The sequence below is a fragment of the Cygnus atratus genome, chromosome 13 (assembly GCF_013377495.2).
Source record: "Cygnus atratus isolate AKBS03 ecotype Queensland, Australia chromosome 13, CAtr_DNAZoo_HiC_assembly, whole genome shotgun sequence".
NCBI lineage: Eukaryota > Metazoa > Chordata > Aves > Anseriformes > Anatidae > Cygnus > Cygnus atratus.
Genome location: NC_066374.1, coordinates 2,247,647 through 2,310,204, shown reverse-complemented (window position 1 = coordinate 2,310,204; position 62,558 = coordinate 2,247,647). Strand labels below are relative to the sequence as shown.

The 62,558-nt window shown below is 39.8% G+C and overlaps 1 protein-coding gene across 1 annotated transcript; it reads left to right on the top strand.

Annotated features, from left to right (window-relative positions):
- Positions 1 to 2,943: 2,943 nt before the first annotated feature.
- Positions 2,944 to 36,490, top strand: SMARCA1 (SWI/SNF related, matrix associated, actin dependent regulator of chromatin, subfamily a, member 1). Its single transcript, XM_035541346.2, has 24 exons — positions 2,944 to 3,102; positions 6,025 to 6,111; positions 9,432 to 9,598; positions 10,536 to 10,636; positions 10,761 to 10,861; positions 11,730 to 11,909; positions 13,327 to 13,482; positions 13,721 to 13,852; positions 14,586 to 14,654; positions 15,387 to 15,496; positions 16,223 to 16,449; positions 17,005 to 17,126; positions 17,516 to 17,668; positions 18,835 to 18,967; positions 19,943 to 20,091; positions 20,720 to 20,839; positions 22,046 to 22,156; positions 22,365 to 22,478; positions 23,186 to 23,308; positions 24,790 to 24,922; positions 25,864 to 25,982; positions 26,199 to 26,411; positions 31,277 to 31,387; positions 32,063 to 36,490. Exons 1-24 carry the CDS (start codon positions 3,004 to 3,006, stop codon positions 32,132 to 32,134), a joined length of 3,102 nt encoding a protein of 1,033 aa, XP_035397239.1. The 5' UTR covers positions 2,944 to 3,003; the 3' UTR covers positions 32,135 to 36,490.
- Positions 36,491 to 62,558: the final 26,068 nt, after the last annotated feature.

Below are 62,558 nucleotides of genomic sequence, written 5' to 3'. Positions count from 1 at the left end.
AACCTGGAACTAAAAATTCCATATTGCATACAAGGTGGGAAAAAGCAATGGATATTTGTACAGCTACCATCAGTCCTTTGAACCAGATACAGAGGATGTGTTAGCTATTTTATCCTATTTTTCAATGCTGAATGATGTATTTGCAAATCAGCTGTTGCGGACAGGCCTCGCACAGCATTTGTGGTCTGAGCTCATAGCTCGTACATTTGAGTTAGAAATGACTAGCGTTGTTGATCGGGATTTTAGGCTTCAGTGCTCCATGGAGTGTCTCTTTGTGGTGCACATGGGAGCCAACAGACCCCAAATCCGAGGAGAGGGCCCCCAGCCCTTTCTAACAACCTGCAGTGCTGGGTTCACCCAGTACTGCTGCATTGGCGCAACGCAGCGCTGGGAATGACTAAACAGCAGCAGGTGCAGGATGCATTACAAATCGGACTTGCATAATCCTGTTCCTTTTCTTGATCAGACCAGCTTTAAGACTGGGCAGCTTCCCACGAAATGCTGCACAGGCCGCCCTGTCACCTGGCGCCAGTGCTCTGCAGCCACCACTCGAGCCCACGCAGCGTGTCATTGCCACCTAGTGACATTGGGCAGGGTGCTGCCGCTTGCTCTAAGTACAATTGTCCCTTACAGAGCTTCACATCAGAGAAGACAGAAATCACAACCAATATTTCCAGCAGTTTTTATTATTTAAGCTGCTATTATTGAGAGAACCAAGATTTCACTACTGATAGCAGATAACTACTCATGCTGTGCATACACATATTTCCTCGCATGGTTCAATTTTTAAAAGTTACCCCAAACCAATGTATCTGTGTTAGAAAAATGAAGACCATCACGGTTAATCTCTTATTCACCACAGTAAGACAAATAGTCCCTGTTTGGGAGAGGCTGAGTTGCCACAGTACAAGAGCTCAGAAGTCTTGCAGTCTTATCTGGATAGGACTTAAAATGGCTCCGGATCTGCATGTCATCAACTCTTTCTATGTTTCAGCAGTGTCCAAAATGTAAAAATGGACAACAGTGAGCCTAAGGATACGCAATCGCTCTTCCTGTTTCTGACAAGAAAACATAGTTCTTGTCATACCATATGTTGAGTGCCATCTTTCTGGGTTGGACAGAGGAGGCCTTCTTCACTGCTAAGAAACCTCTGTGTGGAGGGGACTGTGCATTCAGCCTTTCTATTTGTGTTTGCAGACTGTAAAATAAGGGGGGATAAAGCTGGAAAAGCAAAGAACTAATAGCCACATCTACAGCTTTACATGACTACTAACTCCCAGCCTCTCAACCACAGAAAGAAAAAAAAAAAGAAAAGGAGAAATTCTGTGAAATTTTGCAAATATATTAGAAAAGATATCATGTAAGTATAAGAAGAAAGAATAGACAAATACAAAAAGCACTTGTGTACATTTTAAATAATTAATCAGATTATCATTTGAAAACACTATTATGACTAAGTGATTTTTCAAACAATGGCCTGTGGACCCTCAGGAGTACACAACCTAACCTATGAGAAGTAACCAGGCACATCTACGCAAAGTGCCAAATGCAAATGTCAAGCACACAAGCAAAAAAATATCCAAAGGGGATCTTTCATGAAAGCAGCACCGTGACTGTTTTGTACAGCACATAATATTCCTGCGAATTGCAAGTAAAAAGCAAGCTGTGAGAAACACTTGAGAGTGTTTTGTATAAACAGAAGCTACAAGGATTTGAAACTGCAGTAGGAAAGCAAGATACTAAAAAACAGTTAGTAGGCTATTTTCTGTAAAGTCTAAGAACAAATGCATCAGAGACTGGAATTTTCCCACCTTAAAGACCTGTTGCATAGCTGGTGTTAAGCTTTGTTTTCTAGAGAGCCCTGCTTGGAAAAGCTATTTGGATTACTGTCTAAAAACCAGTCATGTCACTCATCTCAATTGTGCTAAGAAAAATGTACTTCCCAAAGCCTTTATAAATGAATCAGATGGAAGGGCTACTGCAGGTGCTGTGGGCCTTGTCCTGTTGCAAACTATGCAACAGGGGCAGATGGCAATAGGGTGCTAAGTAATTTGGAAGAGCACTGTTTTGCAGATGTCTCACAACAGGGAAAATGAGAGTTTGGGGCTTAAATTTTGTATGCGGAACCATCACTTAGATGAGATGCTCCATTTCAGAATAATCAGGCGGTCATGGGATCAGTTCAGAACTGCAGAGCAATGCTTCACAAATTGCACCTTTGATTGGAATCAAGGTATATATAGAAGAGACGTCTCTGAGGTCTGTCTAAACGCAGGGCATGAGCCACACAGCCCGTTTGTTCAGCTCAGTTGTTGATTTATGCAGGAAGATCTTGATGAGCTGCTGGGCTTGTTATTAGAAGGAGAAAACAATTATGCCTCGCTCTGCCTACAGGGCTGGGGTTTGATCTTTCTGAGGACAAAAAGCTTGCAGTATTGCCTTTGTGAGTAGTCATTGGGCAAAACACCCGATTTGAAGCTCCCATCTTTTCCTGTGTGGCGTCCCAAGGGCTGTTTTGGGTTTCCTTCAGCAGCACGAACAAAATTGCAGCTCAGCAGCTGGCAATCTGGACACACTGCGTGAGGAGCCGTCCGGAGCTGCTCCATTAGTGCCATTTCCACCATCAGACACACACACTGCTGAATGAGGCAGGCCTTCAGGAAACATAAATCTTTGTTCTCCCTACAAGCTACACCTGCTATAGGGCCCGCGCTTTAGGACACGCATTAGCCCTGAAGGCATGAAGAGGCGGCTCTCCTCCTGGGGCACGGCCTGGGCCATCCTTTATCACATCCCTGCCGCCTCCACAGGGCTCCAGCACCAAGGAAGAGCCTCAGGCAGAAGCACTGAGACCTGCACGGGGCACGCCCGCCGTGCCCAGCCCGCGGACCCCCAGCCTGGCCCGGGGACCCTCAGCACACCCCGGCCCCTCTCACGGAAGCCTCGCGAGGCCTGCGCGGGGCGGAGCCGCCGCGTTTTAGGGGCGGAGGGGCCGCGCACAAAATGGATCCCGGCCCCGGTAGCCCAGGAGTTCTTACGGCCACCCGGTCGGACGGCGAGGTGCCCTCCACCTCCGCTGCGCAGGAGCCCGGCTCCGAGGAGGTACCGCTGCGGGGTCGGGGGCAGCCCCGGGCGGGTGTGGGGCGGCGGCCGGGCCGCTCCCCTCGGCGCCGCTCCTCGGGCTGCGCCCCTCGGCAGGGCGAGGGCGGCCGCCGGCCTCCTGCCGGTCCCGTTTTATTTTTATGTTTTTGGGGAAGGGTCGCGGCAGGACCCCCGGTGAGGTGCCGGGGGTCGTGGTCGGGTGTCCTTGGAAGCGGAGCGGGGCTCGGCCCGAGGGATGGATGCTGCGGGCGCTGCCTTATGGGCAGTGGTCGTGTGCCCTGCCTGCCGCAGAAACCTGCGGGAAGTGCTGGTGTTGCGGGGTCAGGGCCGAAATTCCAGCTAGTGGAAGTCACCTTCTGTCCCAAAAGGATGCCAAATCCTGTATTTCGTTACCTTGGTGCAGGAAGGGCTATGAAATATGCTGTAGCAGTGTTAAGGGGAGGAAAAAGTTTAAGGGTTTCTGTTCTAGCCTACAGCTTATTCTGCAAGATTTTATCTTAACTGATGCAAAAAAAGTATTAAATGTTTAGAGACTCTCTATAAATCATTTGAAAGCAGTTAATGGTTTAGAATATTACCAACGTTGTGCTGCTGTGCCATGCTGATCATCATGTTTCTTAAGGGAAAGTGTTGGTGAGTGCTCTTTGAATTCTTAGACCATGGAATTTCACTTCAGCTGGGCCACGGGTCCGCTGAGTACTACACAGTTAGGAACCTGCATGATAGCAATGTTAATATCAGCCTGTTGAGCTCCTTGCCCCTTTCACTGATTTACATCTCTGCTGGGAGCTGGTAACTCCACTTAGGCTGGTGGGCAGAGGTTTCAAGGTGAAGTATTTTGGATCCTTGAAGCAGCCGAGGTCTGTTATTTTGGAAGCTGTTGCACAGTCCTGTTTATTGTGGGGATTTAAATGGCACCATTTCTCAGGGGGCTTCTATCTAGGGTTTCATCTGTCATGGAAGACTTTTCTGCATTAGAAGCAGGCTGTTACCAGCCAGCTCCATGAACAAAGTGAGTTAAAAGCAAAAGTCCTCTTTTGCTGCTTTAATTGTTTGCAGTGAGGATTCTGCTGGTCTTCCTATTTCCTGTTAAATCGGCGCTTTAAGCGACGAAGATGCGTTCTGCAGTTTTTAGGGTAAAACTCCCATAAACTTGAAATATTTTGTGATTCTGGGTTATGTTAGGTACGTGATATTGTTGGTAGTAAAAGAGGTGGTATTATTAATATCAGAATTTAATAATTGGCAAGGTTTAGGTTTTAATAACTCAGAATATTACCCAGAAGCAAGTTCAGAGATGATGCGCGTTCCTACTACGTGTCCAGCTCCACCAGCACAGAGTAACTTTTGAATGAAGAATAGCATTTTAATTAAAGTACAACTTGCTTTTCCCTTGTAAACTCTCAGAAGAGAAAGGATGCATGTGTCTTACATTGTCTTTTCATCAGTTTTTGGTAGTCTCCTTCTATTTGTGTTTTTTTTTCTCTAATATTTTGGGGTCATCAGTGTTCCACAGCTCCACTGCAGTGAGGGGAGCAGGGACAGAAATGTGTTTCCTACTGAGAGTCAAGGTGTAGGACCTGAAGCCTTGTAGCTGCAGTAACTTTTAATGTCAGTTTGTTTACTTGTTTAACTCAAGAAATGTGTTATTCACAAATACACAAATCAAGTGTGTTCAGTGTGCCACCATGAAGTTTTGTTCTGGGGAAATGTAACAGCAGAACCCCTGTTAGAGCCATCTGCCCCGGAGACTTAGCAAGATAACTTAGTTGATAAGTTACTTGAGCAACTCGTTGCAGCCAGAAAGGATTTGTAGCACACAGAACTGTTCTACTTTGTCCCGGAGACATGGCTGTTGCATTTAGTTACCTATATGATTGAAGAAGTTGTGAGTGACTTTCCGTAGGAAGTCTTGGATGCTGCCTGCTTTTGACATAATCATTTGGTCTTGTAAAAGTGAACTGGGGCTTTTAGAAAATCGTTGAATCGTCAAACAGCTTCGTTATACACTTAGTGCTGTTCATCTTTGCTGAGACTTACGTCTTCGGGCCAAAACTTAAAAGGTATTTTAGAGCTTTAGAAAACATCTATCCTATTTGTATCCTTCTGCCTTATGTTAAAGAGTAAGTTGGCATATATATTTATCAGTAACGGTTCTGGAATTGAAGTAGAATGCTGCTTTACAAGCTTTATGTGTTTAGTACCGTTTTGGTCTGTTTTTGCTACCTGATCCTGTACAGTTTAGGTTATTTCATTTTGTTGTGTTTATAGTGGGCTGATGCTTAAGGCTCTTGCCAACCTCTGACCCTGCTTTTATGCAGGCATGCACTTGGCCTGTTCCTTTCAGATTGTTAAATATGTTTCAAAAACACTTTTTATCTTTTAGTGCATCTCAAAAATGGAAGTATTTAATAATTTTTACTTGAAGATGTGTAAAAAGGCATACTTCAAAACTGAATTAGGTGGTGGTGGTGGGGAAAGCAACTGCACAAAACACTTTTTCCTGTGATACTTTTTTTTAGAAATGATATTCTGCCAGCATTATGACTTTTGCTAGCTAGCTTTTCTTTTTTTGTAAAACAAGTAGTAGTTGAATTTGTAGAAATATGCTTTGAGGTTTTTCAGCTGAGAATAACTTCTCCATGAAAAAGGAAGCTTGGCCCTTTTTTAGTACTTTCCTTCATTTCTTCCACCTTGGATCCTATTTCCGGAAAAAAACATGAGAATGAGACTCACCTTCTATTTAAATTTTTATCTGGTCATTCTTCAGTTACATCATAGATAACTGGTTCTCTTTTTGGTGAAGTAGTGTGACTAATGCAGTCACTCCCTGTTGAAGTATCAGATTTTTAAAAGGTAATGATTTCTGCTTTCTTAAATAAAGATACTGATATTTATGAGTGTTTACAATTTGAATTTCAGAAAAATGATCCTCCATTTCAACTCAAACCTCCTCCAAAGGCGGCTAGGCCTGAAAAAGAAATTGATCCAGAATATGAAGAGAAGATGGTAAGTGTTTTCACAACAAAGCATACTGCAGCTTTTCTGACACCTTTTTTGCTTGAATTAGGTCAATAAAGTTGCAAGTAACGAAAAATTACTGTAGGCAGGGTGTGTCAGAAAAGGAAAACAAATGGATGTGTTGGGCTTATGGGGTAACGTTTTGGTAGCAGGGGTGTTGCAGGGATGGCATTTGGGAGGAGTCCAGAAGCTGCCCCCTCTTAGAGAAGAGCTGGCTCCAAAAAGCACCTGCTGCTGGCCAGAGCTGAGACCATGGGTGATGCCAGTGGTGCCTCTGAGAGCAGGTTTAAGAAGGGGGGGGGGGGGGGGAGGGAAACAGCTGTACAACAGCAGCTGGGAGAGAGGGGTGAGACAGTGTGAGAGAACCAGCCCTGCGGATGCCAAGGAGGAGGGCAGGAGGTGCTCCAGGTGTTGGAGCAGAGGTTCACCTGCAGCCCATGGTGGAGCAGGCTGTCCCCTTGCAGCCCATGAGTCCCACAGCAGAGCAGATCTCCATGCTGCAGCGGGGGGCCCTGTGGTACAGATCCATATGGAGGCGTTCCTGAAGAGCTGCTGCCGGTGGGCAGCCCACAGAGGATCAGTTTGTGAAGGATGGCATCCTTTGGGAAGGACCCCGATGTGGAGAAGTGGAGAGAAGTGTTGGGGTCTGACTACAACCCTCCTTTCTCTGTGCTGCCTGGGAGAGGAATTAGAAGAGGGTGGAAGGAGGGAAGATGTTTTTAGGCTGCTTTTTGTTTTCACTGCTCTAGTCTGTTATCAATTGTCAGTAAACTGTATTATTCTTCCTTATGCTGAGTTTATTTTACGTGTAATGGTAATTGGTGAGTGATCTCCCTGTCTTTATCTCTGTGATAGTTCTCACAAGTATTTTTGTCTGTGTTGATTTCTGGAGTTGGAGGTTGTGTTTTTTGTACTCAGTAGGTGCCAGTGTTTTTTTTCCCCACGATGGATTTGATCACTTTCTTTTTTTCTTAGGTAGATTTAATATTGAGACCCTCCTGTGGTAAGGAGTTTCTAGTCAACTGCATTTTACGCTTGACACCACTGTTTTGGTTTTGAATATCTGATAGTTCTTTGACCTCACAAGTCATGTCAGAGGCTTCTGTAAGTTGTTCTCTAAATAAAAGAAGTACTGAAGCTGCCAGTTTCTTGTCATATAAAAATACAAAGGGTTTAAATATTGACATTCCTCATAATATGATTCATAACAATGCAAAAGAGGATCTATCCATGTCCAAAATTTAGGGAGCTTATGGTGCTGGAGAAGAGAGAAGATCTCTCCTGTATTACATAGAGGAAGAAACCAGGTGGACACTGCAAACTTTGTTCTTGAGTGACACACGTATGAAGTTCTTGGATAAAGCTGGGAATCGGTGTCCTGCTGCATCTATGTTAAAAGATCTAGCATTAAATGCATGCTTAAGAATTCCAGCAGAATTTGTGTGGTCCAGGGAAGAGTATGACTATCACAAATTGATAACTACCTGAATTAATAACTATTTTTTCTAGACATAAGACACAAACTTGTTTGAGAATGAGCTGGATAATGTTTATTTGGTCATAAGTCATCCACTTTTAAAATAAATGCATTGTAAATACATTGCCCTCATGTGGCAAGATGTTGCATTGCATGCACGTTCATTTTTAATGCCTTTTTCTTTGATTGGTGTTACAGCTGTTAGAGCGGTTACACTTGTAAGTTACCCACAGAAAAGCTTTGCTCACACTTTTCTAAAAAGGTTATGGTACAAAACTAGTTTCACTTCTCTAGCTTACGGCAAGGTAGATAAATGAGATCACACGAAAATTGCGTTAAATGGTAGAGTGTTACATGATGCTTAGAAATGGCATAGAAAGACTGATAGCAATTATGTTCTATCTGGTAGCATTTGCCTTTTACCCTATTTTTCTTTGAAAATCAAGTTTTTTATATAGAGAGGATGACATGTTTTAGTATGTTGATATAGATGTGTGCATATGCCTTGTCACAAATGTAATAAGTAATAAAGAATCACTAAGGCTGGAAGAGACCTTCCAGATCGTCTGGTCCAGCCATTCCCCTGCTACTACTGTCACCCACTAAACCATGTCCCTAACCTTTTCTTGAACACCCTCAGGGATACTGATGCCACCAACTCCTTGTGCAACCTATTCCAACACCTGACCACTCTTTCTGAGGAGAAATGTCTCCTAATTTCCAACCTGAACCTCTCCTGGTGCAACGTGAGGCCATTCCCTCTAGTACTATCACAGTTATCTGCGAGAAGAGGCTGAGCCCCAGCTCCCCACACCTCCTTTCAGGGAGTTGTAGAGAGCAATGAGGTCTGCCCTCAGCCTCCTCTTCTCCAGACTAAACATCCCTAGTCCCCTCAGCTGTTCATCACAGGACTTGTGTTTCAGGCTCTTCACCAGCTTCATAGCCCTTCTCTGGACAAGCTTCAGGGCCTCGATGCCCTTGTAGTGAGGGGTCCAAAGCTGAGCCCAGCACTCGAGGTGCGGCCTCACCGGAGCAGAGTATGGGGGGACGATCACCTGCCTGGTCCTGCTGGCTGCACTATTCCTGATACAAAGCAGGGTGCTGTTGGCCTTCTTGGCCACCTGGGCACACTGCTGGCTCATGTTCAGGCAAGCATCAACCAGATCCTTTTGAAATCTGACAGCAAAAGTCACGAACTTCAGTGCAAGCAGTGTTGAGCTTGTGCATCCCTGTTACTTTAGTCATACTTCCAAAAGCAGAGCTACCACAATGTTGTCTTGGATGTAGTCCTGATAACCTTGAAGTCGATGGAAGTTTTGTCACTGACATGAGCAAGGCTCGGATTTCCTCTTCTACCGCAAGTCAGAACTGTACTTTTTAAATATCTTCTGTGCAGAATCCTTTAAAACATGCCCTCACGATTACTCGTGTGCTCTGCAGGCTTAAGGAATACATGAGTAAACTCTTTTTGAGTTGTTTTCGCTAATTTTGGGGTTTTGAATGGGGATGAGTTGCTGGGAGGAGGGTATCAGCTCTTGATTGTCTTCCAGATTGCTCTGGTTTTCATGAAGGGTCTTTTGAACTACCAGAAGTCACATCGGGGTGCTCTAAAGCAATTCATGCTAAGCTGAAATCTGAAGCAGCTCAAGAGCTATTTCATGATGCTTGTAGCCTTCTTAATTGGCTAAGAGTAAGCAGGTGGTCTTATCGGTCTTTGCTTGTATAAGTTGCCTTCATGAGTGTCTCAATTCTGTTTCTTAATAAAAATACATTTTAAAATTAAATCATTGATTTTTCTTTTTTTCATATTTCTTCCCACTTCGGAAACCAGAAAGCGGATAGAGCAAAAAGATTTGAGTTCCTCCTGAAGCAGACAGAACTCTTTGCACATTTTATCCAGCCTGCGGCACAAAAATCACCAACCTCTCCTTTGAAAGTCAAGCTGGGACGGCCACGGATAAAGAAAGATGAAAAGCAGTGTTTGATTTCAGCTGGGGAGTATGTCTTATTCTTATTTCTGACTTGCTATAGTTTCAAGCTAATTATTCACTTTAATACACATATTTAATAGCATAGAGATTGTGCTTTGAGTCCAGAACTTTTCCTATTAATGGTGTATCATAATTCCATTAAAAATGGGTTGATATACGTATACTGGTTCATATATGTTAGTATGAGCTTGGATCAAGAGGGCACTTCTGAAATAAAATCCTTGTTTATTGCCGTTTACCGTATTCTGGTCTATATTGTGGAGTGGTTTTGGATGGCATGAATTGAATTTATTTTGCATGACAGTAAACCAGAAGATGCGCTCCAGAAATGCACCTGGTATGCTCCAGCTGCTAGTGGACATGTCAGTGGGACCAGAGTGGAATTAAATCAAGTTAAAATAACAAAACATGCAAGTAATGTGGATGTTGGATCCTCAGCATGAATTGCCTCACTGCACAAGTCCTTCTACATTAGTCACTAATCCAGACACACCCTGCAAGTAGTGTTTGTGAGGAGTCTTGTCATAGCTAACACCAAATTTCTGGAATGTTAACCAAGTGATGTTTTGTGTCTTATCAATCGTTAAAAAAATATTTTGGGGATCAAATGTGTGGATCTTCTGAACGGTATACTTACCAGGTAGTTGATTCTAAGGCTAAGGGTGTTGTATTTCCGTGTTGCTCATTAAAAAGTGCCTCAGAGAACTCGTGGTACTTGTTAGAGTATGGCTATGACTATGGAGGAGAGAGATTCACATCAGCCTTTCAGTTAAAGCTGGAATGAGCCAGGAGGAACAGTGAATTAATAGGATGTGACTTTAGTCAAAGGTCAGGGTGCTAGAACATACAGGCACATTGTAGGTAAATTACTTGGTTTTCTTGTAAGTTCTTACTTAGTTTTAAAAGTTTGAAATTTTCATGTACACACAACTTGTGTTCTTCAGCTATCGTCACAGGCGCACAGAACAAGAAGAAGATGAAGAGCTATTGTCAGAAAGTCGGAAAACATCTAATGTGTGCATCCGATTTGAGGAGTCTCCTTCGTGTAAGTGTTCTACTGATGGCTTGCTGATTGCTTTGATGTAGTTAAAAGCTGATGAGCAGAACACAATTAAAATTTTATACTCAGAATTTGTATTTTTCTACTTAGAGGAATCTTACATTTACAGATGTGAAAGGAGGAACACTAAGAGATTATCAGGTTAGAGGTTTGAACTGGATGATCTCACTGTATGAAAATGGTGTTAATGGCATTCTGGCAGATGAAATGGTAAGCAGCAATCTTTTTTTTTGTGTAACTTAACCATCGTTTTCTGACACTCATTTTAGTGACGTGGTTTAATGGTGGATTTGGCAAAGCTAGGCTAAAGGTTGGACTAGATCTGAGAGGTCTTCTTCAACCTAAATGATTCTGATTTGTATATCCTTCAGTTACCCAAGTACTTAAGAGTGAATGTAAATTATGGCATTTGTGCATTAAATTAATCTCTTAATAGTAAAAAGTAGATGAAAAGGTAGAATTATTCAAGTAATTACTGCCCCAGTTGTGTCAATGGTAACTTAGAGTCCGTGTATATTTCAAATACATGGAAATGTATAATTGCCATTTCTTTTTTTGTATATGTGGTTAATGCTCAAATGTAACAGAGGTGTGCAAATGTCTTTCTTCAGCACTGCCGAGAAGGGTGAATGCGTGCAAGATTGATGTCCAAGATTTTGATGCTTTTGATAAATATCATAATGTCTTTTCTTTGCATCTGGAGTTCAATTTAATACATCTTAAAAGTATTTTATAAATTATTTGGTAAAAATAAAGTAATTTTGAATAGTTAAACAAGATATGTATATAACATGGATATTAACATTCAGTAGTAGTAGTTATTCTGAGCAAAATTCAAACATTAAACTACCTATAGTAGTGACTGTATATGCAGTAGTATGGATCATTTTACAACAGGTAGATTTTCACATCTGGAACTGTAATATAATGAAAGATACTGTGTTGCAAACTCTTGTTGTGTGTATTTTGCTGTATACTGCTCTAGTGGCAGAATGATACACTAAGAAAATTGTTTGAAACTATTTCTGTATGGCAGTTTGTTTTAGAAAGTTTCTTCTCCCCCTCTTTGTCCGTATAGGGTCTTGGTAAGACTCTGCAAACAATAGCATTATTAGGCTATCTGAAGCATTACCGAAACATTCCTGGGCCACACATGGTCCTGGTTCCAAAATCAACTTTGCACAATTGGATGAATGAATTTAAACGCTGGGTACCATCGTTACGTGCTGTTTGCCTTATTGGAGACAAAGATGCCAGAGTAAGTGTTGTAGATTGAAATGAAGTATATGTTATTTGTCAGAAAGTAGCATTTGGGGACATGGAACTCTCAGTAAGCCACTTCCTTAATTACAGTTTTTTTCCAGTGATCTTTAACTATATTAGCATTGAAAATGCAAAATGTTAGACTTGTAACTATGAGGACAAAATGCAAATCAGTAAGTGAAATAATAGATTGGAATCAAGGTGCAGCTGTCTGTTACTCACCTGTTCTGTTGTCTTCCTCTTTGATTTTTGCACCTATTTTTTTATTTCTTCTGTATTTGCATTGTCACAGCATTTATTAATTTTTCTTTATTGTCCTTACCTTGTTGCCTCTTTCTTCACTTTTTTTTAGTTGACTGTACTTACATGTAATGTCCATGCTTTGCCTTTTAACTAGGATTCTATCACAGAGTTTTCATCTTTCATAGTGAAGGTTTTGAGTTAGATATAGGGTGGTTTGTTACTTAAGGGGGGGAATGACCTGGAGGTTCCTGTGAATTCTGTGGTACCCTCATACAGATTGCATGGTTGCCTGTTTCTGAGAGGAACTGCTGGGCATGCCAATGACTTGAACAGTTTCTTCCAGTGCTGCAGTGTCAGATTTGACAAGAACACTCGCTTCCAGATTGCTTTAATTTGGAATCTGATAATACTTGTACCACAATATGGGATGAAATTAAGATTGTGGTGAAGGGAAGCATGTACCTTCACTTTATACTTTCCATGCTTTCAGAGTCTTACGTTGGTATTGTCAAAACTTTTCATTTCCTATTTTTTTTTTTTAACTTTAGCCACCATAGAGACAGTCTCTCTCTGAGCTTATAGTTGCAATAGCAAGTCAGTGCAGAGTGCTATAGAGAACTCCCTTATTAGGTGTTTCTTCGAGGCAACACCCTTTGCATCAGTCCTTTTAGTTAGGGTCATCTATGCATCCTGCTAAAAACGTTATTGGAGAGCAGCATGTTGTGACTTTTTCATATGAAGGATATTGTATACCTATCAATAAATGGGACAGAGGAGACAGATTTTTAGGAAAGAGAGGAGGTAGGAGTGGGCTAGGTGGGCTGTTTCAAAACACTTTGCTGTGGATTGTGTGTCTTTAGGCTGGATAGTCTAGATGTTTTTTTCATTATTGGTAGTTTTTACTGTGTTTAAATTACAGAAAAAAATACTGGAGAGTAAATATTGAACTTCAAATAGAAGAATTTGTTGTTTTTTTTTGGTGTCTGTGCCTAAAGTGCAAAGGATTGAAAGCTTTTGTTACAGTAATTTTTGGTTATGCAAAAGATTTTTCAGACTTCCTTTGTGTGCTAACTTAGTACTTCGTTAATGTTGGCAGAGGTAGGTTTTACTGAATTTCAAATATATTGTATATATTTATAAATGTTATTAATTCAATTGCTCTGCTGTAGGCTGCCTTTATCCGTGATGTTATGATGCCTGGTGAATGGGATGTTTGTGTTACATCATATGAAATGGTAATTAAAGAGAAGTCAGTCTTCAAAAAATTTAACTGGAGGTACCTGGTAATTGATGAAGCCCACAGAATAAAGAATGAGAAGTCTAAGGTAAAATTAAAATTATTTGATCCTTAAGATATTTTGACACAAGTTTCCACCTGATTTTAGTAAACTTCAAATGTTAAGTGTGGTGTATTAAATATAAGCAGTAAGCTGTTAGGCTGTGAATATGACTTTTTCGTAGCTCACTGTCTATAAATTCAGTTCATATGGTTTCAGGTTTCAGAAACAGATGAAAATTGATTATACTCAAATATGTGATGATAACTATTTTTTGTATTCCTAGCTGTCAGAGATTGTCCGTGAGTTCAAGACAACGAACAGATTGCTGCTTACTGGAACACCTTTACAGAATAACCTCCATGAGCTGTGGGCATTGCTCAATTTCCTTTTACCTGATGTCTTTAATTCTGCAGATGTAAGTAGAGGTTTGGAAGTAAAATTTTGTTATTTTCATTCTTAGGCTGGTTTCTGCAGGAGAGAATGACCAGCCTAGTAAGAGACGTAAGATGTGAAAGACCTGGCTTCAGCTGAAGCTCTGTGGCTTGCTGAGATATAGACTGTTTTTTGCACTATATAGTTAAAACAATACATTGTGTTAGTGCAGTGCTAGTGATAACAAACCTAATACTTTGCGTAGTTCTAGAATTATGCAAAGTGAAGCAAAATTTGGGAAGGCAGTTTAGAGGGAAGAATATGGAGCATCCAAATAGGCATAAGCCTTTTTTCATTTAGAATTTGAGTCATCTTTCTCTTCTTTTACTGTTAATGCTCCCTTGTATGCATGCATTACTTCTGTGTTTTTTTGCTGTCATGTTTTCTATCACATTTACTTCTTAAGGTTTTGTTTTCTCTCTTACTCTTGCCCATCATTAAACAAGCAGTAAGGATAAGAGCTTGAATATTCCTCTGGTGAGCATAGATAACGTTGGAAGTGGAGAATAGTAATAATATTTTGTTAGTGGAGTTGTTTGGATGACTTAAATGTTATAATGTGCTGGGTAGCTGGCACAGAATTTTGGCCTGATTTTCCTTCACTCACAGAAGTCATTTTTCTCAAGATTTATGTTGCTCTTGGAGCAAAAAAGTCAGTATGTCCGTTAAAAAGGCAAACGATAAACTGTTTGTACTTGTGCTGTTTCTTCCCACAGGATTTTGACTCATGGTTTGATACTAAAAATTGTCTTGGTGATCAGAAGCTTGTAGAAAGACTTCATGCTGTAAGTAATTAAAGCCTTAATCAAGTGTTCTCATTAGCATACACAGTAACAAAGAAAAACTGAGTATTTACATATTTATCTAAGTCCAAGTTGAAGAGATGAACATGGACTGACTTACAGAAATGGCCACCTGAATTTTTATGAATGAAATACCATAACTTATTTTTTTTAGTCACTACTTTCTGTAATGTTACTGTTTGAAGCAGACAGTCTGCACATAAAATACAAAGAGAATTTTGAGACCTTTTGAAAACTATTTATTATCCTGAATGTTATCTTGATACATCTTTCAGGCTAGCCTGAAAAGGCACGTCTTTATCTTTGTTTTGCTGTGCACAAGATAGTAGGGTAATAAAATAAATCATAAGGAAGTCCAGTGTATATTGCTTATCTTTGAAGTGGTGTATTTTGTATACACTTCTAGTGGTAATAAAACAGACTGTAGAGGGAAATAGATTTTATGAGCTCATGGGTTTGGTCCGTGCACAGTACAGCAACTGGGATGAGTATGACAATTTTAATGTAACGTTACACACTTCAAGTGTGAGCTTGGCAGCTTAGTAGTGGACAACTGAATTTTTCAGACTGTGGCACAATTGTTCTGAGGGAGTCACCATGACAGCAATAGATATTGGTTAGTTTTGGATAAATGTCACAAAAAATAATCTATTCTTTTATTTGAGGCAATCAGTTTTAAATAAATGTATATTTGAAAAAACTCAATTTTTGTAGGTTTTAAAGCCATTCTTATTACGTCGCATAAAAGCAGAAGTAGAAAAGAGTTTGCCTCCAAAGAAGGAAGTAAAAATTTATCTTGGACTCAGCAAAATGCAGAGGGAATGGTGAGTTATTCACATTAAAGTAAGATTCTTTTCTAATGAAGAACAGTACAGCTCTTCATACTGATTTTTTTGTAGTTGCATATTAAAACAGTCAAATGGAGAAGCCTATTTATAGCTGTTTTTGGGGCATTTTAAGGGTGCACGAGTTGCAGAGAGCTCAGGAACTGTAATAAAAAGGAATGGAAGGAATAAAGCAGAATATTCTTTTCCTCTCAAGTTTATTTGAAAGAATGTATGCCTAATAAGTTTCATTTTTTGATCCAAATATATACGTGCCAGTAAAAGTCTCAAGGTTGAAATTAATGTGGCCTCAGGAGCCACATACCAAGAATAAAAGTGAGGAAAGAAGTGCACGTGTTTTTTTTTTTTTAATTCAGTCTATTTCTTTATGCAGATCTCAGGTCAATGCAGTGGCTTCAGTAGAATCAGTGATATCTTAATTGACTTCATAGTCAAAAAAAAAAAAAAAAAAGAAAATGGTAAGAAAACATAGTAAATGACAGATCACTATCACTCAATGACAAGTTGCCTTTTATGTTAGGTATGGATTTATAAATCCTTATCAGTCAGATATTTTCTCCAAGTTTTATAAATAATGAACCATTTTATTATATGAACAAAACCGACTCCCACTTCCAGTAATTAGTAATCAGGATTTGCAGGGTTTCATTTATGTTTTAAGTATAAAATGAAAACAGTTATTCAAAATTGCCTGTAAAACTTCAGGTATACAAGGATCTTGATGAAAGATATTGATATCCTAAATTCAGCTGGGAAAATGGATAAGATGCGTCTGCTGAATATTCTGATGCAGTTGCGGAAGTGCTGTAATCATCCTTACCTATTTGATGGTGCCGAGCCTGGCCCTCCTTACACCACTGACACACATCTCATCACTAACAGTGGTAAAATGTTAGTTCTGGATAAACTGCTAGCAAAACTCAGAGAGCAAGGTGAGTAGTGCTTATAAACAACGCTCTGAATAGTCATCATAAGTAAAATTGCATTGTAAAACTTGCATGATTCATTCTTGTCTCTTCTCCGGTGAGAGCATTCATTACTTTCAATGAGGTTTTTGTTGAAATTCTATTTTCAGTAGATATTAACACATGGAGGGAAGGAGGTCTTACGGGAATGGTGAGGAAGACTAGTGATACGATGCAGTAGAAGGGAAGGAAAAAGTCTCTACCTGCTGTATTGAAGAGCATTTCTGATGAGAGTATTAGTTTGTTTGTGTACACCAGTTGTCAGCTACTTATCTTAGCATGTTTTCACATGTTCTGTTCTGTTTCTTCAGCTGCATAGTTCTTATGTATAAATTACCAAACAATGGGCCTTGAGGAGAAGTTAAATCAATACCAGAAAAGTAACTTCAAAAGAAAGACTTAAGTTAGCATAGTACAGAATATTGCACGTGAGTTCTTACTGATGTTCAATAGTAAGCTCTATACTGAGAGTAATGTAAAAATGTAAAATCAACAACAAAACCTTCTGTGTTGTTCTGTCAGGTTCCAGAGTTCTACTTTTTAGCCAGATGACTCGTTTATTGGATATCTTGGAAGACTATTGTATGTGGCGTGGATATGAGTACTGCCGACTTGATGGACAGACACCACACGAAGAAAGAGAGGTAGGAAAGATGTGTAAATAAGAAATGTCTGTTTTAAGTATTAAATTAAGAAGCTGTTATTTACAGATGATTATAATTCCTTAAAATATGTTATCATTCCTTAAAAGAAATAATACGTTAAAAACAAAAAATGTTACAATTTAAAAAGGCAGCTGAGTTTGTATACTTTTTCTAACCATAAGTTCATAGTAAAGTAGATTTCATGTGTTCCTCAACTAAGTGAACAACTTCATAATTTGTTAACTCGGAGTAGGTTTGCACAAGTGAAAATATCCACATTCTCTGTTAAAGATTTTTTGCTCTGAAAATTAAATTTCCAAGAAGTTTCACTGAAATGCAATTAACATATTGGAAACAGCTCTGATGTATTAATGACGCTTGTCTTTTAGGAAGCAATAGACACATTTAATGCTCCCAACAGCAGTAAATTCATTTTCATGCTGAGTACCAGAGCTGGAGGTCTAGGAATTAATTTGGCAACTGCTGATGTGGTGATTCTCTATGACTCAGATTGGAACCCTCAAGTAGATCTGCAAGCCATGGTGAGTTAATTTTCTAATACATGGTGGTAATTAGTTATGATTGTTCAATTTTGTATAAGTATTTCCAGAACCTGCATTTTTGTTGGTTTTTGTCTTCATTACCAACAAACTAAGGAGTCAAATAAGGAATAATTCTTTGGCTATTTCCAAAATAGTAGAGAATTAAAAGCATGCAGCATTATATTCAGCCCTTTTGGAAGGCTTATGCTTTTGCAAACCACCTTGTTTCTGCATAAATGTACCAGCAAATAAGGTCAAAACTATGAAAAGAAACCCTTATATTCTCTGACTGCTAGTTAATTTCTAAAATCAATGTCTATAATTCTGGAATTAAAAAATCTCATGAGCCTTCTTGCATGTTTGGGGGGTTATTGGTTCTGTTTTCTAATGTTCTGAAATGAATCAAGTATTTACTGTGAATATCTCTGCCTTCTTTTGAGATGCAGACTGATTACCAATAGTAGACTAAATTCCTGGAAACTGACCAGGGTGATTTGTGAGCTTTAGGTTTTTCAGGAAGCTACTGAATATGATGCAGGAGAGTAAAAGATTTAACAACTGTTCTTTAAAGGACACTCAATTTTGGTGCCAGCAGTTTGAAGGACGATTATTCTTTTTCTTTTCTGAGGACAAATTTTTATTTAAGCTCTCTGGAGAGGAGAGGCACAAGTTTTGATAGAAACAAATAAAGTATGTTTGTCCTAACTTCATTTGCTGTGCACTAGACCTGTACAATGTGAGCTGCATACTGATGCTTTAATATAGCTAATTTGGGACAGCTCTGTTATTAAAGCTGTTGCTACATGACTTTGCACATGGAATTAATACTATCAAGCTAGGGATGTGAAAGGACAATACTTTTGCCACGTGAACTGAATGTAGTGCAGGTCTGTCTGCATATGCAGTTGTATCTCCACCTCCCAGGTACAGTTCAGACAGGCATTCAGTTTTCTGCATTTATGATGAGGTAGATGTGTTTATTGCAATAGAATGACCCAGACTTAAAAGGTGTAATAGCCACATATAAGTAGATAACTCTTGTATACTGTTGAGTAAGGAAGGAGCCAAGGAATTTATGCTAGCTTCAGTCTGATGTTTCTGCTTATATAGCAAACTGCATATTGCTTGTATTTGCTGCTGAACACTCATTGATTTATGTTTGTTAGGATCGTGCGCATCGTATTGGTCAAAAGAAACCAGTACGGGTGTTCCGACTAATCACTGATAATACTGTTGAAGAGAGGATTGTAGAAAGAGCTGAAATAAAACTGAGACTGGACTCTATAGTAATACAACAAGGTATCAACTGCTCTATATGTTTTTCTGCGACAGAATTGTTCAGTCCCTTTAAATTATGGGTTAAATAACTGTACAAGCATACAGTATGAGAGAAAACAGGCCTTGTGTATAATAATAGTACACTAAATCAACTTAAATTATAATGTATAAGTTATTCAGTTGTTCAGCTTAATTTTTGAAGGAGTTGTTATCCTGAGTGATGTGGGCTTAGATTCAAAGTAAGACTCTAAATGAAGAAAGTGCTGCTGAAGTAGGTATTACTTGTTCTTGTGACAGTGAAAAAGAGGAGAAAAAAGATATCTTCCATGAAAGATAATTATGTAGGAGTGCTTTTTACTACATCTGAATTTTCTGAACATTAAAACTGCTTTGTGTGGCTTTGTTTAGAAGCTCTGGGAAGAATAGTTTGTCAAAACCTGAAGTTATCTGCCTAAGTTTGTGCAGGTTCTGAGCCATATGACTTTATTTTTTTTCTTTTTTTCTGAGAGTGGTGTACTTAGTGGATAATTGTCAAAATTGTGATGGTCTATGAAGATGAGACAGGATTGGTGGAATTTTGGGACAGAAATTAGAGTTCTGGGGAAAATGGAAGTATTCAGAAATGCATTGAGATCAGTAAAGTGAGCGTTAAAAAATCTTCAATACTTCTAATGATTATAATATTTTGTCACTTTTCATCTTGAAGTAGGATTTTAATCTTAAGTCCAGCTGACTTTGCAAGAATAAGATCTTAAATATAAATTTGGATTATCTTCATGTGAAACAAATTCTTTGTTATGTCTTGTACCATAGTCATTTTTTGTATTTACCTTGAAGTTCCCAGTTTATTTATTTTCAGTTCAAGTGAAATGTAATTTGTTCCTATAGTTCTTTTTTGCTTGCTTGTTCTGCTGGTGGACTCAAAAAATCCACTGTTTGCGTGTTCATACTGGAAGTTTTGTATTACAACTTTCAACATATTTCTTCTGATTCTAGGAAGGCTCATAGACCAACAGTCTAACAAACTGGCAAAAGACGAAATGCTGCAGATGATCCGGCACGGAGCTACCCATGTTTTTGCATCTAAGGACAGTGAGCTGACAGAAGAAGACATAACCACTATCTTAGAAAGAGGTGAAAAGAAGGTTAGAGAGCAGTTTTGTATAGAATTTGTGATGTGTCAAACATTAAACATAGATATGCAAAATACATTTTATAGAAGAAGACAAGAACACTTTAATTATTATGTAAATCTGTTTTATATGCCCACATATTACTTTACTATTCATAAATATTTCAAACCTTATGAAAGCCTGGAAGGAGTAGTGAGTTGTAATTACTTTCACTAGTTCAAACTAAGTGCATTGTATCTTAAGCATTGTTTATTTCATGAACTCTTAGAAACATGTAAATTTTATGCCAACAATTCTAATAGGCACAAAATCTTCATGGAATTTTATTAGGGAATTGGTAGCTGTGGAAAAAATGTGGAAAAAAAAGCTGTGGAAAAAGTGCTGGGCACAAATTTCGTTTAAATCTAAAAGTTATATAGTTGTAGGGCTACATCGCGGCATTAATAAACTTAGTATAACGGGAAGCCTTAGTTTGTTCAAAATTGGAAAGCACAGTGGGCAAATCCTGCTTAATAAGGAAAATGTAAGTAAAATTTTAAAGCAGAAAAATACATGAAATACGTTTAATGATGAAAGCTGTTTTTTTGCAGAAAACATAGAACAGCTTGAATAAGCCTAAAAATGTTGTCTCTTATTTCAGACAGCTGAAATGAATGAACGATTGCAGAAAATGGGGGAAAGCTCTTTAAGAAACTTCACTATGGACACAGAGATGAGCTTATACAACTTCGAAGGTGAAGATTATAGAGAAAAACAGAAGGTAATTTTTTTTAAAGACAAGTATTGGAGACATTAGAGGTGTAAGCATACAGGCTATGCTAGCAATGTTATAGCTGTAAAGGTTATGGTAGCGAAGTAGGACCTGAAGAATTCACTTAGCTCTGCACAACCATTGGGATTGTTAATTTGTGTTAAACGAGCTTTCAGGCCCCCCCCTGTTTTTCTTAATGGGAAAATCTGATAAAATTGCTCAAATTTTATCCTTCCTGCAGCAAAAATACTACTTTGCATCCTACTATACTGCTGCAGCTGGTATTGTTTTACTGCCATGTAACAAAAGAAAAAACAGTCCTGTTTAGAATTTTGTGTGTGGAATTTTTTCTGCAGTGAAGGTTTTAGTCACAAGCATCCATGTGAAGAGTTTTGTGCAATTACTTAGCTAAATGTAGAGAGATCATCCAAATGAAGAAGTATTAATCATGGTCCCACGATGTTACTTCTGTCTCTTTACATTAGATATGGGACATAATATTTTCTTAAGGTTTTATCTGGAATTAATTATATGAACTCTTTACATGTTAACTACAGGATGCAGTTCTAATCCAGGTTCCTTACCAATTTTGAAGAAACACTTAGAAAAATTAAATATTTTATGAGAATAGAATGGATGTATATATAAATATATACGTAAATAAGAACTGTTCATGTTGATAAGCTGACTTTTTGTAAGGATTTTAATATAGCATTGCCTTGAAATATGCTTTAAGTTTAATTGAAGTTCTTTTGTAAGAGAATTCACTCCTGTCTAATGTTTTTTTTTAACAATGTTGTAGCTTCTGTAGGGCTTATGAATATCACAATAAATTTGTATCATTGTATCATCATAGATAATAGAATTTAAAGCCCAAGTCCCTAGACCTTCAATGGTATTTGAGCAGATGGAAGCATAACCTCACTCAAGTGACTGAAGTCAGTAGATTACTGTAAAGGTGTCTAGTCATGCCACTGCAAGACAACAGTCTTCCTTTAGTGGTGTATTATTTTTAATGTGCTTAAATACATGTTATAATTAGCTATAACTTCTGGCTTATTTCTGAGCTCTGATGTATTATCTGTACTGTTGAGCACAAGCACCAGACTTAGTGTGAAAAAATACTTGTTTGGCAGCGCCACACTAGTCATTATTTTGTGACTTGAGAAAAGTATACAGTTACTTTAATACATTGTTCTTCAATTCTGTGTGTAGCTGAGCATGATGGAATGGATAGAGCCTCCAAAACGAGAGCGCAAAGCCAATTATGCAGTTGATGCTTATTTCAGAGAAGCCCTACGTGTTAGTGAACCAAAAGTCCCAAAGGTAAGATGTTGGCAACAATGGTCTTTATTTTTATGTTGTGTTTTTGCTCTTCTGCTCTCCCATGTTGCATCCCCTGCTCTCACCCTATTCTGGTAATAGAATTAATGTACTTGTAAAGTGATACGCTGTCAATACTGCTGATTTATGGCAGTTTAAATGCACGGAAGTCAAACTTACATTACGTTAATATACCCATGTATTTTTGAAGGCTCCACGACCTCCAAAACAGCCAAATATTCAGGATTTCCAATTTTTTCCACCACGATTATTTGAACTTCTGGAAAAAGAAATTCTATATTACCGTAAGACTATAGGATATAAGGTAATGTTTTTTTTTTCCCTTCAAATAAGTGAAATGTATTTGTATTCCTCTTTGCAGATTTGCTTCAAGCTTGAAAATAGCTAAATACAATCAATGAGTCTACGTGAAATAATATATCATTTTGGTCTTATTTTGTTCCAAATTGAAGGAAAATGGCTTAAAATCTCTGTTCTCTTTCTTATGTTCCACTGTGAAACAGAAAAAGCTGTCTATAATTTCTTCCTTCATTAAAAAAAAAACTATGTAGCTTTGTGTGTCTTGTGGAGGGTTCCTAACAACAAAATTGAGTGTAAAAAATGAAGATGGTTTTGATGCTTTGTGTACTTTTCCTCAAAAAAAAATACATAATCTAAGGTGAGAACCATTTTTGACTAATATAAGATGACCTTATATTAGTGACTTAATGACAATATTTAATCCATCATCTTATCTTGAAGGATAATGTTTTTCAATTTTGCAATAAATTTTGTATAAAAATATTCGGGTAATTTTTTAAAGATATTTTTGTTATGGTTTCATTTCTTTAGAGTAGCCCAGGGTTGGGATGCTTTTTGTTTTGTTTTGTTCTGTGACAACAAATGTTTAGTAGGTGTGGGCTATGTCATTCCTGTGAAATTTAACATGTGCTTCTAGATTGTAAAGCAAGGTCCATGGAAAAGTGTCTTTAACATTGCAGCACTATTGCTTACTGATACCTCTGTTCTTAGGTACCCAGGAACCCTGACCTCCCGAATGCAGCCCAGGTACAAAAAGAAGAACAAAAGAAGATAGATGATTCTATGCCTCTGACTCCTGAAGAAACTGAAGAGAAAGAAAAGCTACTAACACAGGTAAAATAATAGGTCAAGTATTTCACTGTGTATTTTTTACTAGTATGGAATGTAAATGTGTAGTACTAATGGTGGTATGTATGCACAGGAAAGCTACATCAACGTTATAGAGATGTAAGCACACAAGATGTAATGATTTTGGCTTGTTTTTTGGTTGAGACCCCTTTCCTGTCCTTGAGTAAGTTTGTCTTAGTCAGCTGCTGTTCTTTGAATGTCTGCAATGTTTCCAAGGCCTAGACTTGTATAGTGAATCCACTGCCCAGCAATGCATGTAGAAATCTAGTCAGTGGCTTTCTTGTATGTGCATTTGTCTTCTGAGTTTATCAGACAAGACTGAATTCAGAGAAGGCAAGCCTCCATCACCATATGGTTTTTACACAGCTGTATAAGGCGGCATATCACATCCATTAATTCTGTCCCAGTTTGGTTCGGCATGTTCCTTTTCTGCTGGGACTGTCTCCATGTCACTGGCTAGTTTATTGACTTCTTGGGACTGTTATCCTGCTGTCTAGGCTCATTAAAAGCTAATTGTTCAGGAGAAAGGTGTGTTTTGAAGTACTGAGATTTTCTGGATTCAGGAAATTTTCTCAAGGAAGCGGGCTGGTGTTCCTAGCCCTGCAAGGTCCCAATTTGACTATTAACCTCACCTGTTTATAGCAGAGGACATACTTCAGCTTTTGTTGGTATGCATGTCTGTTGATGTCTAGAAATAAATATTTGTGTATGTTGAATGTGTAAAGATGCAATCTAATTGAGAAGTCATCTTACTCAGCTGGAGAACTGGCAAAGTTCCTTGTAGATGTGACTTTTGTTGTTTTTTCTTGATGTTTTCTCCTTTCACTGTTTTTAAAATGTAGCGCCATGTTCTCGGGTCATGTTTCCATGCATTGCATCTCACTTAACTGTTGTTCAGTTCTGGATTAATTTCTTCAGCACACAATAAACTTCCCGTTTGACAGTGCTATGGAGTTTCCATTTGATTGCATCTTTTTGGCCTAGAGATTGTTTCTTGATATATTTAAGCTTTCATCCAGCTGTTTGTTTGGTTCAAGGTTTGTACGTGTACTAAGTAGCAGCTATTGCTTTAGATACTTGAACTATTTGAAGAACTTGTAATGACACTCGTACTGGAGCTTCCTGTATTCCAAATACTTTTTGTTGCTTAAATAAAATTACAGTAACCTGTCGGTGAGCCTTTCTTTGGAGAAATAATTCATAAAAGATTTAAGAAGGAGGCAAAGTAAAAAGCTCTTACTAATGCATGTGGAGTCATGCAAGAAAATAACTCTTTAGACTTCTAATGACTCAGTAATAAGCCCTGAATAATAGAAGTTACGGAAATCCTGAAAGACCATTAACCACTCTAATTATGTGACATTGCAGAGGCATTGGCAATTGTAGCAAATGATACATAAGACAAAATTTTGCAAAATGTTTCCTTTCTACTTAGTAATAGCTTCTTGATCTCTTGGTGCTTACAGGGTTTTACAAACTGGAATAAAAGGGATTTTAATCAGTTTATTAAAGCTAATGAGAAGTACGGTCGTGATGATATAGATAATATTGCCCGTGAGGTGGAAGGAAAGTCACCCGAGGAGGTCATTGAGTATTCAGGTTTGTGTATATTTCAAAATACATTTCTTAGTCGTGTCGAATAGCCATTGTTTTTGCTACGTGTTCTTCTACAAAATGTAGAATTTGGATGTGTATAGGAAGAATATTGTAGTTCTCCCCAGCAGATTTAATTGTGTTAAAGGTTAAGTTTGCAGCATAAACATGTCTTGAGCTATCCTTTTTCCTCAGCAGAAATGTAGAACACGTTGTAGTTGATTTACACTGACACGGTGGTCATGTAGAGTCATGAAGTTGCATTATAGTGCCATCATAATTCTCTATAGGTTTATATACTGTTCTAGCTAGTGTGCTGTGTCTTTGTCTTTGGTATTTGCACAACACCTTTTAATTTGTTCAGAATTGTTTCTGTTTCATCCTTATGTTTAGTTTTCCTAAAATCCTTCATAAAATGTAACCTTGCAACGTTTTGCATGTTAGCTTAAAAAAAGAACAGCTCATCAAGAGCTCCCTATCAAGTGCTGAATTTACATCTTTTAACCAACCCAAAGAATCAGGAGAAGCCACACATTACTGTCTTTTTTATAAGTCATACGCTAGATAGTTCCTGTTGACTTTAGAGATAGCGAGTAAAAATTGACATATGAATAAGAATGGTGAAACAGGTTAGCAGCATTAAACCATGGTTATAACTAACTACCTTTAAAAGTAATTTTTCCCAATTTTACTTAACTCCAGCTATTTATATTGGATATAAACTGTCCTACAGTTGTTACTAAGCTGTTGCTTATAGTTAACTTAAAGACAGTGAATGAAGGTCTGTGCAAGCTTTCTTTGCTAGCACAGTAAAAGGGAAAGTATTACTGAATCTTTAAGGTTTTGTGGATCTACAAACTGCATTACATTTTCTTGCTGGAGTGCTTTAGTTGACTAAAGGCAAAACAGTAAAGCAAAAGATCTTATTTTACAAATTTTGTTTTTAGCTGTTTTCTGGGAACGTTGCAACGAACTACAGGACATTGAGAGGATTATGGCTCAAATTGAACGAGGAGAGGCAAGAATTCAACGGAGAATCAGTATCAAGAAAGCCCTTGATGCCAAAGTAATCACTGCAGGATTTTTTAATTTTTTGTTTTATAGTGACTGCTTCATGCTAACTCTGTGGTTACAGGTGGATGTAATCTCTTACATCCCTTCAGAAAGGGAACAGTTGGGGATGGGAATTCTATTTTTATGTATCAGTAATCCACATGAATATGTAATAAATCCACGATGTAGCGCTGTATGTTTAATATCAATATTTTTGCTTTGCATTCAGATTGCAAGGTATAAAGCACCTTTCCATCAGTTGCGTATTCAGTATGGAACAAACAAAGGGAAAAATTACACAGAAGAAGAAGACAGATTTCTGATATGCATGTTACACAAGATGGGCTTTGACAAAGAAAACGTGTATGAAGAACTACGGCAGTGTGTGCGCAATGCTCCTCAGTTCAGATTTGACTGGTTTATCAAATCTAGGACTGCAATGGTAGGTGTCAGTTACATGGACCAAGTAGGTATCTGAAAAATTTTGTTACTTTTTAAGCTCTATCACATAATTTGGATTTGCGCCAAAATACTGGAAAGTAGGAAATAAGTGCTGAAAAAATAATTTTGGCTTTCATTCTCAAAAATAATTTCGTTTTCATTCTCATTCCTTATTTTTAATAAAACTACCTGTTCCCTTAGTACAACAAACAACACAGTAGAGCTGAAACAAACAGATTAGAAAACTCGCCAAGTTGAAGTTGTGTGTTACCCAAAGGGATTAATGCAGAAGTACACTAGCCTTACAAATGTTACTTTTATTGCAAACAAAGTTTTAACAATATTTCCTAGAACATGACTGCTCTTCAGAATTTTTGGACTATATTAAAGGCTCAAAACATCTGAATTATATACTTGGAGGAAAGAACAGCTTTTCTAATATTCCTACTTAATTTCTAAAAGCATGAGAAAATTTTCAGAGATTCATGTGAGTTAATCATTGAAGCTATTGGTTTAAAATTAACTTTGTAATTTTGAATAAGGATTATCATATTTAAGTGCTTTTTTTACTTAGTTTTCTGCAGATTTTGTTTATACTCACAAAAATAAGTTGGCTAGATAGTAAGTGGACTAGTACTCTGAATTTTGGCTGTATTTTTTCCTTTTTCTGGAGAGCAGAGGCATTCTTTTTTTAATTTAGATATTAAGTAACAGAACATAATACTAATGGGAGTGTTGGTGGCTGCAAATAATAAGCTATGTAGACACTAGCCTCTGAGTATGGGATGGTTTTAAGGAAACTGTTAGCTCAGCCCTGGAATCTTCAGTCAAATTTACCTGTTTAAGTTCCTTCTTACAGATAAAAAGTACAAGTTTGTACCTTATTTAAAGACCACGTGTATGTGCAATTGGAATGTGAATGTATTTATAAGGGGAACGTGTACTTCCCAATTTTTCTTATAATACCTGGAATAATCTAATCTTACTCACTTTCAAAGAGTAAGAGAAGAAACACCTATTTTTTGGTTTGACTGAACACAAAACCATATGTGCATGGCTGACGCAAAATACTGGAGCACCCTGTCCCTTACACAACTCTCACAGGTACTTCCCATTGCCTTGTAAGCAAACTTCTAATTAAATGATATGTTGTGGTCATGTAACTTTCATGCCATTTTGTATATAAATCTGCATTTTTGGATAGTTCAGTAGCTGCAGAGCCACAGGGCATTACCTTTCACTCGTTGTTTCCCAGCCTTAGGAAATGTTCATAAAATGTTCTTAGTTAAAAATAATTGAAGACTTTTCTTGCTGAAATGTCTGTTTGAATAGATACTGGGTTTAAAATTGTGACCATAAAAACCTCTCCAATATTAACTTTAGTTACTTTTCAGTTGTCTGTGGAGGAATCTGCTTAAGGAAATAATATAAATTAGTACTAGAAATTAAAAATATAGCTCAACATTTAAGATTAATTGATGTTTTTAAGTCAGAGGTAGACTTAAATCTTCTAAGTCTTCTTTCAGATTATTATGTTCCTTAAAAAATCTTTTTAAAGGAGAAAGGAATCATTTTTCTAACATGTAGAACCATGTTCTGTGGTATCTAATGCTGAAATGGAGAGACTGGTTGGAAATACAGTGAATTTTAGCTTATATTTTCTCAAAATTCTACCTGTTAATATTATTTTTCTATTGTTATTTAGCTGAAATAATGGTATGAAAACACAAAGATAAAGTAATCTTTCATTTCATGCATCCATTAATTTTCGTAATTGTTGTAAATGGCCATGATATGTATGGTTTAAATTGCCAGTAACCGATACACTTTATGCATACAAATACCATGGTATTTGTGGGGAGTATTCATTTCTGTGGGTCTATTTTGCACTGGCTTGATGCTTTTTATGACGAAAAGTGTTGGAAAGTCATTTGATTCCGAGAATAACGTACTAAGTATAAATACAAACAAAAGAGTTATGTAGTAAGTTCAGTGAAAGTGGATAAATTAACGCCTTCTTAGAACACTGAAGTTCATGTAACCTCAAAATTACTTTTTATTGCATTCAAACTCATGAAACAGGATAGGAAGGGCAGTGTAATTCTGACAAGTACTTGTTACTGGGCTCTCAGGCTTTGTGTTCAACTAACCACTAGATGTCTCTTGAATTCCGTATAAGTAGCTTATTTATCTTCCATCTTCTTATTTTGGTTTCTTTGCCTTCTGAAGGTTTCTCTTTGGAAAACAAAGATTCTGCTTCAGTGATTTATTCAGTAAACAGTTTTTTAACCCAAAATGTAAATTTTCAGAGCTTGAGAGTGCCTAAAACTATGATTTTTTTTTAAACTATGCACAAAAGCTTAATTTTATAGTTTAGTAATTATTCTTTTATTTCTGTCCATGCAGAAAGAATGCAGAATATCATGGCAATAGTGAAACACATATCTGTTTTCTGGGCGTAATTTATGTATGTTCTTTTACCTTTCTGTAACCCTAGCCAGTGTAAGAAACGATTATGTAAATACAGGAACGTACAGGCCTGTTGACAGAGCTTCAGACTTCTACTTTCTCTATCAAGCCAACATCTCTGCCTTCGGTCATGCAGAAGGTGATGGTTCAGTGCTCCCATCTTATTTATTGCAATACTAGTCTTTATAACTATGAAGTGAAGAGCAAAGTACATCTCATCTCTTTCAATCCTAAGGAGAAAAATATCAGCCATACTGAATGAAATTGCAACTCTAAAGGTGCAGGGCATTTTACACTTGAAGTGTATTTTTATAGTACTGAAATGAGATGGATCAGTCCAGGATCAGTCCATACAGAAATTTCAGGAGTTCAGGGCAGAATTTCTAATGCAGATTCTCTTTGTGATAGTAGGTGTAGCAGAAACCTGTGTGCATACCACATGCTACTGTCAACTGCTTCTGTGATTCTCCTGAGAAAGTTGCTTTTGAGTCCATCCTCTGCCTTCTGCATGTTCTGGAGTAGCAGTCTGGAAAGACTAAATGTCAGCCTGAACACTTGATTATAGTAAACATACGCGTCTATACAAGCATTTTTTTTCCCTTGCAAATAAGAGGATTTTTCTCAGTGCTGTAGGCAAATGTCTGGAGGTTATTTCTTGGTGCATTTCTGATAATTGTTTGTCTTGAATTTAACACCAGGTAATTTCTCTTACACTCAGGAAGGTTGAACTGCTTGCTTTTGTGGAACAGATTGTCATCAGTCTCTACCTACAGCTCCTTTGTCTTCGAGTGTAACATGCACAAATTCAAATGATGGAAAATGCTTCTGACATACTGGCAATCATTTTTCTGCTTCTGCCTCTTTTCAGTAATCTCTATTGATTTGTGAAGTGTTTGGGGACAGATCTCTGTTCTGTGTTTGGGGATGCAATACGTTTTGGGATGGCTTGCACCCAAGTGTTCTCAGACTTGTTGCCTTTTTATCTGAATGCTGTTTGCATGAAATTTGAGGGGTTTTATTGGTTGACATGAGAATATTTATGGTTGTGTTTGTGGTGGGGGTGTTGGGGTTACTTTTACATGGATGTGGCAGAAATGACTGTAAAACTACATGTGTGGGACTGGAACCTTTCCAGCAGGGAGTTGTAAAGACAAACTTCTTGAATTTTTCTCTTTGCTTATAAGAAAGGTGGAAGGATTCTGTGTTCATTCTGGATTGTGCAGCTTTCATCCAAGGCTTTGCAGCCCGATTTGTAGAGGAATCTGTGGCACCTTGAGGACTTAAGGAAAATTGTTAGTCTTAGGACATGAACTTCTCCAAGATGAGTCATATGCTTGTCTGTTTCAGAACGATCAGGATCAAGAAAGCATGCATGATGGCTGAGGCAGTATGCAGGTTACAGATGCTAAGAAAACGGAGACTAATTCCTGGGCAAAAAGGTCACCTGTTCACTTCATGGTGAATAGACCGGTTGTAGGTTGAGCTTTATGCTACTAGGTAATTTTCGGGTAGCTTATGGTTCACATTTTTTTTCACTGAGTTTAATAGGTAAGATGCTCTTTTCCAGCTTTTTTCATCAGAAGAAACCTTCCTGCCTTGTGCTAGGAAGAGCTAGCCATGGAATTGCTGTTTTCAACATACTTAATAATAATAATAGAAATAAGTACATATTCTGTATTTGGTAAGAGATCTATTTTTCCAGATGGGATACAAGAATCAAATGATTTCTGCTACCAAGCCAACTGTTATTAACTACAATGGAAGTATTGTGACAGTTGTACTGGAAATATTTTTTAATGTATAAATGACATTTTTGTCATTTAGTCTTGAACATTTTCAGATGACTTGGAAGTCTTAATGCTTAAAAGCATTTAAGGCCTCCTACCTTTTGGGTGCTTTTTGACTGAAGGTAGATACAACAGTGAGTTCAAGGCTTAAAACTGGATAGATTTTTGCCAGTTTAGAGCTCTAAAGTGTCTTACCTCATCACAAAAAGGTCTGTGTGCCACCGCAAAATATTGCTGAAGATAGCTTTGATTTCTTCCTGCTTTAAAGATGTACCTGAAGACCCCTCTTCCTAAAATCTGGCATAGTATGCTGGCAGCAGTATATTATTTGCTTCACGTAAACATGATGAAAGATCGCATCAGTCTTCAGGAACATCAGCTTGGAAGATACAGGCAGTCCTGAAAACTGTCAGGAAGCCAAATATTTCAGTAAATATCTTGCCTTTCTCTCCTTATAGTAAAGGTTGCACTAAGATAAGGACGGATGTGCAATAACAAAGTTCATCTTACCAGTCTGGGTATTGAACACTTCTGGAAAAACAGTATTTTTTTTTGTAGATGAGAGAGTTTGTATGATGCATTTAAAATTTGTTGTTTTCTGTTTCCTCAGGAGTTTCAGAGACGCTGTAATACTCTGATATCATTAATAGAAAAAGAGAATATGGAAATTGAGGAAAAAGAACGAGCTGAAAAGAAGAAAAGAGGATCAAAAGTCACATCGGTATGTTGAGCAGCACTTTATTTCCAGGGTGGTAGAATTCAATTATATTTTTGTTAGGAGATGAAAAAGAAGGTAATAGTAACTGATTGTTTAAATATAAACCATTAGTTGAGAGATTAAACAAATATCCGTCTATTCACAGCTCTCCTAGATTCTATGCAGATGTTCCCAATTCGTAATATTTTGGGTCCTTACTTATTTTTTTGAGAAGAGGCTTTAGTGTAAGTAGCTAAGGCACTTTTTAAGAAAGCATAGCTCTTCTTTCTGCCTACATGATATGTTGACTTCAGTCTAAAATTGTTGTTACTCCACTATGTACTAGTTTCTGGAGGAAGAAGTAAGAAGTGCTCCTTTTATTTTAAAGATTTGTCACTTTTACAACAGCAAAACTATAAATAAATCAAGGTCCTGATCTGCTCATCCAATTCATGGTGTGCATAGTACTTGTACCATTGAGACCACGTAATGCAGAACATCAAGAAAGCAAAAAGGGTAGCAGAATTAAGTGTCTAAATCTGGGATTTTTGTTTACCCTTCTGTTAACTCCCACAAAACTGAATTTAAAAATAGAATGCATTAATGTTACTTATCTTTTAAAATAGTTAATGTACTTAAAAACATTGTGGTATGATGCCACCATTTGCTGGAATTAATTTTTTTTCTTTTCCTTTTTAGTCACAGAAGAGAAAAGCAGATTTGGCTACTGAGAACTCCGGAAAAAAAGATGCTAAGAAAGTGAAGTCGTGAACTCGCAAAATGAATGCTAAATATAAAACTGCCCCTTTCTTGTCTTCATCTACAAGTATTAATTGCCAACTTCTTTGTATTCATGGTACTTGCTCACAAATCCCTTGGTTTAATTTAGCAAATTTTGTATATTTACAATGTCTTTCATTACCTAGAACGTGTAGCTTTATATTTTATGCATTCCAGTATTTTTGTGTACTGTATTTTGTGAATTTCATGTCTTCTGCAAAATTCACTCAGTCCTTGTTTTTTTAAGCTTATGCTAAAGTTTTAGCTTTTATATGTTTTATATGCTGCTGCGTTGAAAGGAAACCTAGATTCTATAGCTGTATTATTGTTGTTTCATATTTTAAATTTATATGGCTGTGGGAAAATAAACTGAATTAAAAATATTTGAAGAGAAATGTACTTCACCTTTGTTCCCCTCCCCCCCCATCCCTTTTCTGCATAGCTACACCTAGAATGAATGTTAAGGTTTGTATAATTGTGCCTTCATCATCGATCAGATTTTCTTCAGAGTATATAGATAGGATCAGGAGCATGCCGAAACAAAAAATCTAATTAGACTGACATCCTTGTTTGCTGTCAGCATTAAATTGACATTTTTCTCAGAAATACTCAGAAGGAAAGCCAGCAGATACTTATATTTTTTTCCTTATTATCATCAGTTTCTGTTGGGCTGCATATATGCTTAAACACAAGGCGAGGTGTTTTTTGGAATGACCTCTAGATGAAACTTTTTATACGCCTAATGAACTGAAGTAGTCAACTAATAGCTTCTTTTTTAAGTAGCAAACAAACTTCTTCATCTCCTGGTTGGTAGGCTGCTCAGATATGCTGCCTTGTGCTAAAAGATCTCTGTTGCTCTAATTATCTCTGCTAACTTTCTGCTTTTACCTTTGATTCCAAATGTCAGTCAGAAGCAATGGGGATATGTTATGGAGTGCTCCTTTTTAGTATTTCTATTTTAATGAAGGGATGAAAGTGTTGGATGTACTGTTTTTTTTTGACTTCGTGAGAATGGCAGGTTCATAGTTTCTGTTCACCTTGGAGTCTCTGCCTTTCCCAGATCAGTAGAACAGTGACTGTGACATCTAATGTTTTACTTTAATCTTCTGTCTCTGATCTGGTGTTTAGTATGGACCTTGCCACAGCGAGGCTTGCCCTTATAATGTCAAGTCTAGATTAATGCAGTGTGCTTTACATGGTACTTTCCTTGAAGACGACTTGTAATTTTCTACTAGTACAGTTTGCTTCCTTCTCGAGTGGTTTGAGGTGATAAAATTGCTTTGTATTTCATGCTTGTGTTGGCTACCTTTCTCTTAATTTTGTAAAACTTTTGGCTTTCATAAAATATTCTTGAGTTTCATAAAATTTCTCTTGTATTCTAGGACACACTTCTGTCCGCATTGTTTCATGTCAATTAAAATCTATTGGAGTGGCTCCGAAGTGTTCTGGGATTAATCTCTATAAGCTTGATGAGTAATTTCTAGATTTCCTTGATAGTCTGCATTTAAGGTTTTGTGCAAAATGAGTGTGATGGCTTAGCCTGGCATCTTGAAAGATTACTAATTGGATTTTGTATTTTGGTGTAGAGCTTTTGTTTGGGGACCAAGTCATTAATTATTTGTACTGGGCTTTTATTTGTAAAGCTTGTAGATTAAAAAGAAGGGTGTTTATCTGTTGAGATTCATCTGAGTTGAGAGGTATGCCTAATAATGATGATGGGGCACATCTTTCAGACAGAAGGCTAGTGATGGGTGTCAATATGTTTTTAAATGAGTATGCACCCCAGGTAGGATAGGGTGAACTCGGAAAAGGATGTCTTTTCAAATAATATTTTTGGTATCAGAGTAGTCGACATCCTCTTTTATCCTTGGTAGAAGGACATCTAGTCTAATCATGGTCTGTAAAGTGGCTATGCAGCTACATCTATATAATCACAAATCTCTGGAGCATTGCTACTAATAGAGGAAGATGCCTTATTTACAATTACTTCTCCTCTCCTATGTTATTTGGTAACTTTATGATCTGAAGTTATAAAAACAAGTAAAAAGGAGGAGGGAAATAAAGGCTGGAAGAGCCAAATGAATTTTTATTTAATTACATTGGCTAGGTCTAGACCTTATTCCATTGCTACTCTTTAGCATAATCAAGTGAACTTTTTAATGCCTTAAGTATTAAAATGTGTATTCTGTTTTCCTGTTTATTGCAGATTAGCTTTGTTTCACTTGCATGTTCTTGTGTATCTGTTTTTTGTATTCTTTGCAAAGTATATGTAAACTTAAAATGGTAATATTTCAACTTGTTCTTTTATGCAGATTTCTTGGTTTTCATTACCACTTGAGTTAATATTCACTTTTCTTCCTCAGTGACATGGTATGCTATCTATGTAGCAAAAGATCATGCAGTTGTTCTTCCAGATATTATCCTCTTGATCAGACACCTTCTCTGAAGAATGATAGATACTCCCAGGAACTATCTGTTATCTCTTACAGTCTGTAGTTCCTAGTTAAACTAAATGTGCTGTTGAACACAGTCCTTGAGAGCACTTGTATACTATATACTAGTTCCTCAGCCTATTGAGTCTTCCCATCCATCATGTCCCACAGTGATAACTAAAGAAAATTGCTAACAGCTGCTGGTCAGGATTAAAGTAAAATGGATCTTTCTTTTCCGTTTTCGTTCTTCATGTTGCACATATCCACACAGTATGTGCCTAGCAGAATCCAAATGATATGCTGCTGTGACTCAAAATTAGATGGACTGAAATAAAGGAATCTTCTTACTTTTAACTAATTTTTTCTTAGATGAGGAATACTGCTTCTAAGAAACTTGTAAGTACTGAATGTAATGTCATAGGAGGAAGTTCTGAAAAGTCCAAACCTTCAGGCAATTTGATAGTAGCTAAAGAAATATGATATAAAAGGTCTGAAAATAACTTGTCTCCTTTGGAGTACACAACTCCAATTTGATTATGATAGCATTGGAGTTGAAGAAAGAAAGTAGTGCAGCAATCTAGCACTTCTCATGGTGCACGTAACATCCTGGGAAAGGTCACAACAGTTCTTGTGTTCTTTTTCTTTTAGTTATTTTCAAGTTATCAACACTTTATTTTTGAGTGGTGATAAAAGTTACACAGCTGGCCATCTTCATTGTACTTAATTTCAAATTATTATAATGACCTAAAGAAAAAATGAAGTTTTCTACCTGCTGGTAACATAAGCCATCTTTAGATACCATTTGAACAAGTAGCATCGCTATACTAAAATATTAACTAAGATTCTATTTCTTGTTGATTGGCCTTGCTTCTGGGATTTAGTGCTAATGCAGGTTATGGTTTAAAAACAGTTTTCTCTTTGAGATCGTAAGCAAGGGGTACAGTGTATGGGAGCTAAGGAGAATCTATCTGAATGCCTGATGGAAGTAACTTGTTACGTGCTTCCAGCTGTGTGCTGCCCAGTCCGCAGTCAATTCACAGGCTCTTTCTGTGCATGCCTCTTCCCCGTGTTCATTGGAGGTGTTAAGTATGTTCAGTGATCACAAATTAATGCCAGAGCTATTAAAAAACAACCAACAACAAGCTATGCAGGCCTTACAGCTTGAAAAAGCACGTTGAATTTTGCAGCCAGCTGCAGCCTGTGAATATGACATGACAAATGTTTGGTGCAGGCATTGGCATTTGTGGTGATGCTGGAAGGAACTGATTACTGTACTTCTGGTCTGGTTGAGATAATCAAGTTTGGTATTCATTACCTTCTCTGTCAGTTTAGTCCATGTATTTAGCTTCAAGCATGTTTGTAAAATGCTTTGGTGGATCACAGTTATAATGTTTGATATATTTTTTTCTGAAAGTTAAAATTGAACTTTTGCATATTTTGAAATGTAACATTTTAATTGCATTTGCATGATATCCATCCTTTCATAATAGCCTTAATAGGAGTAAGATTTACTGCCTTCAAGTCTACATTGTGTTGTTGAAAGTTAACTTCTGAACTCTTTAAAAATTACATTTGTTTCTTAAGTTGTACATATATAAAAACTGATATGAACCTTATGTCTTCTGGTAACTATACTTCTGGTACGAATTGGCCCATGTACTTGGATACTGTTCAGAGTAACTGGATTTGTTTGTATTGTTTTTGTACCTCTCATAGCTTTCAGGCTATGGTAGATGAATATAAGGGGTGTGTGTGGCTGTTCCTCATCTGCTTTCAAACTTTCTCATCTCCTGTGATCTCAAATAAAATACTAGTAGTGCCTGTATTTTTGTGACAGCCTTACCTGTGTTGTCTCTTGATATGATACAATGTATGTTGATGCTTTATTAAAGTATATTACTGTTTTTTTCCCATACCTGTGGTGTGTTACTAAAATAAAATAGTTTGGAGCCGAAGTCTACAAGATGCAGAATGGTAGGGACCAAGGAATTTCATCACTGCAGCTGTTCGTCACTAGTAGTAGATGTGGCTACAAGAACTATAGTGCTTCAGATGGCTCTGCTTAGTGCCTGGCTGATGATGATCCCGTAGCTAGATTCTGCTTCTTACATATTCTTTGTGTCTGTTTTGGTCTGCAAGTGCTGAAGTTTACTGTTTCGAAGATTTTTTTTTGTGTGGAAACAGTGCCTGCCAACTCTTCTGGAGAAGCTGCTCTGTTCAAAGATCAGAACTTGTAATGGGAACAGCCATCCTGTCTGCAGAGCTACTTGGTAGTTCCTCCTGTTGGAGGACTTGAAAAATGTAGGACAGCTCTGTGCCACCAAGTGGGTTGAAGTGTAGAGAGAAATACTAAACGGTTGTAATAAACCTAATGTTAATAAACAAAGATTTCTGAAGTCAGTCCTGAAGAGATCACAGAATCATCTAGGTTGGTAGAGACCTCCAAGATCACCGAGTCCAACCTCTGACCTAACACTAACAAGTCCTCCACTAAACCATATCACTAAGCTCTACATCTAAACGTCTTTTAAAGACCTCCAGGGATGGTGACTCAACCACTTCCCTGGGCAGCCCATTCTAATGCCTCACAACCCTTTCAGTAAAGAAGTTCTTCCTAATATCCAACCTAAACCTCCCCGGTGCAACTTTAGCCCATTCCCCCTCGTCCTGTCACCAGGCACGTGGGAGAACAGACCAACCCCCAGCTCGCCACAGCCTCCTTTAAGGTACCTGTAGAGTGTGATAAGGTCGCCCCTGAGCTTCCTCTTCTCCAGGCTGAACAACCCCAGCTCCCTCAGCCGCTCCTCGTAAGACTTGTTCTCCAGACCCCTCACCAGCTTCGTTGCCCTTCTCTGGACTCCCTCGAGCACCTGCATGTCCTTCTTGTAGCGAGGGGCCCAAAACTGAACACAGTACTTGAGGTGCGGCCTCACCAGAGCTGAGTACAGGGGCACAATCACTTCCCTAGACCTGCTGGCCACACTGTTTCTTACACAAGCCAGGATGCTGTTGGCCTTCTTGGCCACCTGAGCACACTGCTGGCTCATATTCAGCCGACTGTCAACCATGTGTCACACTCCACTAATGCAGTTGTTTTGTGACCTGTGGTTGTATGGGAATTATACAAACACTTGGGCTTGGGCACAGGGAATGCCTGCAGGAGGAGCCCCACTTAATCAGGGGAGCCAGAGAAACTCGATGTCTTGCTTGGAGTGCATTCGTACACTTAGCCGGCTAACTGCAGAGCATTGCTCTCTGGTTAGATCTCTTCCTTGGGGGACTTTACATCCACTACTGCAAACAAATTACCTGGAAAACAGCACAGTGGAACTGAGACTTGTGACAAGGGGCAGCTCTTGCTGCTAGCTTAGAAAGAGCCAGAAGTGCAGAGGTGTCTGGCGGTGGTGGCATAGGGTCATTCGTGCTGTAGGCGTTGAGGGGCTGGGGAGGTCAGACTACAGACACTTCTACAGGGAACAGACCTTTTGGCTTCTACAGGGCAGTTTCTTGCATATAGGAAGCAGCATGAAAAGTCACCTTCATTTATCTTCTCCGTTAATTAGTTGGATACTGCTTAAGGCCACAAAGTCTTAAAATCTGCTCAGGATGTTGGTGACTAGCATTAATTATGTGTTGTCTTTCTCCAACTTAAAGGTGGGCCTTCCTTGTGAGACTGCTTTGTGGTAAAGGTTGGCAGTCCAGTAAGTCTCTTACTTCTTTCCTTAGACGTTTTGCTTTCACGTTTTCTCAACATGGCCTGAAATTCCAGTTACGTAAGTTCTTATCTCTTTGGTGGTTTGGGGTGGGATGGGGTTGGTTTGGTTTTTCCCTTTTATTTTGTGATTTCTACTTAGGAAAATAAAAAAGGCTCGACTGCTGAGTATTTGAAATTATGACAGTAATCCTAGGTATCATAGTCCTTCAACTAATAAAACTGCAATTGAGATTTTGCACAAATCATGCCAACTGTTGCGCTCTGGTGGCTTCTGAATTTCATGGCGCTTTTACAAAATTCCAAGGGTATACCTACGGTGTAAGTGGTCAGTGCCTGTTTCCAAAGAAATGTAACACATTGGTTTGTTCAGGTACCAACTTGATTATAGTTCAAGGTTTTTGAAGAAATTTACTGTCACAAAAATTTAATCCTCATTTGCCTTGAGGAACGGGTTATAAAACTCTATTATCTTATAGTAAAGTCAGCAATATAGTAAGTAACTATATTGGTAAACCATAAACGTCCTTTTCGTATTTATTATATGTCACTAGCTGTATCCTTTATATACATACGGATAGAACTTGAACTTGCTAATTGCTCTTTTTTTTTCTGCCTGAAATACCTGTTCATTGACTACTGCTTTTTAAAATGAACTCCTTATGTGGTAGTAGGCACAATAAGATCAGAGAAAAATAGTTGATTTTCAGCTCTTTGCTGATACTGAGTCTTTTATTTAGTCAAAATATCTGAATAGAAATTGTGAGTGAAGTGCTCTTGTCGTCTTCTGGGAAAAAAACCAAACCAAAACAAAACCAACACCACACACAAAAAAACCCACCCAAAACCAAAAAGCTGCTCATTAGAGGTCGATACACCTTTTGTAGACCAACACTTTCCTAGTTGAGTATTTAAATAAGTATTTAAATACTGCTCAACAGCTTGGGGCCTTAACTCAATGTGTTGGTAAATGTACTAATCACTTGGTGGCAGGGTCAAACTGGAGCCCTGATTCGGTACATAATTTGAGTTGTGCCACTGAACAGTTAAATTTTTTCCTATATATTTATCTATTATATATATCTATATATTTTATTATATATATTTATATATATTTAAATATGTGTTTTATGGGTGTTTTTGTTTGACTTAAAAGGCTGCTTTAGCTGGATGTGTTTCCCCCATGTACTGTGCACCATCAACCCACAGCTTCAGTCATCTCCTCTCAATAAAACTTAACCTGATGTGGTTTGTGCTTGCCTGGTTTCTGCTCTGGGTGACAGGAGAAGCCCTCTGAGCTGGTGGCTGTCTCCTCCGTCTTGGGGTGACACTTGTGCCTGCTCCTGGAGCTTGGAAACCCCCAGTGTCTCCATAGGATTTTAACTATATGCATTAGTGTTTTCATTGGGTACCTTGTGCCCCATCACAAGGGAGGTCATTGCCTGTCTGACCTTCTCCTGTGCCCTGTAGCTGCCTGGTTTGAGTATCTCTGGGTGCTACAGACCCATTTCAGAGCTGCTTGTAGATCTGTTTGGAGTCTGTTATCTCTCCAGACCCTGGATTTGGGCAGCCAAACTGTGACTTGTTTTAAACATTGGAGCTTTGTTTTTGGGCAGTGAGGTGGTCAAGTCCCTGTAACCAACAGAGTTGCACAAGTGTGTGAGATGCCCTGAAGATAACTGCTCTTGGTTGAGAGGAAGCTTTTGCATCCAGGCCTTATTTCAAATCCTGCTGGGCCAGTTGACAGTGTGGATATTTTCACGAGGAGGCTCCTTGGAAACCTGTCCAAATTAACAGATTGGGTGTCTCGGCATGACCCCTGGTTATCGTGCAAAGGCTGCTCCTGCAGCAGGCTCTTCTGCTAGCGTTTGAAACACCAAGAGAAAAGGTTGGAGCTTCAAAACAACTGCCTGCGCCAGGCTAGGGCAAGAGCTGTGTTGGAAAACTCTGTGCAATTATCTGGAGATTGATGGCTAAATCTATCTATTTTTATTGGTAATAAACTGGAATTTAAAGGAAAGCCACTGTAATTTGCTGCTGAGTGAGTGGAGTTGCCTCTGAAGGCGCTGGAGCGCTGTGTTTGGTTTCAGAACAGTGTAGTTTGCAAAAACAGTGTTAGACTTCTCTGTTCTGCTTTTCTTGTTCAGACCCCAGGTGATGTTGGTGGAGCTGAAAGGAGGAACCATGAGGATGGAGCTGCTCTGTTCCCTTGTGCGTGAGGCTGGTGCCGTGGCTGTGCTGAGATGCTCCTGCCTGGATTTCTAGCTGGGTAAGACTGTAGTCCAGCTGTCTCCTCCCATTTTGCCACTCCTTGCCAAGAGTACCTGCAAAGTACTTGGATGAATGGATAGGGATCACATGAGGGAGGGCTTGGATAGCCCTGCCTGCCCCAAGACTGTAGAAGTTTAACTTAAAAAGGTCTCTACCAGAGTTTGAGCTGTCAATTCCCATGGATGCAGTGCTCAGAACAATACCACGAGCAGCTCGGAGCCAGCCTGCAAGGACTGAGCTCTGCATGCACTTGTGTTCGATTGATGCTTGAAGGTAGGAGCCTCTGTGCCAAAAAACAGTATAAACATCATGGCATCACTTTGGATTGTGCTTCAGTGACTTACTGTTAAAACTGTTGCTGGAATTAATAATAATAATAAAAAAACCAAAACACTGCCCTTCTAAAATAATGTTTCAGCATTACTTTATAGCTTCTGTGTGTCTGTACCTCTGAAATCATTTTACTTGTTTACATTACAAAGTGATTTTAGCAGGCTCTGAAATTCACCTTTCCGTGATTCACATTTCTTGAATGCGCATGTAGAAGAGGTACAAGAAATTTCTTTTGTTTAAACATCGTGCCTGGAGACTCAACATTTCCTTTCCGTACTTAAAAAGAAATTTAATTTTTGCTTTTTATGGTATTCAGTGCTAATTAACTCCTCTGTGTGCTGTATCTGATTATTGTACGGGCCTGAAGATTTTCTGCTAGTAACAAAAGGAAATCAATTTCACAAATACAGTTGTTGCATTCTTATTACGTTACGGTACTCGGTGTAAATTAATGTTTTGAATTTATGTTGTTGATCAATAGGTGCAATTATTGATTTGGGACTTATGAGGTAAAAAGTGAATAAATAAGTTTTTGACTTTGTTTTTATAACATGAGAACACGTCAAAGTTTATTGAGCTGCAAGTTGCTTTGTAGTGAACCTGAGGCAGAATCAGAAGCACTAAAATGATGTTAGGCCACTTATTTCTTGGATGCTAATCGGATTTTGTTAAAACACTGACAAGCGTCCTGCTTTAGGAGTGTATTTAGGTTTTAGCAGTGTATTTAGAGTTCTGTAGTGTAAGGGTTTGCTGTCTGAACGCAGGTCCTGATCCCTATCCAGTCCCTGGTGGGACGGGCTGAAAAGTGGGAAGTCATCCTGAGTGCAATGCTTTTAAGCATGGTTTTGTGCTTTTTGTGTGCATGTGCTCAACTGCAGGTGCTGGTAGAGCCATAGCCATGCTGTGCTGATTCAGCAGCACGGGGCCAAGCTGAGGCTCTTGCCTTACAAACCGGCATGCCTTGGCCTGATTGATAATGGTCGAAGGAGATGACTATGCCTGCAATTCCTTAAAATGCTGCAGCTGTGACTGGAAAAAGTTAGAATTAGAATAGTTCACGTGGAAGGGACATAGCAAGATCAAGTCCAGCTGCCTGACCACCTCAGGGCTAACCAGAAGTTAAAGCCTTTCATTAAGAGCATTATCCAACTGCCTCCTGAACACTGCCAGGCCTGGGGCATCAACCACCTTGCCAGGAAGCCTGGCCCAGTGTTTGAACACGAAGTAGTGGTGGAGGCTGTTTAAGGTAAGCCACCAACCTCACCCTGAAGTGCAGATAACTTCATGCCAATGGTGCTGGAGAACAGCCTATCAGATAATTGGGGGTATCCTTACCATCACCTGGAGCCCCTACCAGGCAGAGGGAATGAGACTCATTGTGCCATCAGATGAGCATCACAATTTCTTGCCAGGGATCCTTACAAGCAGCAGCTCTGGATGAGTGAGAAATCAGCCAAAACCAACTGAAAAACAGAACATAGTTCCATAATCATTTTTTCTGCTATTAAAAGCACCAAGTTCTGTACGCTGTGGCAAAACTTGTTCCTTTCTGATGCTCAGTGTTTCTTTTCAGCAATAAAGGTGATTTGAATTGGCAAGGCAGGCACAATGATTTTATAAAGAGACCGAATCCCTGGCAGGAGGTAGAACACAGGCAGCAGTTGTTGGACTGCTGTAAGATGTATAGCATTCTGTGCATTGTTAACTTACTATTTTTATTTTCCTAATGGTCTCTCTGTATTGACAGATTGCCGCAGTCATTGTGTTTAACAATCCTGATTCTACTTTGGTCATCTGTCTAATGACCAAAATATGTCTAATATGGACTAAATATGTCTAATAAGGACTCCCCAGAGCCAATCTTGGGTGCAGAGGCAGAAAGGGAGGATTATGGGCAGTAATTCACTGAAAACAGGAGCACAATGTAAAACAGGAGCACAATGATGTTACTGAATCATAGCAGGTGGAAAAAGCATCTCAGTGAATTGTATGTTTGGTATTGCTTTTTTTGAGATACGGAACTCCTTTTGAAAAGGATGTTTGGTTGGCCAAAGCCCACCTGATTTCCTTAATATTTACCTCTATCTTGCTCATTGTATTTGCCTTTTGAATCCTGTACATGGGCTGGGGGCATCACTCTTCAGAAACCTGCACCTTTCCTGCACAAAGGGCTCGATGCAGTGTTGAATGTAGGCTGTCTGCATGTGGTCAGGAAGGCTTCATTGGCAGAGGAAATTAAAGTAACACAGAGTTAATAACATCTGCTAAAACAGCAAGTGGGAAAATAATATTTTTCCTTTGGATTGGAATTAAATGACTGCACTCTAAGTTATTCCAAGACTTTTCATCATTTGTCACACTTCTTCCTTGCTCCTAGATGTTTCTGGACTAGACCAGATGAAGCAACCCCAAACACCTGGCATTCAGAGCCTGCCTGATGTGCCGGGGTGCAGCAGAGCGAAGGAGAGTCTGCCTTGCACTTACTCCAGCAGGATGAGTTGGAGGAAATACAGCTTTGCTAAGGCTGCTGGTGGATAATGTACCTGCTTTTTTGTGTTGTTTCTCAGAAAAGGAAGGTGCTTAGAACACGAGATCAGCAGCATTGCTAGCTTGCCTATGTACACAATTTACTTCTGATTTAAAGAGCTTTGAGACCACCTTTTGAGGGTTGTTATAGCAATTACTGTTCTCTCTGGGAATTAGCTTTAGTAATAAGTTGTGAAATAACAATATTGTTTTTACTGCTTTTTATGGATTTAGGTCAATGCTCTCAAAAATAGAGCGAAAAAACAAGAAGAGTTGATTGAAGACTTAGTACCCTTGATCAAATGGAGGCAGAATCCAGCTGGCAGGAAACCTATTAAAATAAAAGACAAGATAGTCAGTTTTGTCAGATGGGGACCACATTCCTGCTGGAGATCTGCTGTGATTGATGTGAATCCTCTGAAGTCACTGCAGGTTATAAATAGTAGGTCCTGTGCAAAGGCTGTAGTTTATGTCTGTATCTTATCTAGCTAGAAATAGATACGGATCTCTTGTCAAAGAGTCAGTGGCATCAGAAGGAAAAGTATATGTGAACAGATCTATCAAAATATTGAACTTGGTAGATGTTTCACCTGCTGAAGTGAAGTTGAGGAGGGTATCTCTGAGAGTTGCTATATTCTTCCAAATAGAAAAATGAAGACAACATCCTGTTCCAGTTTACTAGTCATCTAATAATCATCAAAAAGACCACACAACTTTTTGTGATTTTTTTTTGACAGCTGACATTTACTTGTTCACTGAGATCCGTTTCATGTTCTGTCCCAATGATCTTACAAGTGCTGTTGGCTTTTTCTAGATGTCTTTTGTTCCTACTTGACCTCTTTCATCTCCTTGGCCCTATTATTTTGTGACTGGGACTGTCTTTTACTCCTTCTGTGCTGTGTCTCCTGCCCTTGGCCAGGATCTGGTCTGGTGTTCTTTGACTGTTTTTTCAGAGAGAGAGTCAAAAGCTAATCAATACCTCTCTCTATTGCAGGCACTGCTCCTCTAAATGCACACATCCTGTCCATCATTTGTACTTGTTGAACACAAATTTGTGCTCTGAGTACCATTCTACCTCCACTTTTTTTTTCTGTCTAAAGCAGAAATGATGAAATTAAGCAGAGTTTGTCAGGGGGCTTCACAGACACCATCCTTGGTCCTGTGGCAGGTCCTTGTTGCCCTGTGGCTGCTGGCAGTGTTTGTGTGAAGCCTCGTGCTGCTGGAGCTGCTCTTAGCTGATGCTGGTGTCTTGAGCAGAACTCGCAGAGAAACCAAGATTTAATTTTACTTTAACATTTGATGACACACTCCAGCTTACTTTGTCTGTTCTCACAGCTGATGGGTTTGTACCTAGGTTCCCTGAAAGCATGGATACAGACAGATACCAACAAGTGGATGAGATTTTCTTTTCTTTCCAATATCTCCTTTGATCAAAATCAGCAGAATTTCCCTGGTAGCAACTGCAGAGCCAGTTGCGTGTCAGCATCATCTCAAGTCTGATGTATTTCTCTTCCATATGTAAGGTGTGTAAAAACACAGAGAAGCATGCAAGAACACCCATGTGCACGTGGTAGACTTGTGTAGCCAGGGCAAAGGCGAGCAGCTCAGTGGGGCTGGATGGGTGTAGTTCAGCTGGCTATAGAGCTCGTCAGTCCCTGGCTGTGCCCGCAGTATGTGTGCCGCTGTGGTGCCCAGGCTGGTGGGGGCATGGTCCAGTTGGCAGCAGCACATCCCTGCAAGCTGGGACATTGCTGCATGTCCGTGGCTCTGCTGTGACCATGACAAGCTCCTTCCTCTGCAGCCTGCAGGCTTTCTCTCCCCTGCTGGGGCCTGTGTGTGCTGCGTATATCCCTCAGAGGTAGGATGGATACTGAGCTGCGTCACAGCAGTGCTGAGCGAAGTGGGCTGCGATCTTGGCTGGGGTCTCTAGGTGCTGCTGTGATAGTAATAAGAGCCCAGCAATAAGGTTCAGTGGCTGCAGTTCTCTTCAATTCATGTCTGTTTTGAGTAGTTCACAGTATCGGGGCCATAGCTACGTATAAAAATATGTAATTGATTAGTTTCCTATTGAATAAATGACATGCCAGTGGAATGATTAATGAATAAGAAATCACGAGCATTGCTGGCACACAAATGGGAATCATCGTTCCCTTAACAATTTTTTTTTTCTGGTTGGGTTTAACTTTCCAGTGGGGATTAGTTTCACTAATTCAACAAAACCACCCCATAAATAACTCATCATTTCTTATAAATGTTGGTTAAAGAAATCTGTATGGAAGCACTGGGAAATGACACTTGTAGAAGAAACATTGCCACAAATAATGGGAAAATTGCAGATGTACTTTATACCTCTTCTGAAAATCAAAAGGTCTCATAAATACAGTCTGTAAAAGTGTCTGTGGAAGAGTTAACATAACTGTACAAGCAATAAGCCTGACCTTTCACTGTAATTTATTTTAGATTTGCTCAATCCTTTTTTATTAAAACTAGCACATCTGAAGCAGAATTAAATCCTATTATCCCGGCTCTGTGATTGTATCAATTTTTCTCTGCCATGGCACACTTTATTAAAAATTACTTTTGTTTCATAGTGGCTAACACAATCAGGGGAGTAAATGAGGTTTTGTGGTCTTTGGTAGAGAAAAGCGTGTGGGTTCTGGGGCTGACAACAGCACGAGGTACCATGAGGCATGGCCAGGTTTCATCCTGCAGTAGGCAGGTCAGGTAGCATGTCTGGGCCCTTCGGTGCTGGGAAGACACTGGTGCCTGTCCTGTCCCTGTGTCTGTGCTGGTCCAGAGGCTGGGTTACCTAGAGGCAGCTGCATTATGTGTTTGAGCCTTCCTCTTAGCAAACATCTGCCTATGAACTTCATACCAGATCCTTAGAGAAGGTATTTGTATCATATGGGGAGCCCTGAAATGAAAAACTTACTTCAATTCCATGTGGCAGGTTTGATATACATCTCAGCCTGACAAAGAAAACCCCCACGTGCTTAAGTCAGGCCAGAATAGCGCAGAGAAAAAATTGAAAAAAAAAAAAAAAAAAAAAAAAAAGGCTCTTTGCTCAGGATCATCTGATGATACTTCTGTATGATTTGGGCTATCTCCCTCCTTTCCCATTATCTCGTTGGATGGTTTCCTTTCTGCCTCTTGCACAGTCCTGTGTTCCAGCACAAGATCACCAGCTACCATCAGCAGAGCCTTCTGCTTAGTGTTTCTGCTCCCTGGACCGCACAGAACGTGTCTGTGCTCTGGACAAGGAGGTCTGGCAGAGTAACCCCTGTCTGTGTTGCACCTCTCTTACCTTTTAGTGGAGCCTGTTTCTTATGGCAATAGGTGTTTGCTCTAGAAGCCAGCAGTTACTGAAGTACTAATGTATTTGCAGCCCTTGTGTGGATTTTACCTGGCTGGTTTTCCCCTCAATTTCTTGCACAGCAGAGTTAGGTTGGATGGCAAGGAGAGGATTTAGATGAAGCCAAGTGTTTTCCAGGTGTAATGCCTGTCTGGTGCTATATAACCGAACAAGATCTACTGCATTTTGGAGTATTTACTGCTTCTATTTAATGGGCTGTTTTCTATTTCAGTACCAGCACCAGTAGCCTTGCTGGGCATATTGCCATGCTTATGACACATTTACAGTGAATAAGAATGGACACATTTTGCACGCACAGGTTAATGCCCCCAAATCAGGTGCTATAAATTGTTACAGGTGGGTAGCTGGGGCAAGAACCTTTTTACCCATCTGCTGTTTTTTTCTATTAGGGCAAGATCTGGCAAACATGCAAGTTCAGATTTTGTTTCTTCTACTTACTGCAAGTGAGGTGTGGCACAGCTTCTCTTCTTCTCTCCCATGTAGTGTGCATAGAGAAGAGGAAGAAGTATGGCTGGAGCTCCCCTGAAAGCATTCCCTTTGCAGGAGAAGAAAATCAGAAAAGCCTCAAAGCATCTCTTGGTTCCCCTGATGAACAGGGGTGTCTGCAGCCCAGGTGTGGGAAGTCCTGAAGGTGTGATCATGGAGCTTCTCTGCAAAGCACTGCATTCAGCACAGCTGTTCTCCTTGCCTGGCTGTGAAGCTTTTATTGGTGCAGTGATTTTTGCCAAGGTTCTCAGAGCAGCCTTTGTGGGAGCAGGTGTTCTCTCTCAGTAAGGCAAAGTGTCTCAAGCTCTGGCCTTAAAATGAGTTTTCCAGTTTTGAAAATCTCAAGTAGCCTTCTGCCTTTAAAATACAGTAAGTGTGTTATCTCACTGGGATAAAAGTGACTCAGTATTCATAGATCAGGTATGGAATGAGGCCTCTGGGTAGTATTACTGGTGGTGTGGGACTACGTAAAGGAAAATGGGCTTATTGCTCATTTCCATCTGCCCACAGCTGGCCTTTCCAGGTGCATTGTGCTTTGTCTGATGCCTCTGGAAGTGCTCCAAAACTGTCCACAGTCTCTCAGGCTTCAGGCCTACTAATTTCTTCTGAGAAACAAAAGTATCTGCAAATGGGGGGGGGGGGAAATAAGAAACTTTCAGAGGGGAATAGCTTGTTCATCACCGAATCAGATCTTGTTTCTAACAGGAGCTGTTTGGTTATTAATTCTGTCTTGGATGTTCACTTAAATTGAATTCTGCTGATAAGCTCTGATGCCATGAAACCCTATTTTGATCCTGAACAACTGTATCACAGCCAGCTCAAGGGTGGACTTGCCTTTACAGTAAAGATCCTCTTGGGAAGCATGAGGGTTCGCTGCTAGGATGCTCCCGAGTGTTACTTGGAGTAAAGGCACAACCACAAAACTAATTTCTCATGGACCATTGAGCAACCATTAGATGTTAAAAATTTTTCAGTCCCTACCCCCAGACTGAGTTTGAACCATTGACCTGGAGGTGAAATGTGCTGCTGCAATCCTCTGGAGCCTGCAGAGTGTTTGTGTTCATCCTGCAGAGTACTTTGTCCATATCAAAAAGCAAATTAATCTGTCAGTGAAACTAATCCTGCTGGTTTTACAAGCTAACACAAATTTCAAATGTAGAAGGACTATGAGAATTTTTACATTGAGTTTCAAATGTCAGAATTTGTTTTATCTATTTGGTTATGCTTTTCTGTAGGTAAAGTTAATCAGGTACTTTCGATCTGAGTAATCTTTGTATCAGTAAGAAGGTGGCCAATGGTACTTCTCTCTGATAATGTAGGAACCTTTCCATTCATACAGGCAGGCTTCTCTCTCTCTCTCTCTCTCTTTTTTTTTTTTTTTTAATTTAAAGGTGGAGCAGACAGAAAAGTTATGCCCATAAGTGCCATACACCTTTCATATTGTTTAGTTTCTGGTAGATTGGACCTGCAGATGGACCCACTGTCATCCTGATCACTGGGGGCTTCACTTCTCTTTCAGAATCTGCTGTTCCTTTTTGAGCAAGGGAAGAGATGAATAGACAGGTAATTAGAGAGGCAACTGTAATACAGAAGTCTTTATATCACCAGAAATGCTGACAGTTTTCAGCTGTTTTGAACTGTTGGCACTGCAGTCAATGTAGACACAGTTTATTGCATCAGTAGATTTGGTCCCATACTGCTAAGACTCCACCATGCTCTGCGTGGACACTTTGCCTGGCACAGTCTGTGGCTGAGGAACCTGGTCTTGTGAACATGGCCACATTTCTGAGCAGCGCATTGGACAGAAGCTCACTGCTAAGGGAATTCATCTCGTGATGTCTCTGGGCAATATAGGATAGAGAAGCTGTTTGCATTCCTGCAGTTTATATCAAATGCCCGTGATGACATGTGCATAAAAATAATTAGTTAAATAAATACTCAGGTGTCAATGCTCTGGCAGGAGATATCAAGGGAATTATCCCTGTGCAAAAACATAGTTTAAGCTGAGAGCATCTACAGGGATGATCAATGCCAAATCTACTATTACCATTGATTTAGGCATAATTAGTTCGGATGAAGACAAAAGACAGTCATCAAAAGTAATAAATTGAAGCACAGCAGCTAATTCAACAGGCAGAAGCCTTCATCAGAGATGTTTGAAGAAGGTATTTTGATCTACTGTACTGATTATGGGCCTTGATGTGTTGGCTCTGGCTGGATTTGCTAGTTGGCTTGCTCTGCATTTGGGCACGGATGTTGTGCTGCAACAAATCTATTGTCTCTTCCAGGACACAATTAACCTGCTGTCTTGTTTGTGGTGTTATATTTGAAGAGATCTGTAAACAACCTTTCTGTTCAGTTACTGTGTTAGGATTTCAAGTTTCCTTTACAACTTGGTTCTTTGATATTTGGATCTGCAACTAGTTTTTAAAGTCTCCTATAGACACTCCTGGACTGTTCCTGAGCTTTTGCAGCTGGCTGAGAGCTAACCTCAGTTTCTTGATGTTGCCCTTTCATTGGTATGTAGTTTGAAGCTCTTTCCCCTTGCCGAATGGACCAGCCTTTCCTTGAACTCCGTTCTTCACTTGCCCTGCTGCTTGTTTGTCATCTGTAAAGTGTAGCCCGATGTAGTCCTATGGTCCCCTAATCCTCTGGAGAATGCGTGTGCCATGTCTGGGTTCACAGATGATGTATGTGTTATAGACTCAGCTACAATGAAGTGTCAGGCTTGATTCTTTCTCGTGCTATAGCAGCTTATGTATTTAGTAACAGATCTCCAGTTCCTAATTCTCCATGTTATCCCACTAACACTTTGACTTGTCTGTTAAGCATCCAGTGTATGTACCCTGCTGTAGCTGGCTCTGTAGGGTGCCAAGCAACCCTACATCTGGTAAAGCAGTAACTACTCTTACCAGAGGAAAAAAAAAAACAACCCACACAGTAGAAAAAGTGTAGGAGTGGCTGTGTGAACTAATACCCTCTTTGTTTGTCAGCAGGGAGGGCACAGCCTGCCCAGATACCACCTCTGTGAAGAGACGGCTGCAGAGAGTTGATTCTGCATGCCCAGCAGCACATTGTTGTGATCCACCTCCTGATGGATGCTCCTGCAAACTGTGGGCAGTCCAGGGAAACAACCTGCGTGTAACTTGTATGTGTGATGTTTGTTCAGAGGGTAGAGAGAACTAACAATGTGCTGGAAAACCAAGTGGGGTAAAAAAGAGTTTGGGAAATAAAGGTAAGAAACAGTCAAAATCAAAACTGTTCCAAGTATGACCTTCCAGTCTAACCATCTTCATTCTGCTTGAGTCTCTGGCTTTCCCTGAATTCATCAGCATTTTCCATGTTTTTCCATGAGTTGTCGGCCCTGCACTCAATAGAAAGCATACCAAAGAAGCAGCCCACTGACTTCAGCAGAGCTGTATTGGTTTCTCATGGTGGCAGACCTGCCCCTGTGCTGGTTTAGATCTATCCAGAGGACAGGTCAACTACCTTGATGCTGGCTGACTTGGGAGGTTCAGAAGCCCTACTTCAGGAGCGGGTCTGGTACTGGAGCAACAGCAGGGGAGTGGGATGCACCGAGTGAACGATCTGCTCTTTCACTGTCAGCTCTTTAAATGTGTCAGATGAGCAGTAGTGTGTTGAAAAATTGTCCTTCAGTATGTTGGCAGGGTGACTTTCTGCTAAGGTCCCTGGGGAACAGCATAGTGGACTGCCAAAACGCAGCACAGACTATGTGAAAAATGGTAAACAGGGATGGAAAGGGCCAGAGAAGAGATGACTGTTTAGCTGGGCAGCCTCAGATCTCCAGCCAATCCAACTCTCCACGTGAGTGGACGTAAGTAGTTTCCACCCTTTCTATGGATATTTTCTTCACATAGTAGAAAACCACCAGTTAGTTTCTGGCAGAACTGCTTCTAGGCTCGATAAATGTAATGTAGCTGTTTATTCCTTTGCATGGCTATCTCTTCCAAGGAGCACCTCTTTGCTGAAGAATGCAAAGGGGAAGACGAATGCGAGCACAGATGATCTGCTTGGGATTTAGTGAGCAAAAGGCCAGAGAAGGTTGTTTAGAGTCTGGCATAGTAAATGAATTTAATCTCTACACTCTTGATTGGGAGCTGGTTCTTCAGATGCAATATGTCTGTGTAACTCACTGGTACCAGGATGGATTTATGCTGATAGAGGAGTTGGCTTATGTATATTTTTGATTTTAATTTCCATCTTGCCTCACTGTCTTTGATTTCTGACTTAAGCAGATATAAGACCTTTTAGGAGAGAATCTGTATGAGACTGAAGAAAAATCTAGCTGGATAAATCTGCTAGTTCAATTTCATAGCTGTACTGAGTTGCAATCAGGTCTTTTAAATGTCTACGTTTATCCAAGCTGTCCCATTCCTCCAGCTTACCTCACAGAAATTGGTTTTGTCCTCTTCTGGCATCCCCATTTGTGTGGTGTATATGGGCACAACCAGGTGCTCCTCTACACTGAGCAAAAAGGAAATGGGGGGTTCATGCTGTCCTCACTCCCACATGGCTCAAGGTTTTCTAGATCAGCATTAAAAAATGATCAATTATGGCTGTGAGGGGAAGAGAAAATATGAGTGAATTGGCTTACCAACTCCAGGACATCTCTTGCTGAGACTGAAGCAGTCTGAGGAATCAGAGAATTACATGATATAATATAGGTCTGAGGATGGCTGTATGCAGTGCTGCTGCTCTGCCTTCTCCCGTGTCTTGCAGCTGTATGCATAACTCCTACAAAGCCAATCCTTCTGAGGGACAAAGAGTTAAAGATTTAAAAAGCAAAGATTCTAGGAAATGCAAACAATGTGGTGTTATAATAAGAAAGTATAAATTAACTACGGAGAAGGAAATAGCATGTTGAAAACAGATTAATAAGGAGCACGCCTGTGGATGCCTGGATAGCTTTACCAACTAGTCAATTAGAGCCAATTATCATCCTTAAACTCCTAGCACCATGTTTAGTATGCTTGTAGTGTGTCCAATTTAGCTTGCACTGTTTCATAGGTTTACAATTTTCTCTCTCTGTCTGAAATGATCTAGCTGGAGACACCATGAAAGTGCCAAGCATTAAGTATATAACAATTGTAATTCTTCTGACTGAAACCTGATTTGATTCAGTTGAAAATGACTTTAGTGTATTGGATTTACGGTTCATTTAACAAGCACTGTAGATGTCAATACATTAGTGTAAACCTGATGCAGGTAGTAATTTGGTTTCTAATGAGGTTCCCCAGCAGTATCCAACTATGAAAAATGGGACATTCTTCAGTGGAGCACAAAGTGCACCTGCTTGGTCGCAGGTGTTGTCTGAGGCCCTGCCACTTAACTTCCCAGGAACGGTGCGGCATTATGCCTTGCAATGGGCTTTAAAAATGCCTCGAACTGATAGAAAGTTAGAAGCACAGATTGGGAAGTATAAAAGATAGCTCTTGAGAAGTGTTGTTTTAATTATAGACTTAAATTACAACTTTATATCCTATAGTCTTAATTCTGTAGTTGTTCCAGATGCAAAATTCCAGCCAGATTTAATGGAACTTGCAGCAGCTGAGATGAAGAGAAACCTTTTACCTTTATGGGGCTGTGTGATACCTTCTCTTTACCTCCCCACTGTCTTCTGAATGTTTCACACAATGATCCTCCTAGTGAAGGACCTGTTTTGTTGTAAAAGTATGGGCTATGGTGGACAGGGAAGCACTGGAGAAAGGCCAGGACAGAGAAGTCCACAATGTTCCCCTTCTTCCTTGGCCCACCTCTTGCCTCTCTGGACACGAGACACCTTCCAGAAAAGCAGCTATGGAGGACATAAGTGAGAGGGAATGAGACACTGGGTTGAGGACAACAAGGTCTGGAAGATAAAATACTGGTGTTGGTACCAGCTTTACCTCAGAAGTAAGATGTGGTTTTGGAGAGGCACTTACTGTGATGTGCTTTTGTTGCCTTAGGATTTAGCTTTTGGCCCTGGGGCTGTGACCCTTGGGTCCCTCCTTGTGCAGCGGCCCTTAGCCTTGCTGTTGTGCCTGGGGGCCTCCAGGGGTTTGGGGCTCCATGCACATGTCCCTATAGCTTGTCACCCTCTTTCTGGGTGATGCAAGTGACTGAAAGCACTTCTGGTCCTGCTCTCAGTGGCTTTTTTCCTATGGGAAAGGCCCTTCCAGGCTTCTGTCACCCTTTAGCATGGTTTTTGTCCTCACAAAATATTTCTAAACTTTTATATGCTGTGGCCCAGCTGCTGGATTCTGCTTTAGTGTTAGGCTGATTTTCCCAGGTTGAGACATTACTGACCAACGTGGGGTATGCAACAGCCTGACCCCAGCAGACTGCGTTGATGTGATTAAGTGTACGGAGAATATGTTCAATCTGACGTGAAGCAGCCTTTCACTGTCTCAATTCGCTTCACGTCTCAGCCGAAATACAGCACCTTTCTGTCCTCTATGCTTCTTAATTTCCTTCCTTTGCTGTTGTTTAGCTGCTAAGTACTACGTGCTGCAGTAGATAGTGGAAGAAGCTGTTCAGAATGAAAATGGCGTGGCATTTTATGCTCTTTTGTAAACTATATAAAATAAGGATGAACTTCCCCGCTCGTTCCAGACAAGGCACACCTTGCACTAGCGTGTTGGCTCCCGCGAGCCCTTAAGAAAATTATTCCAAAATATCATTTAAACAAAATGATCCAATTCTTTGTAGACCTGTTTCTTCAGAACCTAAGTGGCTAAAATTTCTGTAAGCTCACTTTTCTCTTGGAGATTAATTAACCTTAATTGAATTCAGGTTATTTTAATTTTGAATGAGTGTCCACACAAGGACTTAATGCAGTTTAACTGAACCTTTCAATTTGTGTTTTCAGATCTGATTAGCTTCCTTAAGAGTGCACTGGTCTAGGCAAGTCCCCGGTTTTGTGTTCCTCCAGTTCAGAGGTAGTTTGTCTCCTTGGCCCTAGCACTAACTCAGAGGATGGCTGTGCCATACTTCTTCGTGGTATTTACAGCTCAACCTTAGCTTCAGCTCGGTCTTTAGGTTTGCTGGAGAGGGTAAGATGCTGGACAGCATGCTTTAAATGCTTAATATTAAATTTAGAACACACAAAATTGCAAAACTGCTTTGACTTCAAGAGTGTATTAAGCTTAACATATCCAAACTACTTAACACACTTTTCTGCTACTACAAAATAGCACATGTATTTATAGATCTCCTAGGTCAGCTGAAGCCAGTAGCCTGTTTTTACTCTGGCATCTCAGTTGAACAGTTGTTATCTAGAGTTACTTCCAAACAAATCAATTAGAAGCGCCTGCGAAAGTCACTAGGAGACCAAAATCATTCTAGGGAGTGGATGTGCCATGTAATAATTTCAATGCAAATTTTTATTTCTGTGTCTAATGCCATTAACAGCTACTAATGACATGTAATGCCGCAGTAAGATTCATTTCAGTTAAGGAACTCAGTCTATGTCAGCAGTCATTTGGGATTGATTGTTTTAGCTGGTGGAAACTGCTGCAAGCTTCTAGAAGTGATATCTCACTGTTGTCTTGGCCTTGAGCTGGGAGATAGCATGGGCCATGTCTTGACTTGGACTCTGTGAACACGGGACATCTGTTTTTTATGCTACTGCAGAAGACTAAAATTCAGCTGTTGGTGGGCAGGACTTGATTAGTGAATTTTACAAATTCTTCAGTTTTCATTTTAGAATAGCTTCTGTTCCTAATGAATGTTTCATTGCCTTGCCTTCAAAAGGTAGCCTAGGCTTCTTCTTTTCTTTTTTTTTTTTTTTTTTTTTTTTTTTTTTCAATCTGTGTGGAATCACAGGCAAATTTCAGTGGCCTTTTCTGCGGCAGCCTGGTGTAATTGCACAAGAGTATTTGTGCAGCTCAGTGTGTCTTTTCTCAAGGAACAAACATTTCCTAGAATTTGCAAGTGGTTCCTGTATGTTTGCTTTATTATCTTATTTCATTAAACATGAGTATATTAATCATGTAGCAGATGTAGCAAATAGTATGGGCATATTCATCTGCTAAATGAAAATAAGAAAAACGTACCTGTTGGAACTTTGAAAGTTAGAGTTGGTATTTTAACATCTTTTGCAGCTCATCACTCCTGCCTGGGATGGAGAGAGACACAATCCTGCAGCAGAAGGCTGCTCTTCCTGTCCATATAATGGTTCCCTTCAGGATTTGCAGCAAACTGCTTCTTCCTATGATCACTGCATGGTATCTGTATGGCCACCAGATAACAGTAACACCTGCATGCTGTTTTGTAGCAGCTCTGTCTTTGAGTTTTTTGGATCCTCATTCCTTTTATCTAGGTTGATAAACCTAGCTTGCAGAACTGTGAAGATAGGACAAAGCAGAAGGTTATCTCCTAATGCTCCAAAACCAAGACTGAAGTTAAGAACAGTCACAAGATTACAATAAATACGTTCAGATGAAGATATTTTTCTTGTCTTTACATTTCTACTTTCATGATTTCTGATTGCTAGGCTTTTGGGATGCTACAAGCAAGTTGAATAGTTTTGGTCTGTTGAATATTTTGGTCTTTAATGACGGTGTGGGTCTGACCCAATGCAGGTGTTTTCAGCACTAGAAATTTGGAATAAAGAGCCTTGCTCATATCTGAGAGTTAGCAATCTTGCTTCTGTCCTCCTGGTCCCTTTCATCATGCAACTTGATGGAAGTGTTTTGTTTGTTATTTAAAAAAAGTGCGTTTGTTAAAAGTTTATATATATTTTTGTAAAGGCTCATCCCTCTTGGTATTACATTAGCAATTATACTTTGTTCTTCTGTGAAGCAAGTTTCAGTTTACAGGTACATCTGCTTTCTGTTCCATGGCTTGAAGTCATCAGGAAAATCTTAAAACCTACTTAATGAAGCCTTTTAAATGTTCTTCCTGCACTTTTGAGTGAAGTGCAATTTATATTTCATAAAAGTAGATGCTGAGCTGCAAGCTGTAAGTAATTATCATATAATTAAATGTCTTCTATGAAAGAAATGAAAACTTGGGCTTCTTGGGAGGCTTCCGTGACTGGTTTATGCAATTGCAAATTAAATTATATTTCTTCACCTTATGAATGTTTTGGAGGTACATTAACCCAGTTTGGAGAGGCATCTGTGAGGCTGCTAAACTGGTTGGAGAGGGGAAGGAAGCTGATCAAACCAGCAAGCTCTATGGACTAGGAAGAAAAATATGTAAATATCTGTGATAGGTTCTGCAAATGTGACTGTTTGCCTTTTTGTCTGGGAACACTTGGAGCTAATAATGAAGAAAACAATTCTATGTGAGCAGTGGCTTAAGTGAACTGCCCTGGTATTTATTAGGTTACTGATGCACTGCTGTGTGCCAGTGGATGCAGTCATTCTCTGCAAGAGAGAAAAACTCTGTCAGTTTGCTGGGGGGGTTGGATATCAGGAAGTCTGGATAAAGGAGTAACTCTTCATGTATTCGGACTTCCTGTGTGTTTAGCTGGGAATCCTGTCCACTACGTGAGCAGGGCAGCCAGTTCGTGCGACACATCTGGTGGAGTTTGTGAGGAGGAACCCCAGCTCTGGGTGTGAACCCTTCCTTTCATTTCACAGCAGAGTAACTTTCCTGCTGTTAATCCTGCTTCCTGAAAGCAGGAAAAGCCGAATTATTTAAATACAGGAAGCCCTGACTTGGAGCTGTCCTAACTTAAGGAGTTGCTGTAATAATAGTCTGTAATGGCCTTATGTAAATGATGAATGAAATGTGTTTGTGTGCTGATAGAATTAAAGAGCGGTTTCTGTATTACTTATCTTAAAGAACGGGAAGAATAAATGCTTCATTATATTTTTGTAGCATATTGATCTTGCATGAAACTTTACTTGCATGTTCCTTTACTGCAAAAAGGGCAGATTTAGTTGAGACTCTGAGAAGTTCTGGTACTGTGCTGCTAAAGGGGCTCTTTTAAGGTCAAATGTTTCTGGACCACAAGAGCATCATTTTTATCTCCTCAAATGAAAATAAAAGTCCTGTTGCCCCCAGTGTACAGCACAGTGATAGTTAAATATCTCAGTTTGCAACTGTATACAAGGGGGCGATGACAACGTAATGGAATCCTTCATGGCATGCCAAGGGAACATATAATTGGTGTTGGCTTTTCTTTCCCTCTCACTTTTTTTTCCTAAGGTTAACAACTTAACCTTGACTTCAGGCTGTATTTTTTTCTCATTACACTTCTCCATTATACATTATTTGGTTTGGTTACAGTCACTAGACTTTAACTGCTCTGACATATTAATTTTTAAGGGCATAAATGACTTCATTAAAATAATGTCCTTCAGATAAGTGCACTTGGCACTGTGATTGGAAATGGACAAAGAAATATGAAACATCAGCTCCTCCATATTAATAATATATTGCGGAAACCAAAACCAGTACAATATATGTATGTAAAAAGCTTCGTACTTAACTTTTAGAACTTCAGTACATAGCCTATATCCTTGCGTTGGTTGTAATCAATCATTTGTACAATTGTCAGGATTTTCTTTTGTAATGTGCTTTTAGTCAAAGCATTGTTTTATGTTTGGAGTCTTCCTTCATTTAAATGCAACACTGGTTTCTTAGTATCTCTGCTTATTCTGCATTATTTCTTTGCAATAAATACCTGTTTGTTATGAATCCAAAACAAAGAGGAACGCTGTCTGTTGCATCCTGATATGAGAAGGTTATTGGAAATAGATTGGAGTTAAAATAGGCATTTGGGAGCCACATCTGCTCTCCTGTTGCCACTTTCTTCTGTCTCTAACACAGAAGTAATGTTAAATTCTGTTAAAAGGGGGATATAGGCTCTGCCGGTGTGTGATTCAAGAGAGGTGGGGAGAGCAGGTAGCCTCTCCAAACCGAGCATTGTTCTTTCTTTTACAGAAGATCATTACACTCCCAGCCCAGAAGCATGTTGTGAACGCTAACACACCTCACGACCAACCTTTGAAGCAAGGTAAGGGGCTGATGCACAGCAGTTATGGTGACTGGGCCTAAGTCCTTTCTGCCAGGCCCTGCTCCTCCCCTGTGCTTTCTGAGTGCTCCTGGAGGTGTCACCACAGCTGGGCCAGATCTCTGAAGCTGCCTGCAGCCTCTCAGCTGGCTTTGAGGTGACCTGAATCAAATGAGCCTGTACTTGAAGTTATTTCAGATGTCCTAGTGCAGCTGAACACTTAGAGCTGAGCGCTGATTGCTGCTTGCCCTTCTCCAGGCCTGTCCTTAGCTCGTGGAAGGGCTCTTAGCTTCCTTCATTAATCACCAGGCTTGTACGTGTGAAATGCCCTGAGACAGTAACTGGTCCAGTGGGCTTATGGATGAGCATGTCCTGGAATCCTGCATTACAAAGCAGTATTTGTGCTTTGCAGCAGGGGCTGAGGAGGACCTAGGTTGAACGGGGCACCCCCCATTCCTGTCTCCTCAGGGCCACACAGCTGGCTGCCTCAGGGCCCTGAGGCCTGGGCCGCTTCCTTCGCTTCCGCAGGAGCTGCCGTGCAAAATGAAGCTGCGAATGCTGGGCGGCTGCAGATTAAAAACCTTGCCTAAGAAATAAAGTCAAAACTGAAGCAGACCTGAGGTAAAAAGCAATTTTCTGAGGATGTGGAGGCATGAAGGGAAGTGCTTGAATGTGGTGTTAAATGGAAGATGGGCGGTGGGGTGCTGCAGGAGCCCCCATGCAAGGAGTGAATCTTGGTTAGACCAGCAAGCTTCATGTAGCCATTCAATTCCTCCTGGATAAATGGATTTTAGAAGAATATATGCTTTTTTTTTATTTTATTTTTTTTTTTGAAACCATGAAGTCACTTGGTAAGGTAGTAATAAATCTGTCAGACTTTCTACTTTGACCCAAGCTCAGCTGTAATTCAGGATTCATTTCAACACCTACAGCCATTTTTGGGTGGGAAGAGACATTCCCAGCTTTGGAATCAATTTCTCTGCAACAAGTATTATGTTCTTGACCCTGTATCATTGCCTTTGAGGAGCAGCAGTACTTAAAATCCACTGTAATGCAGTAAGCCTGCACTCCAGCTATGTGTGTGCTGTGCTGTTATAATGCCACGCTGGTGGTGGCTGCTGTTATGGTGTTGAAAATACGTGAGGTAAACACAGGGCTTTCTTCAGGAGTAATTAATAATTTAATCTCTGTGAAGTAGAGGTGGCATTTCATTTATCCGAACCATTCTTTGATTTTTCTCTCCAGCCCATTTCAGCTGGCATCTAGCCCATCCTCCCCTTTTCACCCACGCAGGTTGCCTTTATAATAAGCTTTTTCAGTAAAGTCCAGCTTTATTTCTTTCAGATTGCACTAAGCTTTTATTGCTGGCAAATATAATTGTGACCTACTGTAAAAGACAACCTGTGGTTGTACAGGCCACTGGTGCAATGGAGAACTTCAGTCCCTGCTGTGGCTGCTGTGCAGTGGTACCCGCTCTGCTCCTGGGTGAGACCACGGAGGCTCGAGTGAACATGCTGGTATGTCTGCATTTGTGTGTCAAGCTGAAGAGAATTACAGAAAATTAATTTGCTATTTGCTCTGCTGCCTGCTTTCAGGTCTGCCATGAAGCCTTGGACCTGGCTGGTACTAGAAGACACAGAATCATATAACCATAAAATGGTTTGGGTAGGAAGGGACCTTAAAGCTCATCTAGTTCCAACCCCCCTGCTATGGGCAGGGACACCTCCTACTAGATTAGGTTGCTCAAAGCCCCATCCAGCCTGGCCTTGTGCCTGTTGTGTACATATGCTTCACAGAATCATCTAGGTTGGAAGAGACCTCCAAGATCACCGAGTCCAACCTCTGACCTAACACTAACAAGTCCTCCACTAAACCATATCACTAAGCTCTACATCTAAACGTCTTTTAAAGACCTCCAGGGATGGTGACTCAACCACTTCCCTGGGCAGCCCATTCTAATGCCTCACAACCCTTTCAGTAAAGAAGTTCTTCCTAATATCCGAAACCTAAACCTCCCCGGTGCAACTTTAGCCCATTCCCCCTTGTCCTGTCACCAGCCATGTAGGAGAATAGACCAACCCCCACCTTGCCACAGCCTCCTTTAAGGTACCTGTAGAGTGTGATAAGGTCGCCCCTGAGCCTCCTCTTCTCCAGGCTGAACAACCCCAGCTCCCTCAGCCGTTCCTTGTAAGACTTGTTCTCCAGACCCCTCACCAGCTTCGTTGCCCTTCTCTGGACTCCCTCGAGCACCTCCATGTCCTTCTTGTAGCGAGGGGCCCAAAACTGAACACAGTACTCGAGGTGCGGCCTCACCTGAGCCGAGTACAAGGGGACAATCACCTCCCTAGACCTGCTGGCCACATTGTTTCTTACGCAAGCCAGGATGCTGTTGGCCTTCTTGGCCACCTGAGCACACTGCTGGCTCATATTCAGCCGGCTATCAACCAGTACTCCCAGGTCCTTCTCTGCCAGGCAGCTTTCCAATCACTCATCTCCCAGCCTGTAGCTCTGCTTGGGGTTGTTGTGTCCCAGGTGCAGGACCCGGCACTTGGCCTTGTTGAACCTCATACAGTTGACCTCAGCCCATCAGTCCAGCCTATCCAGATCCTCCTGCAGAGCTTTCCTACCCTCGAGCAGATCGACACACGCACCTAACTTGGTGTCGTCTGCAAACTTACTGAGGGTGCGCTCGATCCCCTCATCCAGATCATCGATAAAGGTATTAAAGAGAACTGGCCCCAGTACTGAGCCCTGAGGAACTCCACTAGTGACCGGCCTCCAACTGAATTTGACTCCATTCACCACGACTCTTTGGGCCTGGCTAGCCAGCCAGTTTCTAACCCAACGAAGCATACACCAGTCCAAGCCAAGAGCGGCCAGTTTCTTGAGGAGAATGCTGTGGGAAACGGTGTCAAAAGCCTTACTGAAGTCAAGGTAGACCACATGTGCAATAAGCTTTGGCAATTCATCAACCTAATGTCTTTATGCAGGGCTAAGTCTTTAGGGTGGTGTAGCTTGTCTAGATCTGCCCCAAAGCAAGATGAACCAAATCAGCAAAGCTCCTGGAGATTTCTTATCTGAGTCTAAAATGTGGCTTTCACGACTGCAATCAATATTTTTCCATAAATAACTTTATTCACAAAGCCTTGTTCTATGAATTTGTATTCTGTGTATTCTGTATTTGAATTTCCCTTGTATATATGTAATTTTGAAGCCTTTCCCATGATTAGGATATTTCTAGCATTGCCCTTGTATGGACTTTCTGGTATCTATGAGGGGCAAAGTTCAAGGTATGCCCTTTCTCTTGATGAAGATATCAGTCTCTCTTCACAGCCACTTGGATTCAAACACTTTGTATTACTTAATTTTGACCTCCATCATCTAAGCTCACTTATTAGTGAAGATAAACAGGAAGACTTACAGAATAAACTAATTGTTCAGAATGTTTGTGATTACAGAATAATAATAAAGAAGTCTCAGTCCAAACCACTGGAAAAATGTATCTAGAAAGAGTATGGCTTCCTCTTTTTTGCCTATGTATTTTAGTAGGAGCCATTGTAGACAATAGCTCATTGGTTTGAGATAGTCCTTCTGGATTTCCTGTGCTTCTTGTTTTGTCAGTGGAAGATGGGATTTGTGAAAATCTGCTTGTTACAAGCCTGACTCTGCTTCTTACTCTTTTGACATCTGACTGTGGCAGAGACAAGCTGGCTGATGAGTGATGACTCTGAAATAGCACCCACGGCCTTTGGGTCTCCACAATTCCAGGTGCAAGGCCGGGTGAGGTGTGAACATTTTGCAGCTGACAAAGGTTGGAGGCTGAGAGCAGGGGGCATGTTGCCTGGTAGTCTGCTGCTGCCCTTTCAGTTGGTCACATTTGGAGTTGTGTTGATTGTTTCCATTAGCAGAATTTGGTGAAAGGGCTCATTTATTTTTGATGTACTTTTTTCTTTTAAAAGAACACATAAGGTTCCATTTTATTAAGCATGGCAGGAGCTGAACAGTAGGAGATGGACTTTTTCTCCCTTGCCTTTGCATTTTTTAAGTCCTTCTTAGGCAATACAAAAAAGCCTTTAAGTAGCTGTTGGTGTTCATCCAGAATGTGTTCAGGTTTTCTTGTGCTTTCTCCCCATTACCCTGGTCTCTGCTGCATATTTCTTGGGCACACAAGTCACCATAAAAAGCAGCTAACAAAAAAATCTCCCCAACTATACTGGCTTTGTGTGACTTCTTTTGGCTTCTCTGGAGTGTCACCATTGTTTCAGATGCCTAAATCCATATGCAAAGAATGACCCTGCTCCCCAGAGTGAATAAGC

Bases quoted from the DNA above. Each gene is read 5' to 3' on its own strand.
- SMARCA1 (XM_035541346.2), top strand. From the start codon at position 3,004: ATGGATCCCGGCCCCGGTAGCCCAGGAGTTCTTACGGCCACCCGGTCG. The intron at 13,483-13,720 runs GTAAAATTAAAA...TTGTATTCCTAG, and splicing joins TAAAGAATGAGAAGTCTAAG to CTGTCAGAGATTGTCCGTGA. The intron at 31,388-32,062 runs GTATGTTGAGCA...TTTCCTTTTTAG, and splicing joins GAGGATCAAAAGTCACATCG to TCACAGAAGAGAAAAGCAGA.